We start from the raw sequence: 72,089 nt of genomic DNA on the forward strand, positions 1-72,089 counted from the left end.
GGCTCAAGGTCAGCCAAGCAGAGATGATGAAACCAAGGTCTACAGCAACAAGAAGAGAAGGGTTGTAGTAGTGGGGGACTCCTTGCTGTGTGGGATTGAAACCCAAGTACGTTGTGAAGACCCGTGGACTTGCCAGGTATGCTGTCTCCCAGGAGGACGGATTGGAGATGTGACTGAAGGGTTGCTTGCACTCATAAAGCCCACTGACAGGTATCCCTTTCTTCTCATCCATGTGGGAACAAATGATACCACCAAGTGGAGCTATGAAGAAATCACATCAGACTCTGCAGCTTTGGGAAGGAAACTCAAGAACTTTGAGGCCCAGATAGTTTTCTCATCCATCCTTCCATTAGTTAGCAAAGGGACAGAAAGGGAAAGAAAAATACTCTGGGTGAATGACTGGCTACGAAGATGGTGCTGATGAGAGAGATTTGGATTCTGGGACCACAGGCTATACTTCCTGGAAGATGGACTGTTGGCAAGGGATGGGTTGCACCTCACAAAAGCTGGGAAGAATGTGTTTGGCCACAGCATGAAGAACTTTATCAGAAGGACTTTAAACTGACTCCTACGGGGAAGGGAGACATAAAGTTGAGGGTAACAGTGGACGAAGGCTCATGCACTGCAACGGAGGGAACAGCTCTGATAGCGCCCAATAATAGTCTTCAGAAACATGTAGGAAGAAAGCCAGACCATGAAGCACATGGTCTTCGATGTCTATATACTAATGCCCAGAGTATGGGAAACAAACAGAATGAACTTGAACTCTTAATACTAGAGGGAAATTATGACTTGATAGGTATAAATGAGACTTGGTGGGATGACTCTCATGACTGGAATATAGCAATTGAAGGATATAACTTGTTCAAAAAGAACAGGAGGAACACAAAGGGAGGTTGGGTTGCAATATATGTTAAAAATACTTATCTCTGCACAGAAATACAGGAGGATGAGCTCGGTAGCCCCATTGAAAGCATCTGGGTTAAAATAAATGGAGCAAAGAATAAAAGGAACATGGTGGTCAGAGACTACTACCGGCCACCCAATCAAGGAGAAGATGAGGATGAAACTTTTGAAAATCAAATAGCCAATGTTTCAAGGAAGCATGATGTAGCAGTAATGGGGGACTTCAAGTTCCCTGATATTTGTTGGGAGACAAATTCTTCAAAACATGGCCCCTCCAGGAAATTCCTGACTTGTGTGGTGGATAACTTGCTAGGGATGGGGGAGAATTTCTCCCCGAAACTTCGGGAGGCGGAGTGCCAATGCATTCGGCCCCCCAAAATTGGTGGTGAAATTCTCCGCCCCCCCACCCCCCCCGGGATGGGACTTACCTTTCACGAATGTCCCTCCCGGCAGCGGGCCCCGGCGGCGGTTCGTTGGGTCTTCGTCAGGGGCGGGGGCGGCAGCCGGTCTTTCGACCAGCTGCCGCCGCCGCCATTACAAGGAAAGTAAAAAACAAAACAAAACCCCGTGATAGGCTACGTAACGATTTACGTAGCCTATCACGGCTAGATCTCCAAAGTCAGCCGTGATAGGCTACGTTAATCGTCATGTAGCCTATCACGGCTGACTTTGAAAAAAAAAAAGCGCGTACGCAAATGGCGGCCCCCATAGGGAGCCACCATTTGCGTTCCTTATTTGGTCCCTGTAGTCTACGTAAAGATTTACGTAGACTACGGCGAAAATAAGGGAATGCTATTTGCGTTGCCCTTATTTTCGCCGTAGTCTACGTAAATCTTTACATAGACTACAGGGACCAAATAAGGAATGCAAATGGCGGCTCCCTATAGGGGCCGCCATTTGCATACGTGCTTTTTTTTTTTCCCCAAAGTCACCCGTGATAGGCTACGTGACGATTTACGTAGCCTATCATGGCTGACTTCGGAAATCTAGCCATGATAGGCTACGTTAATCATTACGTAGCCTATCACGGGGGTGGTTTGTTTGTTTTTTTGCGGCCGGGTAGACAGGGCGCTTCTACCTGGCCTGAATTTCGCTGGCGAGGGATGGGGCGCCTCCCGCCCGGCCTGAATTTCGGCCGGGCAAGGTGGGGCACCTCCCCCCCCCACGCATGAACTTCGGGGGGAGAAGCGAAGCGCCTCCCCCCCACCGCGAAGCAAGCTTCGAGGACAGGTAAGGGACTTTTGTCCATCCCTAATAACTTCCTCCTTCAGAAAGTGGAGGAAGGAACTAGAGGATCGGCTATCCTTGACTTGATCCTAACCAACAGAGATGACTTAGTGGGTAAAGTAGCAGTTACAGGAGATCTGGGGGAAAGCGACCATGTTATACTTGAGTTCATGGTTCTAAAGGAAGCAAAAGTCGAATGTAGCCAAACCCATATCCTTGATTTTAGGAAAGCTGATTTTAATAAACTCAGAACAATGATCAGTAAGGTCCCATGGCAAGTGACTCTAATGAAAAAAGGAGTCCAAGATGGGTGGGAATTTTTAAAAAAGGAAATTCTCAAGGCACAATTACAAACAATTCCAACTAGAAAAAAAGGTGGAAGACAACAGAAGAAGCCAATGTGGCTTCACAAGCTTAGAGATGACATGAAAACAAAAAAGTACACATATAGGAAGTGGAAAGAAGGCCAAGCAACAAAGGAAGAGTACAGGCAGGTAGCACAGAATTGCAGGGATGGTGTCAGGAAGGCTACAGCTGAGAACGAGCTGAGGTTAGCGAGCGATGCTAAAAGCAATAAAAAAGCTTTCTTCAGCTACGTGCATAGTAAAAGACAGAGGAAAGAAATGGTGGTTCAGCTATTAAATAAGGATGGCAAAACGATAACAGAAGACAAAGAAAAGGCAGAAGTGCTCAATTCCTACTTTGGCTCAGTCTTCTCCCGAAAGAGGGTCTATGACCCCCCTGGCAAAGGCGAAGTACAGGCTGATGGAGCAGGATTGCAACTTGAGATCGATAGGCATATGGTCAAGGAACACCTAATTACTTTGAATGAGTTCAAATCTCCAGGGCCAGATGAACTGCACCCTAGAGTCATAAAGGAACTGGCAGAAGAACTCTCAGAACTGCTGTCTATTCTTTTTGAGAAATCATGGAGGACGGGTGAAGTGCCAGATGACTGGAGGAGGGCTAACATTGTCCCTATCTTCAAAAAGGGTAAAAAGGGAACCTGGGAACTACAGACCAGTCAGTCTGACATCAATCCCTGGGAAAATTCTGGAGCAGATGATAAAGCAATCCATCTGGAAGCACCTCAAAAACAATGCAGTGATTACTCGAAGCCAACATGGATTTGTCCAGAACAAATCCTGCCAGATGAACCTGATCTCATTTTTTGATCAAGTAACCTCCCTTGTGGACTGTGGGAATGCTGTGTGGACATAACTTACCTCGACTTCAGCAAAGCTTTTGACAAAGTGCCCCATGATATCTTGATGAGCAAACTAGCTGGGCTAGATGAAACAACCATCAGGTGGATCCACAGTTGGCTACAGAACCGGACTCAAAGATCGCTTATCAATGGGACCTTCTCAAACTGGGGAGAGGTAACGAGTGGGGTACCGCAGGGCTCAGTCCTGGGCCCATCGCTCTTCAACATTTTTATTAATGACTTGGAGGAGGAGGTGCAGGGAATGCTGATCAGATTTGCAGAAGACACAAAATTGGGTGGGATAGCATATATCTTGGAAGACAGAAACAAAATTCAAAGTGATCTTGATAGACTGGAGTGCTGCGTAGAAAACAACAGAATGAAATTTAATAGGGATAAATGCCTAGTTCTGCAGTTAGGAAAAAGAAACCAAATGCACAGTTACAAGATGGGGGATACATGGCTCAACAGCACTACAAGCGAGAAGGATCTTGGAATTCTTGTAGATCACAAGCAGAATATGAGCCAACAATGTGATGTGACTGCAAAAAAGGCAAACGCTATTTGGGCTGCATTAATTGAAGCATAGCTTCCAAATCCCAGGAGATACTAGTTCCCCTCTACTCAGCACTGGTTAGGCCTCATCTGGAGTACTGTGTCCAGTTCTGGGCACCGCACTTTAAGAAGGATGCAGACAAGCTGAAGAGGGTTCAGAGGAGGGCAACAAACATGATCAGGAGACGGGAAACAAAGCCCTACGAAGACAGACTGCAAGAACTGGGCATGTTTAGCCTTGAGAAGAGAAGACTGAGGGGAGATATGATAGCGCTCTTCAAGTACTTGAAAGCTTGTCACAGAGAGGAAGGCCAGGACCTCTTCTTGATCATCCCAGAATGCAGGACACGGAATAATAGGCTCAAGTTACAGGAAGCCAGATTCCAGCTGAACATCAGGAAAAACCTCCTGACTGTTAGAGCAATACAACAATGGAAACAATTAGCTAGGGAGGTGGTGGGCTCTCCCACACAGGAGGTATTCAAGATGAGGCCGGACAGCCACCTGTCAGGGATGCTCTGACTTGGATTCCTGTACTGAGCAGGGGGTTGGACTCGATGGCCTTGTAGACCCCTTCCAACCCTACTGTTCTATGATTCTATGATGTCATTTATTAAGGCTGTGCAGGGACCCCCCCATCTGAGGTGGGCCCAATTCGGCTTGGGCAGATTTGGGGGGGCCCCGACCCGACTTGGCCCTGAACCCAAAATGGGATTTGGATGGCAAACTCCACTTCAGGTCCCCCCACCGACACCCCTGCACAACCCCCCAGGTCCTTACCTGGGCCACCTCCTCTGCCATAGCCATTGCCTTCTCCGCCGCTACCGCCATATTCTCCTTGCCGCCACCACATTCTCCATTGTCGCCCATCGCCGTGTCGCCTTTGCCACCGCTGCTGCCTTCTCCATTGCCACTGCCAGCTCCTGAGGCCTGGATGCACAGTGACTCATCTTCTTGCAGGGAGTCGCCATTTTTAAACTGCCAGGAACTTGCCATTTTAAAAATGGCAACTCCCTGCAAGAAGAGTTGCTGTGCATCCAGGCCTCAGGAGGCAGCGGCGGCGGCAGAAGAGAAGGCGGCTCAGGTAAGGACCTGGAGGCAGCAAGGGTGCTGGGCTGGGGGAGGGCAAAGCTTCAAAGCACACCAAGTGCTTTGGAGACCCCCCCAACCCTCTCTGGGTCACTTCATGCCCCCTCCACTTCACCTCGGAAGGGGCACAAAGTGACCCGAAGCGGTCCACTTCGATTCAGGGTTCAGGCCTCAGGTTGAAGCGGTGCACAGCCCTATGATTTATTACACAAAAAGACAATCTCTAATCTTGTCATCCCATCCCATAATCCTGCTGAATCAGGACTCTTCCCCAGCTTCCTCCCAGTGGTCCCAACAGCCACTTGATTTGATAATTCACTAATATGTCTAGCCTGACCAGATGGGTTTATTTCAAAAGTGATAATTCTCTGATTCAAGGAAGAGAATTTTAAATATTGTCCATTACAAAACTAGAACTCCCATCTCTGTCCTATCTTTGGATAAACTGGAATGGCCTTTTTTCCCCTTTGGCTTTGGAAAGGATGGTGATGGGAGTGGCATTTCTAACTGCATTTTATCAGCTGTATGGCATGTTTGGAGCTCTTGTTCACACTGATGCCTTCATCTCTCCAATTATAATGCTGTATACAGCAGGGATAGTCCTTTTTTGCACCTGTGAGCACATCTGACATTTTTTAAAGGTGTCCCAGGCACACCACCACAAATTTAAGGATGGACGAAAGTCCCTTACCTGGTCCCGCAGCTGTGTTCGGTGGGGGGGGAGGCGCTCCGTTTCTCCCCCCAACATTCAGGCCGGGGGGGAGGCGCCCTGCCCCTCCTGGCCGAAATTCAGGCAGGGGGGGAGCGCCCCATCTCCCCGGCCATGAAATAAAAAAGTAATTAAAAAAAAAAACATGATAGGCTACGTAACGATTTACGTAGCCTATCACGGCTGGCTTTGAAAATCTAGCCGTGATAGGCTACGTAAATCGTTACGTAGCCTATCACTTTTTTTTTTTTAACTTTATGGGGAAATGGCGGCTGAAATGCCGCCGGGACCCGCCGCCGAGAGGGACATTCGAAGGAGATAAGTCCCATCCGTCGGGGGTGGGGGGTGTCGGAGAATTTCACCACCAATTTCGGGGGACCGAATGCATTGGCATTCGGCCTCCTGGAGATTCGTGGAGAAATTCTCCACCATCCCTACACAAATTGCCATGGGGGCCATGGCTGGTCACAAATGCTGAAAGTACTCCCTCTCTGGACTCTGACTTTTCTTTTCATCCCCCTGGGTTCTGACTTTTCCTCCCCCATTTCTGAATTATGACTTTTACCTTCTTCCCCCAATTCTGACTTTTCTTTTTGTCCTTCTGGGTTCTGATTTTTCTTCCCCCACCCCTGCATGCCTCCCCCACCTCCCCTACCCACTTTTCTTAATCTTCCTTGGCCCCCACGCACTTTCCCTACCATACCTTCTTGGGATTCCCACTCCCTCCCCCAGTTTCTCCTGCTTACCTGTATACTCCTCTCAGCTCACTGCGTTCACCTCAGCTGCCTGAGTCCACTAGCATGTCCTAATGTCATCCTTTCAGGTCAGCCATATCATTCAAAATACAAATGAATATGGATTAACATTTTGAGTAGCCTGCCAAATAAAATGCTAACAGCAGGGAGATGGGCTGGCAATTCTCAGCAAAAGCAAATAGGGGTGTTTTATTTGAGCTTTGCTTTACTTTCATGTGCTTTTTCAGAGCCTGAGAGGGGAGGATATCTGCAGTGCACATTTATGCACATTTTACCTGAGTCTGATATTGCTTTATACAGAAGCATTTTTTTTTCACATTTTAAGAAAGAACAACATCAGTGTTGCCTGCAGGTTCTTAGTTGATCAGCACAGAGGCTGCTTATGGGCTTGAATGGTATTGTTCACTCCATAGTGCTAGCCAGGGGCTAAGCAAAGAATGAGAAGTGCTGTCACACATTTGCAGAAGTGATGTTTCAGTAGAAGTAATAAAAAGAGCTGCTGTATAGAGCAGCTCTCTTAAAAGAATTAAGGGATGAGAGAAATCTCCCTGATAAATTTCCATCTCTGAAAAAAGACTGTTTGGCTTTCACTGAAATTCCTACAGATGTCTTTCCTGAGCAGATGAAACTCCAGTCTCACCTTGAATTTCACTCTAGGGTCCATTCCTTGTAGAGTTCCTCCTACATTTTAACTGATGGATGAAGACTATAATCTTATGCATACTTATGTGGGAGTAAGCCCCATTGAACACAATGGGGAATGACTTCTGGGTAAAGCTCCAAAGACTGAAATCCTATGCACACATACAGTCAGGGCCAGAAATATTGGAACAAGGATAACTGTTTTGGCAGCTGGCCTCTGTACAACCACATTGAAGTTGAAAGGAAACACACCCAGATGGGAGCAAAGTCAGGACTTTCAGCGGTAATGTAAGGGGTTTGACAAAAGTGGGGCACTAACCATTCAGGAAGGACAGCCAGTGGCATACACACGCCCCCATCATTGGTGGCTCGTAAGTAATGGAACGAACGGCTGACAAGCAGCTGCATGGCCAGGTGTGGCCTGTTTCCTGGGTGCCCCATGACCAATCAAGCAGACAAAAGGCCTGGAGGTGGTGAGTGTTACATTTGCATTTGGTAGCTGTTCACTGAAACTCCCAACTAGGGGTGGGCGAAAGTCACTTACCTGTCCTCGAAGGTTGTTCGCGGTGGGGGGGAGGTGCTTTGCTGCTCCCCCCGCGAAGTTCAGGCCGGGGGGGAGGCTTCCCGCCTCGCCCGGCTGAAATTCAGGCCGGGGAGGAAGCTTCCCGCCTCGCCCGGCCGCGAACTCCATTTTTTTTTTAAAAAAAAAACTCCCCCGTGATAGGCTACGTGACGATTAACGTAGCCTATCATGGCTAGATCTGCAAAGTCAGCCGTGATAGGCTACGTTAATCGTCACGTAGCCTATCACGGGTGACTTAAAAAAAAAAAGCGCGTACGCTAATGGCGGCCCCCATAGGGAGCCGCCATTCGCGTTCCTTATTTGGTCACTGTAGTCTACGTAAATGTTTACGTAGACTACGGCGACCAAATAAGGAACGTGAATGGCGGCTCCCTATGGGGGCCGCCATTATCCGTACGCGCTTTTTTTTTTTTTAAGTCACCCGTGATAGGCTACGTGACGATTGACGTAGCCTATCACGGCTGACTTTGCAAATCTAGCTGTGATAGGCTACGTTAATCGTCACGTAGCCTATCACGGGGGCGTTTTTTTTTTCTTTCATTGGAATGGCGGCGGCGGCAGCCGGTCGAAAGACTGGCTGCCACTCCCGCCCGCACGAACACCTGCCGAACCACCGGCTGGACCCGCCGCCGGGAGGGACATTCGGCAAAGGTAAGTCCCGTCCCGGGGTAGATGCGGGGGCAGGGGGGGTGCGGAGTATTTCTCCCCGAAACTTGTTCGGGGGGCCGAACACGTTGGCGCTCGGCCCCCCGAAGTTTCGGGGATAAATTCTCCGCCATCCCTACTCCCAACATGAGGTCCAAAGAGGTGTCCATGAGAGTGAAGGAGGCCATCCTTAGGCTAAGGAAACAAAATAAATCCATCAGAGAGATAGCAAAAACAGTGGGAGTGGCCAATACAACAGTTTGGAACATCCTGAAAAAGAAGGAATTAACTGGCAAGCTCAGCAACAGGAAAAGGCCTGGAAGACCACGGAAGACAACTAAAGTGGATGACCGCAGAATTCTGTTCGTGGTGAAGTGGAACCTTTTCACAACATCTAGCCAGGTCAAGAACGCTCTTGTGGAGGTAGGTATATCATTGTCAACATCTACAGTCAAGAGACAGCTCTATGAATGTAAATGCAGAGGCTTCACAACAAGGTGTAAACCACTGGTAATGCTCAAGAACCGAAAGGCCAGATTAGCCTTTGCCAGCAAACACCTAAGAAAGCCTGCCCAGTTCTGGAATAAAATTCTTTGGATTGATGAAACCAAGATCAACTTGTACCAGAATGATGGGAAGAGAAAAGTATGGTGAAGGAAAGGAACAGCTCATGATCCAAAGCATACCACATCATCTGTCAAACATGGTGGAGGCAGTGTTATGGCATGGGCATGTATGGCTGCCAATGGAACCGGGTCACTGGTGTTTCTTGATTACCTGACTGCTGATAAAAGCAGCAGGATGAATTCTGAAGTGTATAGGGCTATACTTTCTGCTCAGATTCGGCCGAATGCTGCCAAACTGATAGGATGCCGCTTCATATTGCAGATGGATAATGACCCAAAACATAAAGCAAAAGCTACCCAAGAGTTTCTCCAGGCAAAGAAGTGGGATGTTCTTCAATGGCCAAGTCAGTCACCTGATCTCCACCCAACAGAGCAAGCTTTTCACTTACTGAAGACAAGACTAAAGGCAGAAAGACCCACAAACAAACAGCAGCTGAAGGCAGCTGCAGAAGGCCTGGCAAAGCATCTCAAGGGAGGAAATGCAGCATTTGGTCATGTCCATGGGTTCCGGACTTCAGGCAGTCATTGACTGCAAAGGATTTTCATCCAGGTTTTAAAGGCGATCCTTAAATTTGAGATGATGTTGGTTTGTTCCATTACTTATGAGCCACCAACGATGGGGGTGTGTGTATGCCACTGGCTGTCCTTCCTGAATGGTCAGTGCCTCACTTTTGTCACACCCCTTGAATTACAGCTGCAAGTCCTGACTTCGCTCCCATCGGGGTATGTTTCCTTTCAACTTCAATGCGGTGGTGTGCAGAGGCCAACTGCCAAAACAGTTATCCTTGTTCCAATCTTTCTGGCCCTGACTGTACCTGGAAGTGAGCCCCATGGAACACCCTGTGGACTTACTTCTGAGTAAGAATGAATGAGATTACTCTCTAATATTCACATTGTGTACGTTTGGTACCTTTATCACAGGCATGCGAGTTAATTTACAAGAGTGAGCTGCACTTTGACTCTGGATGTGGGCACCTGCAAAAGAGTAACAAGGCCAACAGTGGCTGTGAGAAACTGTGGAAATGGGGTGCCTGTGTCATCAAGAATCAGCACAGAGCCCCTTATCAATCACATTCATGAGGAAGGAAAGGGAGCCTACATACTCATCCACCATGTGAAGACTGCAGCTGGCCTGTGATGTTTTCCTCATCTCCAAAGACGAAATTCCTTCCAAAGAGGCTACAGTGTATAACTGGCTTAGAACAGTCGAGTGATGTGTCAGAGTTCATTAGTCTGTACCAGAAAATAAATTTATTTATTACATTTATATCCCACCTTTTTTCCACCATGGAACTCAAGGTGGCTACGTGTGGCTCCCAGGTGGTCTCCCCTCCAAGCACTGGCCAGACCCAGAGCTTCAGCAAGGTGGCTGCCTCATGTGCCTTCAGACCATGCCCTGGGACCAGTAAAGGGAGAGTGAGGCAGAGTCCAATGCAGTTCCTGGAATGTTTTCCTTTCCAATAAAGATGCACAACCACATGTTTGGCCCTGTGTATGATTGCTGTTTGATATATATAACACAGCTCTGTTGTGATAGATATTTAGTTTTGACCATTGTGAGTGCAGGCTGGGGTGTGCTGGGAGCTATAGCACTTTTTTTTCTGTCTGAACATGCATAGGATTGCGCCCTTACACAGCCACAGGATGGTCCATGGACACTTCCTATTTTAGACTTTCTGTCACTCTCATGCCTGCTGGCTCAGAAGAATAGAAGGGGCGGGGGGGGGGAGAGAACTGATGATTTTCATTTGGCAATATTTCCATGCTGAAAAGAAAAAGAAATGGCAAACACAGGAAGCTCAGAATTGCAGTCCAAATGTGCACCTTTGCCAGAGGGAGCAACAAAAACAGCACACCATTGTATAAGGCGGTAATGAGGGTGGACGAACTATACGGCAAATAATAATTAACTCAGTTGAACAATTAGAAGAGGTAGATTGCAGAAAGCAGTAGAAGCTGGCTTGGAGAAGAATATAAACATGGATTCAATTTTCCCCATGACAAACAGAAGTCATAAGGTGTCAGGATCAATGTAAGGCTGCTGCAAAAGAAAGATCCCCTGTATAATCAGGAACTCTTTTTCTTGCCTTTGGATAAGTTCCTGCATAAACAGCACCAAGTCCACTTTATTAAGGAAATATAGTTTGTTGACATTCGCAACATACCAGGAAATCATGAGGGAGGGACTAAAGCAGCCTTCCCCAACCTAGTCCCCACCAACTCTCATAATTCCCCAGCCAGCATGAATTGTAGTCCCATACCTCTGGAGGGTACCAGGTTGAGAAAGGCTGGGTGGGTTAAAGCATAATAAATTGATGTAGCCCAGTAGGCTGAGTTTGATGGAGATCACAATGCATGTACAGTGAGAGACAGTAGACAAGTGAAAGAGGATATCCCAACTCTTCCCAGGCAGTGAAGGTGATAGACACAGAGAAGTAAGCTTTTCTGTGCACATCCCCTGCTGGATTAGAAGCCACATGCACAAAAAGTGGGCTAACATAGAATCCCAGCACTGGATTCCCTGCTGGTGGATGGGGTGGCCACTGGACAATGCAAAAAAAGGGGAAATGCATCACAACCACCCTGCCCAAAGAAAAGACCAAAGAAGATAGAGATTTCCATAAAATGTGCATGTGCTAATTAGATTCATCGTAAGAAATAGTTACTATAATTTAAATAGAATATAATCTAAATTATATTACAGTGAAATATAATTTAAATAGTATAGATTCATCTTTAGACATACTTACTATATTTAAATAGAAACACAGTGCATCTCCCTATAATGGGGAGGACTGTGACCAGCTCAGTCTGCTGTCAAGATGCTACGTCTTCATGGGCAGCTTCAAGGCCCCTGCTGCTCTCTCTTCTTAGGGTTCTTTATCTATAAACTGGTAGGGATGGCGGAGAATTTCTCCCCGAAACTTCGGGGGGCCGAGCGCCAATGTGTTCGGCCCCCCGAACAAGTTTCGGGGAGAAATCCTCCGCCCCCCCCCCCGCACCCCCCCCCGGGATGGGACTTACCTTCGCCGAATGTCCCTCCCGGCGGCGGGTCCGGCCGGCGGTTCGGCGGGTGTTCGTGTGGGGCGGGAGCGGCAGCCGGACTTTTGACCGGCTGCCGCCGCTGCCATTCCAATAAAAGAAAAAAAAAACGCCCCCGTGATAGGCTACGTGATGATTAAAGTAGCCTATCACGGCTAGATTTGCAAAGTCAGCCGTGATAGGCTACATAAATCGTCACGTAGCCTATCACGGGTGACTTAAAAAAAAAAAAAGCGCTAATGGATAATGGCGGCCCCCATAGGGAGCCGCCATTCCCGTTCCTTATTTGGTCGCTGTAGTCTACGTAAAGATTTACGTAGACTACAGCGACCAAGGAATGCGAATGGCGGCTCCCTATGGGGGCCACCATTAGCGTACGCGCTTTTTTTTTTTAAAGTCACCTGTGATAGGATATGTGACGATTAACGTAGCCTATCACAGCTGACTTTGCAGATCTAGCCATGATAGGCTACATTAATCGTCACGTAGCCTATCACGGGGGCGTGTTTTGTTTTGTTTTTAACTTTCGAGTTCGCGGCCGGGCGAGGCGGGAAGCCTCCTCCCCGTCCTGAATTTCGGCCGGGCGAGGCGGGAAGCCTCTCCCCCAGCCTGAATTTCGGCCGGGCGAGGCAGGAAGCCTCCCCCCCTGGCCTGAACTTCGTGGGGGGAGCAGCGAAGTGCCTCCCCCCCACCGCGAACAAGCTTCGACGAAAGGTAAGTGACTTTTGTCCACCCCTATAAACTGGACTTGGAGTGGACAGCCCTTCAAACACAGGACTGTCCCCTAACCGCCCTTCAAATTAGGGATGTCAGAGAATTTCGCCACGAATCTCGGGGAGGCCGAATGCCAGCACATTCAGCCCCCCGAAATTATTGGCAGAACGGTCTTCCCCCCCCCCCAGGATGGGACTTACCTTCGGCGAATCTTCCTGGCGGTGGCGGCTCCGGCAGCGGTTCGGTGGCGGTTCGGCGGCGGCTGCGGCGGCCGGTCTTCTGACCGGCTGCCGCCACCACCATTTCCAGTAAAAAAAAAAAACATGATAGGCTACGTAAAGATTTACGTAGCCTATCATGGCTAGATTTTTAAAAAACACCGTGATAGGCTACGTAAATGTTTACGTAGCCTATCACGGCTGATTTAAAAGGAAAAAAAACCCCGTGCGTACGCAAATGGTGGTACTCATGGGCGCCGCCATTTGCATTCCTTATTTTGGCACGTCTTAGTCTACGTAAACATTTACGTAGACTAAGACGGCGAAAATAAGGGGAACACAAATAGCGTAGCGTCTACGCTATTTGCGTTCCCCTTATTTTCGCCGTAGTCTACATAAATGTTTATGTAGACTAGACGTGCCAAAATAAGGAACGCAAATGGGCGCCGCCATTTGCGTACGTGCGTTTTTTTTTTTAAAACTCAGCCGTGATAGACTACGTAAACATTTACATAGCCTATCACGGCTGACTGCAGGGACGCAAACGTCGGCATCTATGGCTGCCGCCATTTGCAGACCTGGCTGGCCAGCATTCATGGCGGGAGGGACGGGGCGCCTCCCCCCCAGCCAGAATTTCAGGGGGGAGGGATGGGACGCCTCCCCACCGGCCAGAATTTCGGGGGGAGGGACGGAGCACCTCCCACCCCACGAATCAAATTTTGTAAAAGGTAAGTGACTTTCGTACATCCCTAAGAGCACTGCACAAGCACCCCACTGTTCAAGAGAAACTAACTTCAAAAAAGGTAGACCTATGATTTAGAGATTCAGTTTCTTCCACTGACCTGAAGATACATTTGGAGAGTTGACAAGAAAAGAATCCAAGTGTTAAATTGATAGGTTGAAACATCTGATCACACAAAACAACATGATTGAACATAGTTGTGCACTGCCACAGGGAAGATGGCACACAACCAAATTGCACAGCAGTTGGTGTAACCTACAAAATAATTACTTTAAAAGCTCCCACCCCCAATACAGCTGACAGCTTCCCCATGGTCACCTTGCTGGGTTTTGTTTTGTGGTGGGGGTTTTTTTTAAGTGGTATCCCTGCAGGAAGCTGTTTGCGAACTTATGTTGTGTCTGATATTTTGAATGTGTGTGAAGCATAAATAATATGATCTCTTTATGTGTAAGAAAGAGTCTGAGAAACCTCAGCATGAGTCAGGTTTCTTCAGAACCAGAAGGCAGGTCCGAAGCAAAACACAACACTTTGATAACAATGGCTACTTCAGCGGGAGACATGAAACATTCTTCCGATAACAGAGCCAACCAACTGAACTTAATAAAAGAAAAGGTAGGACACTCTGCTTCAAGTGACACAACAACAGTTATTCCCTGTAGTGATCAAAGGCGTACATGTGGAATAGTACTCTAGCTGTTGATGGAGTGATTGTATCATTACCGCCCTCCTTTCTTTTCTTAAAAAAAATTACCATTGTTTCTTTAAAAATCTGATCTGTTTGTGTCCTTTATATTTAGCAGTTCCAGCTGCTGGTGGGTCTGACTTGAATGAGAGGGAACAGCTTCCACCATCCAAAATATACTTCATTTTCCTACAGGTTGTCCCTCTGGGTTATTCGCAACAGTTTCTCAGTGGGGCTCTTTCTTGTAAAGTGGTATGTAACATGTTCTGGTGCTGCCAGTGCCATTTTCCCCATCCCTTGAATGAAGTGTTATTTACTGGAGACTATGGAAATTGTTCCTAAAATGCATTGTGGGAGACCACCCTATAAATATGTGTCATAGGACAGGAGACCAATCTATTGAAAATGTCATAATTAGCTATGTTGGGAAAGTGATGTTTCTACTCTTATCTTATTAGATTTGTTTTTCAGCTTTGCTGGTTGGCAATGTCCAAAACTGGAGATGGAGGTATGCTCATGGCTTGTCTGGAAGATCTCCCCTTGCCAAATTTCTCTGCATTTAGCATGGAGGGTAGGTAGGCAAAAACTCTTCTGAAGATGGAGAGAGACAGAGCAAACATCTAGGTGAGGAAGGTTTCTTCCTATGGATTTCCATTTGGCAGCAGTATGAAGATGGGGACTTCTCTGTGGTGTTACCCACACTGCAGAAAAAAACCTAGGGATGTACAAAAGCCACTTACCTTTTCGACGGGGTGATTTGCGGTGGGGGAAGGCGCTCTGCACCTCCCCACGAAATCCTAAACTGGCCAGCTCCGCTCTGCGGAGATTCCGCAGAGCCGCCGGCCGGGGCCACCTGCACCAGGACATCCGGCCGCTGGGCAGCCTGCAGGGAAAAAAAACACAGCGTACGCAAATGGCGGCGGCTACGGCGGCTGCCATTTGCGTTTCCTTTTTTCCGCTGTTTTAGTCTACGTAAATATTTACGTAAGCTATTACGGCGAAAAAAAGGGGAACGCAAATAGCGTAGTGGGCGCCATTTATGTTCCTTCCCCCCCCCGCCGTTTTAGCCTATGTAAATATTTACGTAAGCTATTACGGCAGGGGAAAAAAGGAATGCAAATAGTGCCCACTAGACTATTTGTGTTCCCTTTTTTTTCGCCGTAATAGCTTACGTAAATATTTACAATATTTTGTATTTATGTACAAAAGGCGTCCCTGCGTTAGCCGTGATAGGCTATGTAAGTATTTACGTAGCCTATCACGACTATGATGAAGTGAATGGCAGCCACAGGGCGGCCGCCATTCGCAAGTCAGCGCGGATGGCAGCAGGTAAGTGCTCCATTTCACGCGCCTTTCGTGGGTTGGGGGTGCGGGGGCTTCGTTCCACCACGGATTTTGGGGGGCCGAATGCACTGGCATTCGGCCTCACCGAGATCCATGGCGGAATTCTCTGACATCCCAAAGAAAGCCCCAGTGTGTTGTACATCAGGCCCCAATACTGGCACATTTTAGGCATTTATTGAAAACGTATCTTTTTACTTTGGCTTTCCCCCAGCCACAAGCTGTTTTGAAATTGTACTATCATGTTTTATTGGATTGTTTTATTGGATTGTTTTATCAAGTTGCAGCACAGCAGCACAAAACGGCTGGTTTTTAAAAAAATCAGGCCCTTTCTATTGACCAGGTGACCTGTGTGCCTTGCTCAGTTTGCAGTTAAGGAGCTGTTGGTGGGCAACTTCAAGGCCCAGCCAACTCTTCCTTCTGATAGTTCTTTATCTTTATCCTGGACTTGGACTGGCCAGCCCTCAAAGAGAGGGCACCTTCAACGTAGTGGACAGTCTTCTGACAGCCCTTCAGATAGAGGACTGTCCTCTCTAGAAGAGGACACACAGCCACCTAAGGCTCTGGCAGGCTTCGCCACATGAGCAGGGGGTGATTTCTGCCATCCCGAAAACCCACACCACCTGGGGTCACCTCCTCAGTGGTATGTAAAATTGTTCCTATTTCAACAGTGTCAATAACCAGACCTAGTTCCCCATCTTTATCTTTGCGGATCTTCTGCTTCGATTGGCATGTTTTTTTCTTGGCTGACACTGGCCATTCTTCAGGATTGCTTTCATTTGTGGCTTTTCATTCTGCTCTTTTCTAAGCACAGAACAAAAGTTGAAAAAATGTTTTCTTTTAATATAGAAAGCTGCCCATTTTTCTTCTCCACAAGCACAATCCACTAGGAAACACAGAGTAAGACTCATTTGAAATCATATAATGTCTAGTATTCACATAACCATCACCTTCTTTATATCTCATCCATCAATACTATTGGTGATGATAGGGCTGAATAAAATCTTCCAGTTTCTTTTTATCCCAAAGCTACCTTGCAGAATCATTTATCTTGAGACCTTTTCATTGGAGATAATTCTTTATTGTATCTATTCACTTCATTTTTTATTTTATTTTTTGGTTCCCTGTGCTTTACGTTCAGTTGTGAAGCAATATGTAAAAAATACTTCCAGAATCCATTTAGGATTAAGGCATGTATCTTAACCACAGTAGCGTAAAAAATAAATAAATCCTTTGACAAAGACAATTTCTTTCAGGATTATGTTTATAATCTTGGATAGGACACAAGTCATCCCAAATTCATACCATTTCATCAAGCAAGATGTTATGTACAATTATAATTCTTAAAATTCAATCCTAAACAGATTAGTTGGATCCAGATTTACTCATGCTTAGAAATGACCCATTGAAATCAATGGGACAAATGTCTTAAGTCCATTGATATCAACAAGGCCTTCTCCAAGTATGATTAAATCTGGGCCCAACCCATTTACTCTGAAGCCAGTCCTATTGAGTTCAGTGGGACATACCCCTAGGTAAGTGGTTATAGGATTGCATCCTTAGTTATTAAGATACCTCATCAGAGATGTAAATGATTTTAAGACTGAAAGCCAAATTGTGCTACTTAGCACATGGGATTGGAGAGACAGCAATTAAAATGTAGAGGGCCTCGAGTCAGGTTAAAAACACGTTCTTCAGTTCCAGAATTAATGGCACTTAGGTGAAATGTGAGTAGTTTGTTCCCTTGATTTTAATGGAGTTCAATTTCTTAAATATTACTAATGCTGTAGTTGTATACATAGAGTTGAATCCACAGATATGCCTTCAGCAAGAGAAAGGGGCCTTCCATGAGAGGAAGGATTCTGCTTGCGGAAGGTCCCTCTGCCTGATTTTTGGGGATTGCCCCTTTCCCTCATACCACAGCTCATCCCATTTAGCAGGGTCTCCTGACTCTGTGTAGCATTTTCAGGGGGCTAGAGGGGATGCCATGCGGAGGAGGAGGAAGGGAAGTTCACTTCCACCAGCGCAGTTGATCCCAGCATAAATCTGAATCCAATCCCATATTTATTTGGAAGCAAATTCCATTAAAAAATATGGGCCTTACTTCTCTTCTGAATAAACATAGCTGGATTGAACTACATGGCTTCAATCCCAAGCACATTTATTTGAAATCCATTCCCATTGATCTCAATGGGCCCAACTTTTAAGGCAACGTGTGTATGATTGGGCTGCATCTTTCCCTGGGATGAGGCAGAACTCTTTTAATGAGAAACTTTAAAAAGAGAATCCTAATCCCTTTATTGTCTTTGAAACACATTGATCATTGGGAGCGGGGGCAGATAGGTTGATTTCATTAATAGGTCAGCAGCATCAGGCAAAAATAATATCATAGCTAGGGGTGAACGAAAGTCACTTACCTTTTCTCGCAGCTTTTTCGCGGTGGGGGGGAGCGCTTCGCTGCTCCCCCCGCGAAGTTCAGGCCGGGGGGGAGGCTTCCCGCCTCGCCCGGCCGAAATTCAGGCCGGGGGGGGGAGGCTTCCCACCTTGCCCGGCCGAAATTCAGGCCGGGGAGGAGGCTTCCCGCCTCGCCCGGCCGCGAACACGAAAGTAAAAAAAAAAAAAAAAAAAAGGTCCCCTGATAGGCTACGTGACGATTCACGTAGCCTATCACGGCTAGATCTGGAAAGTCAGCCGTGATAGGCTACGTGAATCGTCACGTAGCCTATCACGGGTGACTTAAAAAAAAAAAAAGCGCGTACGCGAATGGCGGCCCCCATAGGGAGCCGCCATTCGCGTTCCTTATTTAGTTGCTGTAGTCTACGTCAATGTTTACGTAGACTACGGCGAAAATAAGGGCAACGCAAATAGCGTTGCCCTTATTTTCGCCGTAGTCTATGTAAACATTGACGTAGACTACAGCGACCAAATAAGGAACGCGAATGGCGGCTCCCTATGGGGGCTGCCATTATCCGTACACACTTTTTTTTTTTTTTTTTAAGTCACCCGTGATAGGCTACGTGACGATTCACGTAGCCTATCACGGCTGACTTTGCAAATCTTGCCGTGATAGGCTACGTGAATCGTCACGTAGCCTATCAGGGGACGTGTTTTTTTTTTTCTTTCATTGCAATGGCGGGGGCGGCAGCCGGTCGAAAGACGGACGAACACCGGACGAACCGCCAGCCGGACCCGCCGCCGGGAGGGACATTCAGGGAAGGTAAGTCCCATCCTGGGGGGGGGGGCGGGGGGCGGGGGGGTGGAGGATTTCTCCCCGAAACTTGTTCGGGGGGCCGAACACGTTGGCGCTCGGCCCCCCGAAGTTTCGGGGAGAAATTCTCCGCCATCCCTAATCATAGCCAAATTCCTGCTAGATCAACATTTGCATTTTCCACACTAAATGAATTCAGTAGCGCACAAAACAAACACAAGCCCCAGAGCCTGGTTGAAGCCATTGTGCTTGATTGCCCAAATAGCAAGAAACTCAGATCAGGCTTAGAACAAAAAGGTGTACATTACATTTATTCGCATTTAAGGCACTAGGAGACAGATGAATCTTTGGAGCATTGTGAGCCTAAAATGGAGAAGGGGATGGGAGAAAGGGCACTGGAGGCAAGAACAAGCAAAAGACTAAAGCCAGTTTGCAGAATAAGAAGTTCATTTAAACACAGTCATTTGAAAACAAGCACAACAGGGGACAATCTATATTATCTTTTATTTGCTGAATCTTTTTGTTTTGCTTTGTTTTTACTACTGCCAATTCCACCCCTGCCGTTCAGATCTGGCAGCTAAATTTCCCCTGCTTTCCAGCAGCTTTTACAAAACAGCAACATGATTCCCCCCCCCAAAAAAAAAACAACCCAAAGGGGGAAGAACCCAAACCAGCAAAAGAACAAACTAAGGTACCAGGTACTCATTTTTCCAGCATTAGACTCATTCCATCCCAGTTCTGCATTGGGGGAGGAAGGTTTTGCACATAAATTTGTACATATTTTTATTCGCAGTTTTCAAAATGTGTGCATTTTTGTAGGCATTTTTGTATGCATTCATCCAATGACTAAAGCATGTTTGTGCACATTTTTTTTAACATGTACACATTTTTCATGAACATTTTTCAAAAGAGTGCATTTTTATGTATTTGTTTGTTTCTTTGTTTTGCAAAACACACAAACTCGGAAATGTACAGCTATCTGATTGAGAAATGCATTCAGCGTCATGGGGTGCAATTGGGTAATATCATTATCACATTAAAATGAGAACCAAACAAAATTTTCACCCAACTTACTTTGGATTTGTGAGTACAGAATGAAAATTGGGGCGGGGGAGGGCTTCACAGAAGAGGTGGGCTTTGAGGAAAGATTTGAAGGAAGAGAGGTGGCACCACATAGGTTTTCTGGGAGAATGTTCCACACATAAGAAATGGCAAAAGAAGATGGGCACAGTTGTTTTTAGAAAGCAGGAGACCTCCTGGTGGCTGAGGGTTGATTCACATTTTAGAGGGAGAAGAATGGAGGTCTCAGAAAGCAATATATTGGGATTCGAAGGCAGATCTATGGCACAGGATGGTAGAGAGCTTCAAAGTGACCAGGAGTGTGTCCTAGATGCAGAAGGGTAGGAGTTATATACTTCTTAGTAGCTCTAAGTATGTCTCAGCAACAGTGAACATTAGTCATATCATTCCAATGCTACACAAAAGGTGATGTTTCTTGATATGTGTAGCTCTCGGGTGGCTAACTTCTGTAAGAGGAAAACAGATTTACCTATTATCTATATGGAGCTATCATTCTTACCTACCCGCCACCCACCCCCACTCCAAGTATTACCTATCAAACTTTGTACTGAAAATTGCACACACACGGTGAATAAAAATATATATCCTGGCTATATTCCATTGTCATGTATTTGCTGACAGGCTTTATTTTTCAAATAAAAATAAATGTCTCCTAGTGCTTTCCCCTCCCCTCTTCAGAAATATTGCCTTTTTTATTGTTTTAACACAGTTCTGACACCCTGTACAAACTACCAGAGAATCTTTCCTTCATATCCATGCATAGTTTTGTATCTAGAGTCCAGACAAAAGGTGGAATATAAGAGTTACAAATAAATAATAAATAAGCCTAAGCATCTCCATGTTCCAGCACTGGGAATCCTGCACAGAGTCAGATAATAGGTGCCCCGGCAGTGTTAGGGTCTTACTCTCTTACTCTCCATTAAAGAAGTCAGGACCAAACTAGACATGACAATAAATATATGGCTCACACTGACACTGCCATATTTAGTTCCTCCTCCATAATGTTTAGTTCAGGGTTGTGAAGGTTTGAGGCCTACAGAGGCAAAGGGAAAAATGGTCAAGCTTAGAGGCCTGGAGTTTTCTGTTGGGAGGGGGTAACCCTGAGAGAGTAGTTTCATTTCTCCAGTTAAGTTTCTGTTTCAATTCTCCTGTAAGTTTCATTTCTTCAAGTTTGAAGCAGTACTTTCAGTTTTGAGAGAGGAGGGAATATAAAGACAGGGGGAGAGCCAGTAAGAGTCAGAGAAAGACCAGGCTGCAGCTGGAGTGAGATAGCCAGAGCCTGAAGTGTGAGCAGAGTCTCAAGTGTGAGCAGGAAGAAGCAGCCTAGAAAAGTCTAAGGACAGCTTGGGTAAAGGAACGTGCATTTTGCAAACTGTGTTTTCTTTTAATGCCTTTTGTATCACTAAGCTCTATTGTGTAACTACTTTTGGTGGTAATTTGTTTGCTTTAAAATGACTAGTAAACTGTTGTGGTTAAACCCTGTGTCTAGAGTGTCAGTCACCCCATGTCTACAGCCCAAACCCCACATTACTGGGAACAGGAAGTTTAAAAGAAGGAAGGTGGGATTCTAAAGGAGGCAAGATATCCTTAAGGAATTGCTCAAGGGGTCCAGGCCATAAGGGAACCTTGACAAGGGAGAGGCAACCTTTTCAGGTCTGCAGGGATATTTTCTTGTCCCTGTAGAGTCTTACTTTTCTGCTCCCCAACTCTGAATTCTCACTTTTCTGCCTCCCTTCTTTGTATTCTCATTTTTCTGTCCCCTTCCTCTGTATTCTCACTTCCTCCTTCCTCCTCTGTCTTCTCTCTTCTTTCTGTCTCACACACCCACATGCACTTTCTTCTCTCTCTCTCTCTCTCTCTCACACACACACATACACACACCTGCACCTTCCTGAGCCCTTGCTTGGGATTTCATCCCTTCTGCTACTGCCACAGCACCAAAGCCCCAGAGAGGAAGCAGAAATGCAGTAGATTAGGAAACTTCTCCCAACCTGCTGACTTCCTGCTTCCTTCTTAGGGTTTTGGCAGTGCTGAGGTAAGGTGGGCAAGGGGGGTGGATCTGGGCAAGAGCTGTGGAAGGTGTTTGGGGTGGGGTGGGGTGGTGAGGTAGATTTGTGTGGAGGAGTGCAAGGGGGTGTGGGAGAGGGAGCCAATGCACCCATGAGTGCTGAGGTAAAGGGGACCTCTGGTACCTTATTTTGTGACATCCCAACACTCTGTATTTCCCCACTCTGCTCCAATCAGCAGAGAATGATGTGGACGATGGGCCAGAAAAAGTGGTTTTTACCTATAAAGCTGGTTGCTTAGTTTCAACTTATAGTTTGGTTTTTACCCCCCAAAGCCTTAAACAATCTTGGTATGTTTCTTAAGAACCTCCTTCTGTCATATAAACCTGCCCATCAGCAAGTTCTAACTGAATGATTATAATGGCTTAGACAACTTAACTATTAGATATCCCACTCTCAGAAGTGGGAGAGATGGCTACTGAGAATAAGCCAGATAAGACTTTTCTAAGGCCATTCCATGTTGTAGAGCTTCATCCATACATATATCGGCTTAGGTCCATTTTTGTTACTATTCAGGCACCAGGAGAAGCCTGACCTATTTCTCCACACTTTTGGTAGTTAGTAATGTTGTTTGTTTTAATAGCTTTTACTGCTGTTCTTACTGTGGTTTAATTAGTTTTACATGTGATTCTTTGATTCCTTGTGAGTAATTAATATAGATTCTCTTAGCTGCAGTTTCACTTGATTGATTGATTATTTTATTATGGCTTTTTTGTGGATATGAAAAAAAAAATCCCTGCAGTGGTTCTTCTGCAAGCAGGAAGTACACAGCAGTAGTTCTGCAAGCATGGCCATCTCGGGAGCCATGTTTGGCAGAAAAGCAGTGTGTGCATGTGTGTGTGCGCGTGTGCACATGAGCACATCAAAAGCTGTTGTGACGTCATGTCTACAAGATGTTATAGAGCCGGGGTGGACATACCTCAGGCTTCTGTGATCTACTTTGTTCTTTACTGGTATCCTGAATTCCACCAGGTGCAAAAGACACAGCCGTATAGTAAAACAATTCTGACCTAAGGAATTTGTTTTGAGCATCCAAATTGAACTGAGGTCATAGTCGTTCCACATTTTGTTGTGGAGTTATTTTGTTGTTGCCATTGTTAAACATTTGGGAGTATGAATTCCTTACCGATCTACTTCAAATCACCCAGAGGTACTACCAGTAGATCATGATCTCCCCTTTGCCTGCTCCTTTTAGCTACTGGGAAGGAAGTTATGTGATTCCCTTCAATAGCAGCTGCGTACGTATCATCACATCTTGCTTGGCATTCATATATTGACAATAACATTGAAAAGATTGAGAAGCATACTTACAGAAGGCACAACACAAGTAGGGAATCCGGCGGCTGTGTCTTTACAGAAGTGCTGCACAAATCAAAAGTATTAAATAATTTAAAAAATACTTTTGATATGCCTGTGGTTCAGGTCAGGTGTAGCAGAAGACCATTTAAGGAGGCAGAACTTACTACGATTATAACAACAACAGTTGTGAAACCTGGACAAACAGATTAGGGATGTGTGAACCCACCCCCATCTGGGTTCTCCATGTGCCCTTCCAGCCCCTGCCCTTGTTCGCCAGTCCCCAGATGGCACTCAAGCCCCTCCTGGCTTGTTGAGCAGCCTGCACTCACCCTGGTGGCCTCATTGAGCTCTGTGGTTGCCATTTTTTGAATAATAAAACGGTGATGGCACAATGCGCATATTTGCGTATGCATGAAAATGCGCATTTTTGCGAACATGCATATTTGTGTATGCAGAAAATGTGCATTTTTGCAAAATGTACATTTTCATGCATACACAAATATGTTCATTATTTGCACATTATTTTTTTTAAAAAATGGCAACCGCAGAGCTTGATGAGGCCACCAGGGTGAGTGTGGGCCCTCGCTGAGCATGGGCAGGGGGCGAGTGGGGGCAGGGGTTAGGTGAGCAAGGCCCAGGGATGTGGGCAGGGGGGTTTCCACCAGAGTCCCAGACAGAATCGGGTGCCTGCACCATCCCTACCTCAGATAGACTAACCAGCCACTCAGGCTTTTACGGCAGCCTAAGCCTTTTGACAATAAAGAAACAAAGCAAAAAAAACTAAAAAAGAGAGAAAAAGTTGTCTTTAAACAACTAAAACCATACACCAGATTTGTAAATAGCCACTTGCCTTGTTACCTGTATGACAAGTAAGAGTCAGGCTACTTTCTGATCCAAAGAACCCCCAAGGTCATTCACATGAATGCGGTGAATTGGTCAATGCCATTATAACCATGTGATTAAAACCTACGTATTTCCTCCTTCTTTTTAGAAAAGGCTCTTTCAATGCTTTCAAACAGCTCTCTCACTCATCATTTTTCCAAGTCAAACTCTTCTCCATCCTACCCTACACACTCTTCTTCAGAACAGTCCCATCTCATTTTTTACTGGCCCCAGCCACTCCACACATACACACACAAGCACTCCCCCACATATTAATGCCACTGTCATGTTTGCAGCAACCTTTCTTTAGCACATATTAAATACGTAATCTCTGAACCGCTCAAATATGTTTGTAGGCCTATATTATACCTCTTTGCAATACTATATCATACAATATAGAAACACACACACATATGCTCACACAGTGCCAGCTCCAGGTTGTTACAGGCCCTTGGGACGACACCCTCAATTGTCCCCATCCCTCAGCAAATCTACGTTCTCATCAACATTGTCATCAGTTGCTATTTTTCATCTTTCTCATCATGACTATCGCTTGCTTGACAGGCAGAGAGCCAGCGCGCAAGTAGGCAGTGACATCTACTGCCCTTCCTTCTCACCACCACCGTTGTCTGGGCCAGAGTGAGAGGCAGGGGAACACACATGTTCCAAAGGTGAAGAGGAGGAGCAAGTCCAGCGGGCTCTTTTTAGTGGGCTCCTGCTTATGTGTGGGCCCTTGACAGGTGCCCAACCATGCCTACCTGTGATGTCAGCCTTGCATGCACATACACACACACTTTAAACCCAAACAGAAACTGAAGTAGAAGATTGTACATTTCCAAGTTTGTAGTGCAATATGAATAACAACAACAACAACAAAATCCTTCCTAAAACTGCATACATTTGAACAATGAGTATAAAAAATGTATACTTTTGAAAAATGCTCAGAAGCATGCTTTCATCAATGGGAGAAAAAAGTGTACCTTTCAAAAATGAGCACAAATGTGCTCACGGACATTTGTGCAAAAAGGAAAAAAAAACAGAGCTCACAATCTGATACAGATGCAGGTCAGAACAAACTTCAAGGTGGAATTCAGAGAACTTCGACAAGCTTGAGTTTGCTGATTTGCACATCCCTAGCTACAAATGACTGCACCTTTTCATGCTAGTAAAAATCTAACTAAAACTTGTAACTAGAAATGAACTTTAGATCTCTGACATACAGAATAGTAGGGCTGTGCATGGACCCCCCGATCCAACTCAGAGACCACTTTGGGCCTTCTGAGGTGCGCCCAATTTGGCTCAGGCTGATTTGGGGCCCTATGGCTTGCTTGGGCCTACGAAGCTGAAGAGGAATTTGAACATCCAAATCCTGCTTCATTTCCCCCAACACGCTGCCCAGCCCCAGCTTCTTACCTGGGCCTTTGTTCCATGGGGGAGGCGCCACCCCCAGGGCAGCCACCGCCAGGGGAGCCAGTGCCAAATCTGCCAGGGGACCTGGCGCCAGTGCCATGGGAGCCTACACTGCTCGTGCCACCAGGGGAGCCATTGTCACTGCCAGCTCCTAGGCCCTCTGGATGCACGCTGGCAGCTGACTTGTTGTTCTGGAGGGGGGAGCCATTTTTAAAATGCCCCTCCCTCCAGGACAACAAGCCGGCTGCCGGCACACATCCAGAAGACCCAGGTAAGGCACTGGGGGCTAGGTGGAGGCAGTGGCAGTGGCTTCTGGATAACTCCAAAGTAGGGATGTACAAAACTCACTTACCTGTTCGTGGATGTGATTCGCGGTGGGAGGGAGGCGCTCCGTCCCTCCCCCCGGAATCCTCGACGGGGGGGAGGCGATCCAGTCCTCACCCCCCAGAATCTTGCCCAGCCGGCTCCGCTCCGCTCTGGCTCTGCTCCACGCCAGCCAGCCAGGGCCGTCTGCAGCTGGATTTCCGGCCGCGGATGGGCTGGTGCGGATGCAAATGGATGCATTTGCGTCCAGCCAGGCTGCTGTGATAGGCTATGTAAGAATTTACGTAGCCTATCACGGCTAACCTCCCCCCAAAAAAAACCCCAGCGTACGCAAATGGCAGCTACGGTGGCCACCATTTGCGTTCCTTATTTTTCGCCGTTCTAGTCTACATAAATATTTACATAGGCTATTACGGTGAAAAAAAGGGGAACGCAAATAGTGTAGTGGGCGCTATTTGTGTTCCTTTTTCTTTTTCTCCCTGGAATCCATGGCGGAATTCTCTGCCATCCCTACTCCAAAGTGCACTGAAGCACTTTGTAGCAACCCACTTCATTTCAGGCCGCTCCAGGCCCCCTCTTCTTCACCTCGGAGGTGGCCTGAAGCAGCCCGATTCAACTTGGAGCACTTCAGGCCGAATGATACACAGCTCTACACAATAGATTATATCTAATTAACGTTTCTTATTTTTTCTAAGTTTTAAAATAGATTTCAGTTAATATGCAAACAAGCATCACAAACAGAGCAATCCTACATGTGTCTACTCAAAAGTAAGTCCCACTGAGTTCAATGGGACTTATTCCCAGGAAACCAGGTATAAGATTACAACCTAAAGCAATGTTTTAAGGATTTAAAACATCCCAACAAAATGTTAGATTCTCATTATGGAAATGAGCAGGAGGTAATCTTATGTTATTTTTACTGTAAATTTTCTGAATGGCATTCTAGGGGAAATTCAAATTGGCAACCATAGATTGATTAGTCAGTTCACTGCCATGTAAAGAGGGAAAGATGAAGGCAATGATAATAGGCATCTATTGAACTATTCCACATTTTCTTGTGTTGCAAATTTCTTAAGCAAATCAGCATATTTTTGTGGTTCAGTGGCAGCTATATATACCAGATAACTAAGCTTGGATCAGTGCATTTATTTTGTAAGTCCAATTAGTTGCACAGTCACAAAGCTGGGGGTGGAAGGGGGACCTTGACAATAAAATTCTAAGGCTCTAGCCCATTATATTAAAAGTGACTATAAAGTGAAATCCTATACACCCTTACTGGCAGATAGTGTGGAAGTAAGTCCCACTTGGTAGACATCTATAGGATTATGAGTATCGTGCAGTAATATTTAGGCATTAGTGCAAACAAAAGCAGTTTTGGCAAATATTATCTGATTTTTGAAGCCTCTCCTTCTACAATCTAGCTTTCTATAAGTTATCCATAAAATGTTGGTTGGAATAATACAATATTACTTTTCTCAGCTTACTTGAAAAAGTAAGTAACCATCCCTTGGACATTCCTACCTACTCCCTTCCTTGAGTTCTCATCCTGGGGCTCTGAGGGCTAGGGTTTCCTGAACTCAAACTAAGGCCCTGCATTCTGGCGATCCATTCTCAGGGTCTCAGGGAATTGAATTGATATTTTGGGACTATCACTTATGTTCAAAGTACAACCCTTTGAAGTTTGGGTCTAGGGGCACTCAGAGGAGGAGCTTTAAAGATGACCTAAGTGTCCAAGGAGGTACATACTGGAAGAGCTGTTCTATTAGATACTCTGGTCCCAAGTTTTTTAGGGCTTTAATTAAAGGTCAACAGCAAAACTTTGAATTTGGTTTGGAAACAGACTGGAGTCTGGAACGAGTGCAACTGATGAAGCACTGGTATCACACCATCATATTGGCCAGTCCCACTTAGTAACCTAGCTGCTTTGTTTTGAACTAACTGAAGTTTCTGAACCATCTTCAAAGATAGCCCCATGTACAATGCTTTGCAGTAATCCAACTGGGAGGTTACCAGAGCATGGATAACTGTCACCAGGCTATATCTGTCTGGACAGGGTCACAGGTTGTCAGGGTTGCCTCTGAGCATATAGAGTGTCAGAGTAGCTCAGATTCTGAGGAAGAGCTGCAACATATGGGGGAGGAACTTTCTCAAGCTTCAGAGGCACAGCTGCATGGAAAGCCCCCCCCCCTTCACACATCCCTGGGAGTGAAAGCGAACAGGGGGAGGTGAGGGAAGAACAACCTGAACTCTTTGACACAAGGCGCAGATGCAGGCACAAGCGGGAAATCACATGGGCTGAACTTTGGCGCTTTGCCCGATTGGCTTGGTGTCTACAGCTGCGCTAGAGGTGTCACGGGACAGGGGGAGATCTTCCCCTCCACCCCTTAAGTTAAGAGAGCTTGCCGCCTTTTTCCCAAACAGAGATCAACTTTCATAGTTTCCCTTTGAACTCCCTGAAGGCTGCTTCTTTTGTAGTCTGTGAGTCTCAAGCAATTTGCATTTGTATGCCTCATTAGGGTAAATGGAATTAAAGCCTTGGAAATGCAGCCTCTTGTCTGAGTGTTGATTTGGCTATTGGAGTTCTCAGCCGGGCAAAAAGGGAATCCTGACACAGCTAGTTTATCATCCTAAGCAGATAAAAGGTGCTCCTGGCCACCAAGGCCAACTGAGCCTCAAGTGACAATGATGGACCCAGACGCACCCCCCAAACTGTGTGTCTGATCTTTCCAGGGGAGTGTAGCTCCTTCCAGGGCAGGTTGAACACCACTCAAGCCTCACCCAGGTTTGATGACGAGGAGAGATAGAGGTGGGGGTCCTTGGTCCAAGAGAACCATTGAGTGGTCCAAGAGAACTAAGAGGTTTGTACTTCCCCTGTCCCTTTCTCAGCAAAGGTTGACCCAAAACTCAGCCTAAAGCCAGATTGAAAATGGATCTAGAAAATCAATTTCATCCAAGAATGCCTGGAGTGGATCAGCCACCATGCACTTGAGAATCTTGCCCAAGAAGGGGATGTTAGCAACCAGCCTATACTTGTTCTCCACTTCTGGTTCCAGGTTAGGTTTCTTCAGGAGCACCCTGATCACTGCCTCTTTTAAGATGGCTGGTACCACCCCCTCTATCAAGGAGGAAATTAGAACCTCCCGGACCCAACTGGCCATCTCCTCCTTATTAGATGTAACAACAAGTGAAGATGGATAAGCTTGTCCAGGTCTGTATCCTCATGCCTCAACAACAACTGAAACTCATCCAATACAGCTGGACCAGGCAGTGTTCTGGATACCTTTGTTAATGGAACTACACTACTAGGGAAGTCCCTAGTAGTGTGGTTCCACTGATAAAGCATAATACTGCCACTGTGCCATGATAAAGCATAGTGCTGCACTAATGCTCAATATAGTACATCCAATCATAGATCAGTTTTACCTGGGCCAACCCCTGTCATATTTTGTTGATCTGAATTCACAAACAGGCTTATGACAGAGTTTCTTTCTCTGCATCCACAGATAAAGAACCTTGCTGAGTTTCTCAGAAAGATTTGTTACCTTGCATTTGAAGACCACATCAATTATTTGACAGCAACAACATCTTTCCCATCCCCAGTCCAGTCCAGTCCATCTTTAGCAGCCTTATGGAACTGAAGTAATGGGCTGTTATTGTAAGGGGGGGGCAGTAAAGGAAAAACCCAGCAACAACAAACAAATTGAAAGACAGCTTGGAGAACATTTCATGAAGTATTTACATATTTTTGGTTTTTCTGAGGCTAACAGCTCGGCAGAAAAAGAAAGGCTTTCCCCATAGAAATTAAATTAAAAAGCTTGGAATGTTGGAAATTGTCAAGAGGCTTTTTAAAATGATGTCTTTATTCACTGAATTGTGAGACCATCTGTTGCTTTAATTTGTCTCCTTAGTAATTCCCCAAAGCTTCATTTGGTTCTAGTATTCAAATGAAAAGAAAAGAAACCACACGTTTTACAAAATATATTAAATCCTAAGAAGAGTTTTGCATATTAGCTCTCATCATTGCCATCTCCATTTCAAGGATTCCCTGATTTCATTAACTTTCATTCCACTGCCAGTTAAACTAATTGGGATGGATTCAGAGATAGATGAGTAGAAATCCACTCAAACAATGTGGCTTTCCTGGCTTCTCCCACAGTTAGAATCCCCTGTACCTACAAAAGCTGCTCCTGATGGTTGAAGGACCCTCTGGAATGGTGTGTGTTGGGGCATGGGGTGGTGGTGGCTGTAGCAGAACGAAGAAATGGGGAGAATTCAGTGGGGTGCCCTGTGCAAGCTGACATACCCTTCTGCTTGCACAAGATCTCTGAATCTATACCTCTTTCTTTAGATTCTCAGTTGTTCTCTAGTTACTTTAAACTTCTCTAGTTCACTCCAACCGTTTCCAAGACTTCTACCTTCACAGAAGTTCACAGATGTACTTCTTAGTTTTGTATTACCTTCATCCCCACTCCCAGACCATAGCCAGCTCCCCATCAATACTCTTAATAAACACAGATACGCAAGGATGTATACAGAGGGTGACTAAAATTGCATGGGAAAAATATCTGTAAAAGAGGAAAAAAACACACACATGCAATGCAAGCAAATGCAAGTATTGAAAGGAATGTGAAGCTTGTGAATGACAAACTGGGGAAGGATTCTTGCACACTCCTAAATTTAGGTGGGACCACTTTTCTTATTATGGTACCTGTCTCTTTTCAGTAAATGCCCATCAGAGATGCTTATATCTTTGGGTCTTGTGAATGATTCAACCAACCATCCCATTATAGGAAAATCCATGTAAAGTGTTCAAGAGTGCAGTCCTACAGGACTGATGCTCACAGGATGGAGGGTTCTGATCTTGGAGCCCTCCATCCATCCTAAGCCCTACAGGAGGAACAATAGACGCTTTTATGCCTCCCATTCCTGCCAAACAGCATTTCATGTACTTCTGGAATGCTTTGTCTATAATGATCTTAGCGCCAACTATATTCATCCATTGTTAAAATAATTGAAGGGAAGGTCACCTTTTGTAAAGGTTTGCTTTCTATTGTCTAATGCTGACAAATATGTATCCTTCAGAACATCTAAATCTCTTGTCAGTGTTTTACAAATGCGTGTTACAAAGCTTAAGGCTGTAAGGAAAATTATTCAATTTTTGAGGGTCTATGAGTTTTAAATTGTAGAATGATCTCCCCCCCCCCCGTACCTCTGTATAATGGCAAATTGCTAAGATACAATAAACTCTTTTGGCTGGATGTCATTAGACAGGCCTTGCTCTGGGCTGGGACAGAGGCTGAGAGGCCTGTGAATGTGATGGATGCGTGGCCTCTCCTCTCCCCATTCTGCCCATTGGAACACACCCTTTCCTCCCTCACTGGCCTCTTCTGAGGTTGTGACTCTGAATTCAGGAGAGGGGCCACCACAGAGCTTTCCGCAGTGGCTGGGAAGGGCAGGGATGCAGAGATATCCCCACTTCAAACCCTCCTCCCAAAGTCATAGTTCTGTCTACAATCTCAGGTGGGGTGGGTGGAGGTGAACCCCAGCATTTTATGGCCCCTCAGATGCTGCCTTGGGACCACAGGACTGCTCTCCAAGAGATTAGAGAGGAGCAGTTTACTCACATTTACTTACTAGCGCAGTGGCTCATAGAATCCAGTCACCAAGCTGGTACCATCAAAAAGTCAACATCTATTTTCTACATAATGATTGTATTCCTGAGAAGTTATCTGCTCCAAATCTGGGCATTTATTGTGAAGAGGCATTTGCATTTTAATGATGACAAATATACAATTCAAGCTATATTGCATTATGTTAAAAAAAAAAAAAAACTTTACTGTCTTCAGGGGTTGACAAGTATGTTTCCCTGCTTTCTACACTGTTTACTCAAGAATCATGGCTTCTGTTATTTTCAAGGTGGTTAAAAACAGAATTTGACTTTTACCAAATGTCAAGCTACCGCAAAATCCTATTAAAATGCCATCTTTTCTCGCACAGGCTGGCATCCTGGCAGTAAGAAAAGTCTTTTAATTGTTAGTTATGTCATTATTAACCATGGAAATGCCCTGTAAATAAACAGCAGTAGCAGCTAATGATGACAGAAGAGAGCTAAGCCGACAAGTGGTAGAATCATGTCAAGATACTAAAATGCACTTGATTCATCATCTTAAATGCTCACTGGGATACTGAAGTCTCTCAGATGTTGAAGTGCAATGTGTTTGAGGTGTTTGCTGCAATGTTAGTTTGCTCTGGGCTTAAATGCGCAGCCGTTGTACATCTTCCTTACGCCTCTATGCATGCAGAAAAAACACATGGCTCAGTCCTCCTGGAGCTGCACCACTTCAGAACACAGGTCCGGGACTGCAAAACTGAATCAGGGAAATGGTTAGTCTAGAACATTTCTTTATTTACATCACGTGTGGGCAACCTACCTACAGCTCACAGAGGCCTTCCATGTGCCTGCCACAGGTGCCCAAGGCCCTGCTCTTGATCTCCCCTCCTCCCCATGGGGTTCATGCTTCCCCAAGCTACTTCGCAGGCTTGCAGGAGTTCAATTTAAATGGGGAGGTCGGTGTCTGGGGTGTCAGTGTTGGTGTCAACCACACATGCCATCTTCTTCAGCACAATCATGCACCTCCCTCTCCACCCAGCTGATTGGCTTTTTCATGTGGATAGCATCTTAATGTTTCAATAGCAGCAAACTGAACCAAGCAGACTATATTGGATTTGGTTTTGGAAGAATGGTGAGGAGTCAGGTGTGAGCTTACACAGCATCCTATATGTTCTTTGTAGTGTACAGAGACCTGTATAGCCCTGTATACTGGGTGGTTTACTAATTTCTTCTTTGAATGCAGCTATAGTGAAGATCAGTGTTTTTTGCTACTAATACCAAAGTTAGATAATGCACGGTAGCTTTCCCATACATTTTGTGCTTGGACAGCTGATAAGAATGTTCCTTTCTCTGCTGTGAGAAACTTTCTTCCCTACCAAGAGAGAAAGGCCCCCCTTTCTCCTCCTTGGTGAAGCGAGGGAGGTGTGTGTGTTGTGACAGTCTTTAACTCAGTAAGACATGCCCTACAACATCCTGGGCAGATTGACCTGTTACCTGTTCCCATCTCAGGGTAGGAGGAAGATGTACCACCTGCTCAGAGAGACAGCCCCTGGGATGACGCCTGTTGCTTCAAGGGAACCGGAGCAACTACAGCATTCAGCTGAGGGGCATATATAAGCTTTTCTTTGCTTTTATTATCTGCATCCATTTTCCCTCAATAAACTATCCTTCTTTCACACAAGTGGACATGAAGCATATTGGTACCTTTAAATCTGCTTAGTGTGGTTCCTGGCCCCATGTTGAAGACACAGACGCTGCCTTTGGGGGTCACAGCCAATGAAGGCACAGGAGTGGTGAAGGGGCAGTTTGCAATGTCACTCCTGTGGTATGTTTAAAAAAAATGCTGTGGTAAGCAGGTGATGAACACCAGGCTGAATAGAATTGGTTGGGAAAGGAGCTGGCCTGGCCTAAAACCAACTGGCATCAGTGTGGCACCACCTGGTCAGGAACTCCCAGTGCTTGAACTGAGAGCATGTTACAGTCCTTCATTGGCTGGCATCCTCAGGCCCTGGACTGAGCTCACCCATCCAATCTGGCTGATCCTCCTGAACAGAGAGGACTGAAAGAGGGCTCCCTGATCCATGTAAGCCTTGCGTGAGCAACAGGATCTTTCTGAACTTCCAGCTTCCTGTGTCCTTTGTTGCCCTTCTCTCCTGACATCTTGCTTGCTGCTCGAGCCTGCCTCCTGGTGTGTCCCTTGGTTCCGACTTACTCTTCCATCCCAACTACTGGCTTCACTTCATGACTCCTTGCTCCCAACACACAGTGCACCTCATCCTGACACCCATGAACTTGTCCTAGCATGCCCCTAGCTGTTGGCTCATGAAAATCTGCTCTCTCCTTGACACAGAAGTTATCTCTCTTCCATTCCTCTTTTTTCAAACAGAACGTTAAAACCCATCCAAAGATTATGGTGCTCTGAAAACTCCTGCAACCCCACCTGTCAAAAACATTTTTTTCAATTAATCTTTTATTGTGAATTTTTACAAACCAAACCAAACTGAAAACATTTTCCTAAAAGAAAAGGAATGAAATAAAAATAAACATACAACATATTCAAAATCCTCAGTTTCTAACATTACAATATTTGAGAGGGGAAAGGGGGTGGGGGAGGTAAGGTTACACATAAAGTTCAGTGAAAGCAGACCAAATATCCACATATAAGTCCATTTGCAAGTTACGCCTATATACCACTCTTTCACATGTTGCTAGTGTTGTTAAGTCTTTAGTCCATTGCATTATAGGCGGTGAGCTATTATCCTTGCAATATCGTAGAATCAGTTTTTTAGAAACCAAAAGGGCATGAAAAATCCATTTATGTTATGTTCCAAGAAGTAGGTAAGTAATTTAAAAGAACATTTACATCAGTAAATATTAAAGGGCTTTCCAATACAAAATTTATCTGTACAATAACTTTCTCCCAAAAGGAGGTGGCCATTGGGCATTTCCAAAACATGAATAAAAGAAGCATTGACTGCATTATACCTCCAACAATTAGCCTTTACTAAAAAGATGTTGTGGCATCCAATAGACCTGAAACAAGAGCTTTTACTGAATAAGGCATAACCGAAGATCCATTGAAATATCTGATACAGATGCCAAAACGGAAGTCCACTGATTAAGCAAAATAGGACATTCCAATTCCCTGTTCCAATTCCCTGTTCCCTGTAAACCACTTGTGTCATATTTATTCATTGATAATAAATGTTTATAAACATGAATCGTAGGTCAATATATCTGATCAGCTTCAATAAGTATTTCCAATAGCGAAGGAGACTCCAAGGCAGTAAAAGCGGCAGGACCGAATCTAGATACCAAATGTTTCAATTGCAAATACTGCCATTCCGCTGAAGCCGGCAGATCAAATTGATCTCGCAAAATTGAAAATACCAAAAACTCATCATTAATCCCCACTAATTGATCTAAAGTACAGATCATCTTATCTGTCCAGGTCTGCCATAAAAACATTTTCTTGCCAGTTCTTAAATCTGGATTTCCCCATAAAGTCAATTTAGCATGGAAAAATGGATCAAACTGTAATTGATGTGACATGATATGCCAGACTTCGCTAACTGCCAAAATTGTGGGAGGATCTCTCTCTACCTTAATATGCTGAGAACCTAATGCCATCCATTTAAAGAGAGGCTCCAGACAAGAAGATTTCAATACTGACCATGGAGGAAAATCTAATTTGAGTGGAAAAGACCAAAATTTAGTAGAGGTCAGCAAATAGGCCCGATGGTACATACCTAGATCCGGAAAACCAAACCTGCCTTCATTAATTGGAAGTTGCATCCTCTTTAAAGATAAGGAACCCCAAAAGAATTTACGAAACAAAGCATTGAGTTTTTGGAAATATTTGCCAGGTATAAGTATAGGGATCCCTCGTATAACATAAATAATTTGGGGTATGGTATTCATCTCAAGTGTATTCACCTTACCCCATAAACTCAACTTTAAAGATGCCCATCTGCCTATATTTCATGAAATATCATTAATCAACTTGTTTAAATTTAAACTAATCTTTTGAGATAAATCTCTAGGAATAATTATTCCCAAATAAGTAATACACTCTGGGCACCGTCGAAATTGCCAATTGGCTAATACACTAGATTATATCCCATGTCCAAGTGGCATTAATTCTGACTTTGACCAATTAATTAAATAGCTGGACAATTCATCAAAGGTAATAATCAATTTCATCAAAGCTGGAACTGATGACTGGAGTCTTGAGATAAACAACAAAAGATAATCAGCATAAAGACTAATTTTAAATTCTAATCCAAAATGGACAAATTCATGAATACTATTATTTTGTCTAATAGCACATGCCAGCAGTTCCAAACATAAATTGAATATCAATGGGGAAAGTGGGCAACCTTGTCTGGTGCCCCGCCCTAGTAAAAAAAAAAAAAAAGGCTGAGAATAAACCGTCAGTCATTACTCTCACTCTAGGAGCTGAGTATAAAATTTTAACTCATTTCAGAAATTCTGTAGGAAAACCAAAATTAGTCAATGTAGTAAAAACAAATTTCCAATGAATTTTGTCTAAGGCCTTTTCTGCATCCAAGGAAATGATGGCCTCCTGATCAGTTCTTTCAGAGTTTAAAGCAACCAGATCAACAACTAATCTAAGATTATCAGCCCCCTGTCTATTTTTAATAAATCCCACCTGGTCTGGTCTAACCAATATAGCCATGACCTGTTGTAATCTATCAGCCAAGATTTCTGTTAATATTAGGGATGATGGAGAATTCTGCCACGGATTTCAGTGAGGCCAAATGCACTGGCATTCGCCCCCCCCAAAATCTGTGGCGGAATGGCCTGCCACCCCCCCGTCCCCCCGCAGATTCCCCCTGGGATGAAGCTTACCTGGGGCCGATGTTCTGGACAGCGGCGGCACCAGCGGTGGCTTCGGCGGCAGCGGCGGCTGGTCTTTCAACTGGCTGCCGCGGCCGCCATTTCCATTTTGGTCTTTGCCATGATAGGCTACGTAAGTATTTACGTAGCCTATCACGGCAAGCCAAGGGGGGGGGACGGCATATGCAAATGGCACCAGCTACGTTGGCCACCATTTGCGTTCCCTATTTTTTGCCATTTTATCCTACATAAATATTTACGTAGGCAATTAACGGCGAAAAAAAAGGGAACCACAAATAGTGTAGCGGGCGCTATTTCTGGGTTTTTTTGCCATTTTATCCTACGTAAATATTTACGTAGGCTTTTACAGTGAAAAAAGAAAAGAAACGCAAATAGTGCCCACTACGCTATTTGCGGTTCCCTTTTTTTTCGCTGTAATTGCCTATGTAAATATTTATGTAGGATAAAATGGCGAAAAATAGGGAACGAAAAAGGTGGCCGCCATAGCCGCTGCCATTTGTGTACGCCTTTTTTGGGGGGGCATGCCGTGATAGGCTATGTAAATACTTACGTAGCCTATCACGGCAGCCTGGAAGGACGCAAATAGCGGCTGCTACAGCGGCCAACATTTGCATCCACAGCAGCCCGTCCGCGGCTGGATGTCCGGCTGCGGATGCCGTAGTCTACGTAAATCTTTACGTAGACTACCGGGACCAAATAAGGAACGCAAATGGTGGCACCCATAGGCCGCCGCCATTTGCGTACGCGCTTTTTTTTTTCAAAGTCACCCGTGATAGGCTACGTAACGATTAATGTAGCCTATCACGGCTGACTTTGGAAATCTAGCCGTCATAGGCTACGTTAATCGTTATGTAGCCTATCACGGGGTTGTTGTTTTTTTTACACTTTGTTTCGCGGCCGGGGAGACGGGGTGCTTCTCCCCGGCCTGAATTTCGGCCGGGCGAGGAGGGAAGCCTCTCCCCCCCGGCCTGAATTTCGGCTGGGCGAGGCGGGACGGCTCCCCCCCCTCGCCTGAACTTCGGGGGGAGAAGCGAAGCGCCTCCCCCCCACAGCGAAGCACCCCTGCGAAAAGGTAAGTGACTTTCGTACATCCCTACTTAGGAATCATAGTAATGTGTAAACATCATTTAATAATGAAGAAAGGGAGCCCACTTCAAAAATATGGTTATAGAGGTGATACAGCTTTGGGGCTAAAAAGCTAGAAAATGTTTTATACCATTCAATTGGGAATCCATCTGGTCCAGGTGATTTCCCAGTATTCATTTTCATTATTGCATTCATGATTTCCTCTAAATGCAGAGGAGCTAAAAAGAGCTGTTGTTGTGAAGAATCTAAACGTGGAAGATGAATCTGAGAAAAAAGCGTCCATATCCTGGGCTATGCCATTTGCATGGCTGCTTTAACCGTGATAGGCTACGTAAATACTTACATAGCCTATCACGGCAAAGAGCAGGGGCGCAAATGGCGTAGCGGCTGCCATTTGCATCCCTTCTCTATGCCGTGATAGGCTACATAAATACATATGTAGCCTATCACAGCTGCAAGAATGCAAATGGCGGCCGCAGTAGCCCGGCCACGGCCGGCCAGGAGACCAGCCGGAGCCGCTGCTGCCGTTGCCAGAGCTGCTGCCAGAGCCGCTGCCAGAGCCGCTGCCGCATCCACCCCAGATAAGTTCCGTCCTGGGGGGATTCCGCGGGGGGGCGGGAGGCTGTTCCGCCATGGATTCCAGGGGGCCGTATTCTAAAGAATCCGTGGCGGAATTCTCTGACATCCCTAGGGGGAAGTGGCAAACTAAGTTATGAGAGAGTTCAGCTTCTTATTTAAGTGTGTCTGTTGAGGTTTTTAAAGCTTTTTTTATAGGAAGCATAATAGATAATTCTGCTCCTTATACTGTAAAAGCTTTACTAGCCTTCCATTCAATGGTGCATGAACCTGCTGTACCCTCATTAGTACTGAAATATGCTATTAGTTCAGCTAACATATGGGTTTTAAACTTCTCTTCATTAAGAAGTGAAACACTGAAATACAAAAGACTGGGGCCCCTCAGAATATCAGAAAATTGCAGTTCCAAACATACTGGGGTATGATCTGACACTACCAATGTATCAATCTTGCAATCTTTGATGTGACATACTAAAGCTGTAGAAATAATAAAAAAATGTCTAATCTAAAGCAATTATGGTGAATTGGTGAAATACAAGTTTACTCTATCAGCAGGATGAAAAATTCTCCAAGCATCAGTTAAACCATATTCCATCATACAAGCCTGAAGTGCTAGTCTCACCACAGATCAAGTCTTGGAAGAAGGTGTACTCCTATCTAACAAAGGAACTAAGACCTCGTTAAAGTCCCCACTCACAATTAAATAATCATATGTAATATCAACTAATTTAGCAAAACAATCATGATACATAGCTGGAGAATCAATATCTGGCCATATACATTGATCATAACAATTAATTTGCCCATATACCTTCCTACCAAGATCAAAAAATGCCCCTCAGTATCAAAAATCACCTGTTGAACTGAACAGAGAGTTGCTTATGGATCAAAATCGCAAGCCCTCTACACTGTGTTGAAGTGTTTGTGACATAGGCCTCCCCAACCCAATCCTTCTGCAACATCTGCTGATCTGCAGCCATTAAATGAGTTTCTTGTAACTGTAAGAAGGCCATGTCAACATTATGCTCTTTTGGTAAGAACTCTTTTTCTGTTTGTTTACATTTTGCTGCCCCTAACATTCCATGAAGTCACGTTAAACATTGAAAAATCAAAAGCAAATTGTTTGCCCCTCCATCCAAACACATCTTTCTAGATTTACAAACAATGACTAAATTTATATACCATAATTGGTGTAACAAATACACTGTTGATTTACATTTAGGACTAACCATTTCAAACTTCATCAAAATAATTTTTGTTATGTAGAAACTGAGAAATTTTGAAAAAATTATTCCAAAATATGAACAAAACTTGAAAATAAAAAACCAAAATAAAACTCAAATAATCCAATATGTTTCCACCTACCACAAAAAGTGCCAAAAAACCACCCACAGCAAACCAAAACAAAAAACCTTAACAAAAACAAAAACACCTGTCAAAAACATGCCTATTATTATTATTATTATGACTGCATTCTTGTGACTGCATATTGTGACTGCATTCTTTCATTGGAACACACAGAGACATAAACCTTGCCATTATTATTTTTTAAGGTTGAATGTGCATTTTGTTTTTGTTTTGTTTTGTTTTTTGAATCTATTTTTATTTTATTTTTTATAAATGAAGCACTACCAACAATATAACCAAAATGTGCATTTTGTAGTGCTGAGGATAAACCAGGGGGAGTACAAATTCTCTACAAACTGCTATAAAACTACATGAAGTCCTCTGTTCTCACTCAGTGAAAAGCAAGCAGAGTAGAATAAAGCAATGAGCAGAGTGGTAGAATGAAGATGGAGGAAAATTAGGGGAATTTGCTCATCCCTAATTATAAAAGGGGCTGAACATATATGGGCAGCTTTTACTGCACTGATCTATTATGAGATACTTATTGCGGGTTGGGGGGGATAACAGTAAAGATTACAATTTGATAACAGACAATAGGATTCTGTACATTTTTTATCCATTCAATTCATTGTCATGGTCTTATAATTTATTTTAGGGGTGCAGTTGCCAAAATGATTCACAATCACACCTTGGTGATTTGTCAGCCAAATGAGACAATACCTTCTTTCAAAATTCTCCTGTTTGTTTATTATTTCTACATCTGGACCATTCCTTCTCCTCCTCCCCCTATTTGTTCCGCCTCTCCATTGATGTTGTTAATATTCAACTACAGCAATAACAAATAAAGACATCATATAAATTCAGTGGAATCGTTTTTTGGAATTCGAGAGTAATATTTATTTTAATTGTTGATCCCACATTATTGACTAATTGTATCCATATTAACGCATACTAATGAGCTCACTAACAACAGTGCTGTAGCAGTATTTATCCATCCTCACAATAACTAAAGCTCCTTTTTTATTAGCAATAAACTAGTTTTATTATCACTGCTTGTGCAGCATGATTGCAAAGGGCTTATCATTCATTTCATAACCATTAGAAATGAAATTTTACTTCATTGTGCTAGAATTGCTAGACTACCTGTCAGGCTGGCAACATGCCTCAATTAGCATTGATGAATCAAGGACATTTGCAGATTCCTTCACACACTGGCTGTCTTTGGCAAGGAGCACACAGACTATTCATAATGACTAGTGACATGTAGGGGTGTACGAAACCCACTTACCAGTCCACTGAAGGGGCCCGCGGGGGGGAGGCGATCCATCCCTCCCCCCGGAATCCTCCCTGGTCAGCTCTACTCCCCAGCGAGTCCGTGGAGCCACCAGCCGGGCCCATCCACAGCTGGACTTCTGTCCACTGCCATTTACGTCCCTGCCCTTGGCCTTGATTGGCTACGTAAATATTTATGGCCAAGGGCAGGGATGCAAATAATGCCCACTACGCCAGACGCCATTTGTTTTTAGTTTTTGTTTTTGTGAACCGCCCAGAGAGCTTCGGCTATTGGGCGGTATAGAAATGAAATAAATAAAAATAAAAATTTGTGTCCGCAGCCCGGCAGCAGATGGCTGCGGACCAAAGGTGACGGACCCGGACTGGCCGGCGCCAGGTAGGGTCCGTCCTGACCGGACTTCATGGGGTGGCGAGGGGGAGCAGTCCGTTCCTCCATGGACTGGGGGGGGGAGGATTCTAAAGAATCTGGCCTTACTGGAGTCCTTGGCGGATTTCTCCACCATCCCTAGTGACATGCCCACCAAATTGTTGGAATATTTGTAAACTAAAGCATGGCCAAGTTCGCCGTTGTGAGCTTAAAAAGTTCAGATATGCAAATGGAGAGTGGAGAGGCATGTCGTGTAATCTCTCTTTAATAACATACCTTGTGAGTGAGACACATGTATTACCAGCTGAAGAAAGGAGTCCCATACATGTAACATCTTGTGGCAGACCTCCTGTCTTTTTACCTGAAAGATATGTCCCTTGAGGAAGGATGGTGGTACAGACCATCCTCAATGGTAGGCCAAGTACTGGCGACCTATGGTCCCACTGAGTAACTGATTATAACGTCTTACTTTATAGTTTGTGATATATTAGTTTTTATATGTATGTATGTTTTATTTTTATCTATATTTCTTGTTTTAATATGAAAGGGAGATGTGGTGTAATCTCTCTTTAAGATTAACTGTTTCCCAGCACAGCTGTAGAGTATTTAACTAACAAAGTGTTTTCAGTTAACCGGTTCCTAGCATAGAGGTTATTCTCATGCTTGGTTCGTATTTGGATTGAAAAATAAACCTTTTCTCTGCTATGTGGGAGCCTTCCTTTATACTTAGGGATGGTGCGGGTGCCTGATTCTGTCCGGGAATCCGGCAAAACTGCCTCTGCCCACACCCCCGAGCCCCACTTGTTGAGCCCCTGGTCTCCCCTTGCCCGCGCTCAGCAAATGCCCTGCATTCACCCAGGGGGCTTAATTGAGCCCCACGCGCAGTCACCATTTTTTGAGAAATAAAATGGTGATTGCAAAAATTCACATATTTGTGTATTTTCATGCATACGCAAATATGTGCATTTTTACGATCGCCATTTTATTTCTCAAAAATGGCAACCATGGAGCTTGATGAGGTGGGTGCAGGCTGCTCTCCGAGCATAGGGGAGGCTCAAGTGTAGTCTGAGGACTGGCGAGTGGGGACAGGGGCTGGGTGGGTGCCTGGAGAACCCAGACTGGGGTGGGTTCACACATTCCTATTTATATGTGAGCTTATTCCATTGAACCCTCGTAGGGCAAGACATTACAAGGCAGAGGGAGAGTATTGCTCTTCTGCAGAGGTGGCACCTCAACAATAATGTCGCTCACATTCGCTCTGAACTTGGCACTCATTCATACAGCTCCAGTCTGGCCATCTAGTCTGGTTGGATGGGATCAATTTCAATGTAAAAACATGGACAAAGTGCTTCGAGGTGTGCACTAGATCACCTGTATTCTTGATCCTTGTAAATCTTAGCTACTGACCATTAGCTGAGAGCGGGGAGGGGGACTGACAATTAGCTAAGAGTGGGGGGACTGACACTTTAGGAGAGGGGATAGAGCCAGGTGCCATGAAAGAGGTGGTTGCATGACCACTCCTTAAGAAAGCCTCTTTGGGCTGAGGTGATAACTATTGCCCAAGTCATTAATATATCCCTTTTGGCCTATGGTCTCAGTTAGGGTGGTAATGGCTCTCAATCTCAGATGCTTTTGGATGAAACAGATTATCTGGCCCCATTTCAGTCTGGCTTTAGGCCTGTGTGTGTCCCTGAAACAGTCTTGGTCACCCTGATGGATGATCTCTATCAGGAGAGAGACCAGGGGGATGTGATCCTATTGATTCTTCTTGACCTCTCAGTGGCTTTTGGTCCTGTCAACCATGGTATCTTGCTGGACTGGCTCTGTGAGTTGAGTGCAGCAGACATAATAATCCTGTGTTCCACCCCTACCTGTAGGCCCAGTTTCAGAAAGTGGATTGGGGGATTTCTGCTTGACCTCATGCCAGTTGTGCTGCAGGGTCCCACAAGGGCCTAACTTATCACCCATGCTTTTTAACATCTGTATGAAGCCACTGAGTGAGGTCATCAGAGGATTTGCAGTGAGGTGTCAGCAGATAGTCAGTTCTGTTTCTCAGTTTCATCTGAGTCAGGCGGTGCAGGTGCTGAACCCATAACTGGATTTGGTAATGGGCTGGGTGAGAGCCAATAAACTGAGGTTGAATCTGAGCAAGACATAGGTCGTGTGGATAAGTGGTTCTAATTTTTTTAGCTCCTTTATAGAAGGAAAGACATGCTCCCCAAATTATAAAGAAAAAATATTTCCTGGCTTTAGCAGACCAATAATGAAACACTAAATTCAATATCTATATGCAATAAATTCCTTATTGTATCCAGTTTTGTTTTAAATGGAATGGGGTTCTTTTCTTCATGCAATTGTTCTAAGGAGAACAGTCCAGAATATTCCACCTCTAATGGTTGGAATTAGAAATAACAAAGAGCCTTCCTACCAGATATCTTGATTTCGTAAATACATCCTTTAATCATAGAATAGAATAGCAGTGTTGGAAGGGGCCTATAACACCGTCGAGTCCAGCCCCAATCTTTCTATTCAGCAAAACAATATGCACGCATGTTATCTACCTGTTGAAGGTTTACACTGTGTGTCTAAGAGTTCTGCTCATATGGATGGACAAGTACATTTTATGGCCTCTGTCAGTTCAAGTGACAGAGTTCAATTTCATAATGACTGAGGTTGAACTGCCAATCGCTGATGCATGAGTTGCCTTCAGATCTTACTGTCACTCACTGCAACATGTAGAAAGGTAGTTACACAAATGCTCACCAGCCTTGCTGCTCAGTTGTACCAACCAGTCCATGTTTATTGTACAATGCAAAGTCTGAGGGACGAAGCAGACTTCCTAGTAAATCTATGTCCAGCAGCTACATCTTAAAAAAAAAAAAAATTACGCTAGAGTAGGTGCAGAGCCTCTGATCCAGATCTTAAAAGCCCCCATACAAGTGTCCTGATCTGGATTGCCCCCCCCATGCCTCCTCTAAAGTTCAAAAGAGGGGGGCACCCTTTGCAGTGCTGGCCGTTGCACCTCTGGAATCAGCTCCATTCATCAAGTGTTCCTTTTTTATAGGTATTCAAGAAAGTTCTGAAGACTCACCTCTTTTCATTGGCCTTCCCATCTTGGTCTTGGGCTGCTTTTTTTATCAGTAATATCTCTATTTATTTATTTATTTATTTATAGGGTTTTTTTTGATGATCACTGTTTTTATAGAACTTTTATTCAATACATATTTATTGAATTTTAATGTATCTGTTCTGTATGGTTTTTATCTTGTACACTGTCTTGAGAGGGTTCCACCCTTAAAGACAGCCTAGAAATAATTTTAAATTAAAAAATAAAAGCTGCTAGGCCTGGATTTAAAACAATGTCTGTTTTGGCCCTGAATTTCAACCTGTACATTGAGTAAAGTACAGACATGAGGCTAGACTCAGGATGCAATCCTATGCATGTTTAGACTGAAAAAAGTACTACAGTTCCCAGCATGCCCAGGCAGCTGGGGCATGCTGGGAGTTGTAGGACATTTTTCTGTCTAAACATGCATAGGATTGCATCCTAAGCCCTTTGGAGTTTTAAAAAAAACCCAAGATCATGCTGATCATGGCTATAGGACTACTATTATGCAGGTTTAGCCCTGAGAAGTTAATTATTTTGACAATGGGGAGAGCAATGGGGAGATAGTTCAGATGCCTGGATCTGAGGTAGGGGCCAGCACTCTGACCTCAGACCCAGGAGTCTGAGCTCCCCACCCCCTCACAGCCTGTGCAGAGAGAACCGTGCTGGCTGCCTCTCTCTGAGGTCGCAAAAGCAACCTCTGAGGGAAGGTAAAGAGGGCATTCCTGTGGGCAGGGAGGAGAGGGGACTGGGGAGGCCATCTTACAAGGAATCCTCCAGCCTCCCCAACCTCCTTCCCTCCACCTCCCCAGTGCCTCAGCTAGATGGCTGAAAAAGCCCGTCTAGCCGAAATGCAGAGTGGGGGGAGCTCAGGGGCAAAGATCGCCTCTGCCGCTCCTCCTGCTCTGCATTGGATGACTAAAGCCTCTGAGTTCAGATACTTATGGCCATCCCCATAGGATTATGCCCTGAATTGTTCTAAGGACCAGTAAAATACTATTATTTATTATTAACATTTATATACTGCCTTATCTGTTAAGAAAAAATATCCATGTGGTGCACAACAGTTCAAAAGAATACAACCTTGCAACAATAAAAACAACAACATTAAAAATAGTAATATTTGCCTTAGAAGGAAGTCTCCGATCTCGGGGGCTTCCGTGTATCCAGTGCCCTGCCAGGCTACTGATGGTAGGGCAGGAGGAGCAATGGAGGCAGTTTTCACCTCTCTGTCCTCCTTTTAAATGTTCTTCCTCTAGACAGGCTTTTGAGCCATCTAGAGAGAGCATGCTGCTGGGCGCTGGGCTGGAGAGGCCATAGGATTTTTTTAATCCTGGCCTCTCCTCCCTCCTCCCCACCCACCGGAACACTCCCTTTTTCTTTAAAAAAGCTCAGTTAAAATAGATGTAATTTATTTTAAATACACATTCCCCTCCAGATTAAATGTTCCTATTTAAAACACACACACACACATTTGCAGACTGGACCTGGGATCGTATGGCTACAAATTCTGTTTTCCAGATGCCATACTGGTTTTGGTCTGACCATTTCATAGGTAGGCACAGAATTTTAGTAGAATATGACAACCTCCTCCACTTCACCCCCAACACCAGCATACTCCATCTAGTCTCCCTTTTGTTAAAGAACCTTTGGAACCAAAGTAATTACTTCTAGGTGAAAAGAAAACAAAGCGAAGACTCCCAAAGATGGCTGCATGACAAAGACAATAAATTATTTTTCTGACAGGAATTCATTTTGTCCAGAACCCAGCGGAGCTGCTATTCTGTTTGCACATGCATTGTTGTTAGCTAAAGGCTGAGATCATTTGACCTTTTATATTTTAGTTTGAAGGAAAACAACAGCTACAGCCTACACATTTGATATACAGTAATATTTGGGATTAATTTTACACATAATTTACCTCATAAGGACCAGGCATTTGTTTGAAAATGGCCTCTTTTGTCATTGTGCCAGTGTGGTGTAGTGGCTAGCGTGTTGGACTGGGACTTGGGAGATCCAGGCTCTAGTCCCCACCTGGCCATGGAAGCTCACTGGGCAACTTTGGGCCAGTCACAGACTCCCAGCCCAGCCCACCTCACAGGGTTGTTGTTGTGAGGATAAAATGGAGAGGAGGAGGATTATGTATGCCAACTTGGGTTCCTTACAGAGGGGAAAAGGCGGGATATAAATGTAATAAATAAATAAATCTTAGAGTTAGGCCCATTGAAATGCATTAATCATGACTAACATTAATCCCATTTGTTTCAATGGGTCTACTCTAAGTAGGACTTTAGTTGGATTCTACCCCCTTAAGGCAGGGGTGGGCAACTTGTGGCCCTCCAAATGTTTTGCCTTACAACTCCCATCATCCCTCCAATTGCCTTTGCTGGCTGTGGATGATGAGATATGTAGGCCAAAACATCTAGAAGAAACCCTCACTGGCAGCGTTCAAATTAGGGACGAGTGAACTCACTGGATCCTGCCTAGCCTGTTACTTGCTGGACCCCTCTTGGCTGCTCAATCAATCTGGTACACCGCATGAGCTGCTGGATGGTCCGTGGATGCATGGCAAGCAGTGCCCCGCATCTTGCAAGCTGCCATTTTGCGTAACTTGAATAACCTCCAAGTTAGATTACTGTAATGCGCTCTACGTGGGGCTGCCTTTGAAGATGGTTTGGAAGCTGCAGCTTGTGCAAAATGCAGCAGCCAGACTGATAACAAGGACTAGAAGGTCTGAACATATAAGACCAATTCTGGCCTGCTTGTACTGGCTGCCTATATGCTTCTGAGCCCAATTCAAAGTGCTGGTTTTGGCCTATGTCTCGGGACCACAGTACCTGACAGAACACCTCTCCCAGCATGAACCTAGCCATACTCTATGCTTTGCATCTAAGACAGAGGGAGGCTTGGAGGGCAGCAACAAGGGAGAGGACCTTCTCAGTGGTGGCTCCCCATTTATGGAATAATCTCCCCGACAAGGCTTGCCTGGCGCCAACATTGCCATCTTTTCGGTGCCAGGTTAAAACTGCCCTCTTCTCTCAGGCATTTGGCAGCGTATGAGTCTCTTGATTGTCTCTGGCTGATTGTTTTTGTTTTAGATATATGTTGTCATTGTGTGTGTTATTTGTTCTGTGTCATTACATGAAGGGTTTTATATTTTATATCATGTATTTTAATGGTTTATCATTTTTGTGAACCACCCAGAGAGCATCGGCTATGGGGTGGTATAGAAGTATAATGAATGACATGAAAATGGTGGCTCAGCAATTTATGGAAATTGCCATTTGCCTAAAATGTGGCTGTGAATTGCTGAGCTGCCATTTTTACACAAAATGGGGATCCCTGCACTAGCCAAACCTGGTACGCCCTGAGTCGGGCAAGCACGGGAATCCACGGACCAGTGAGAAATCGCCAAGCTCGCACCCCAACCAGACTCCTGCAGCGTCCTTAGTTAAGATGTTAGCTAAATCAAATGAAATGCTTATGGTAGGTCACTGCGAGTTATAATAAAGTTGTGGCCAATTCTTAAATCCATATACTGTCTCATGTCTTCATTCTCATGTCTTCATTACTTCACCCTTCCTTCCATGATTTGTGAAATGATGTCTAATCGAGATCTGTTCGGCATTTAAATACACTGTGATGTTTCTGTAGTGCCTACAGAATAAAACTTCAATAAAACATCGCTTGCTTGTTTTTGCTGTCACATTCAGATGAAATTCAGATTGTACCATAAAGGTAAAATACAGTGTTCCAAACACAGATATAATCTGTTCTGAATAAAAACTTCATATAGTTTCAGGCATACAGAATTCATGGCAGCTGTTGCCATATTTTGTCTTCTTCTGAAACTGCTATTCAGCTCAGTGAAATGTTATTGTGCAATATTACTCCCATTAAGTTTTTTGCTGGACCATAATAAATTCTTACTACTACTACTACCATTAAGTTGTTCTATCTTTTTGACTGAACTATGTCACACATGCCTCGACCATGGTTTGAAACCCTCCTTATATATCGCAGGCGATGCTTCCTCATCACTGTTCCTCTAAACCAAAACAAAATCTTCTCTCTTTGTATTAGCGTTCGTAGTCCATATCATAAACTAGCCATTTGGGTTAGTATTTATGTTATCAGAAACTGTAGAAATGGGATTGTGGGTAAAACAGAATAGTGTAATTTGTGTTACTGCAAACTTGTTACAACTCTGTAATTGGACTGAGTGTTTCATGTGCCAGTAGTTAATGCTAGAATCAAAGCAATACTGCGATTAATAAATTGTTATGTAATTGAATGCTTGCATTGCCATTTTAAATAGGAATCAGGGGGAAAATACAAGGGGAAATGAACCAAAATCTGTTAGCTGTGGACGACAGTGGAGTCAAGTGCCAAATGTCAGTGATCTGAGAGCTGCCTTCTGGTTTTACATTCATTGGTACAAATAAAGAATAAATCCAGATATAGTAGAACAACCATTGAGTAAAACTGTAATTCATCATTCACACATACTCGTAGCTGTAAAAAACTTCCCATCAAGTAAGAAATACTGATGGAATTAAAGTAGTTCCTTGTTCCATCCCATTTGCAACTTAACACTCGCACTTCTCCTTGCAAGGACATACAAGAAAAATGAGGCAAGTCGCAGAAGGATGGTATGGAACTAGGTATGGAATTTACTTAACTTTTGGAGCCATTCATGACTCAGTTTGCTCACATGCAAAGGGCAAGGTGAACCTGGCTCCTGGCATGGAGGTGGTCTGAGCCTCTACCCAATACCAGCAACTACAACCTTTCAAGTGCTGAGGGAAGCCTTCCTGACTCTCTCTCCGCCAGGCTCCAGAGCTCCAGGCAGGGGAGCATGTTGGCTTAAAGGAAATTCCATACCACATTCCCAGAGTGCCACTGCCCTGAGTGACAGACCTTGGGTCAGGAATCCTGAGTCACATTAAAGTTGCCTCCAGATTTGCTACTTATTCAGCTCTTTTCTGCTTTCATTGAGGGTTTGTGTGTGTGTGTGTGTGTGTGGTAATTTCTGTTTTTATGGATTTTTAGTGATCATAGAATAGTAGGGCTGGAAGGGGCCTACAAGGCCATCGAGTCCAACCCCCTGCTCAGTGCAGGAATCCAAGTCAGAGCATCCCTGACAGATGCCTGTCCAGCCTCGTCTTGAATGCCTCCAGCATGGGAGAGCCCACTACCTCCCTAGGTAATTGGTTCCATTGTCGTATTGCTCTAACAGTCAGGAAGTTTTTCCTGATGTTCAACCAGAATCTGGCTTCCTGTAGCTTGAGCCCATTATTCCGTGTCCTGCACTCTGGGATGATCGAGAAGAGATCCCGGCCTTCCTCTCTATGACAACCTTTCAAGTGCTTGAAGAGCACTATCGTATCTCCCCTCAGTCTTCTCTTCTCAAGGCTAAACATGACCAGTTCTTTCAGTCTCGCCTTATAGGGCTTTGTTTCCAGTCCCCTGATCATCTTTGTTGCCCTCCTCTGAACCCTCTCCAGCTTATCTGCATCCTTCTTAAAGTGCAGCGCACAGAACTGGACACAGTACGCCAGATGAGGCCTAACCAGTGCTGAGTAGAGGGGAACTAGTACCTCACGTAATTTGGAAGCTATACTTGTATTAATGCAGCCCCATTTGCTTTTTTTGAAGCCACATCACATATTCTGCTCATATTCCGCTTGTGACTAGGGGTGGACGAAAGTCACTTACCTTTCGTCGAAGGTTGTTCGCGGTGGGGGGGAGGTGCTTCGCTGCTGCCCCCGCAAAGTTCAGGCCGGGGAGGAGGCTTCCCGCCTCGCCCGGCCGCGAACTCCAGGTTTTTTTTTTAAAAAAAAACGCCCCCGTGATAGGCTACGTGACGATTAACGTAGCCTATCACGGCTAGATCTGCAAAGTCAGCCGTGATAGGCTATGTTAATCATCACGTAGCCTATCACGGGTGACTTAAAAAAAAAAAAAAAAGTGCGTACGCTAATGGCGGCCCTCATAGGGAGCCGCCATTCGCATTCCTTATTTGGTCGCTGTAGTCTACGTAAATGTTTACGTAGACTACGGCGAAAATAAGGGCAACGCAAATAGCGCAAAGACCGGCTGCCGCTCCCACCCCGCATGAACATCCGCCGAACCGCCGGCCGGACCCGCCGCCGGGAGGGACATTCGGCGAAGGTAAGTCCCATCCGGGGGGGGGGCGGGGGGCGGGGGGGGCGGAGGATTTCTCCCCGAAACTTGTTCCGGGGGCCGAACACGTTGGCACTCAGCCCCCCGAAGTTTCGGGGAGAAATTCTCCGCCATCCCTACTTGTGACCTACAACAATTCCAAGATCCTTCTCCTTGTAGTATTGTTGAGTTAAGTATCACCCATCTTGTAACTGTGCATTTGGTTTCTTTTTCCCAGGTGCAGAACTTGGCATTTATCCCTATTAAATTTCATTCTGTTGTTTTCTGGCCAGTGCTCCAGCCTATCAAGATCACTTTGAATTCTGTTTCTGTCTTCCAGGGTATTAGCTATCCCGCCCAATTTTGTCTCATCAGCAAATTTGATCAGCATTCCCTGCACCTCCTCTTCCAAGTCATTAATACAAATATTGAAGAGCACTGGGCCCAGGACTGAGCCCTGCAGCACCCTGCTCGTTACCTCTCCCCAGTTTGAGAAGATCCCATTGATAAGCACTCTTTGAGTCCGGTTCTGTAGCCAGCTGTGGATCCACCTGATAGTTGTTTCATTGTATCTACTTTGTATAGTTTTTATCTTTTACGCCACCTGAGAGGGTTCCACCCTTAAAGGCAGCTATTTTTTTTTTTAAATAGATGAATTAATTAGCCCACATTTCCTTCCTAAATTGTGACCAGCCTGAACTTCCTAATAACAGGGCCTCCAGTATGAACTACCTTTTATACAGACCCTGACCCCGCCCTGCCCCAGATTACACTTTAGCTGTGAAGGTTTGAGGACTACAGAGGAAAAGAAAAAGGTCAGGCCTCGAGGCCTGGAGAGTTTTTTTGTTGGGAGGGGGGTATCATGGACATGAGTATTTTCATTTCCCCTGTTAAGTTTCATTTCTTCAGGTTTGAAAGAGTACTTTCGGTTTTGAGGGAGGAGGGTATATCAAGAGAGCAAGTAAGAGCAGAGTAGGGGAGACCAGAGCATGAAGAGGGAGCAGGAAGAAGCAGCCTGGAGAATTCTAAGTACAGCTACAGTAAAGGAGCTTGCATTTTGAAACTTTTATTTTCTCTTAATGCCTTTTGTATCACTCAGTTCTACTGTCTAAATACTTTCAGCTGTAATTTGCTTGCTTTAATTTACCAGTAAACTGTTGTGATTAACACCCAAGTGCCTAGAGTGTTAATCACCCCATGTCTACAGCCTAAACCCTTCATTACTGGGAAGGGGAAGTTTAAAAGAAAGAAGTTGGGACTCTTAAGGAGGCAAGAAACCCTTAAGGAGTTGCTCAGGGGGCCCAGGCCATAAGGGGAATCCTGACAGTTGCATAGGTGAAAAAACAAAACAAGTCTGGCCCAATCTACTTGGTGATTAAAAAAATAATCCTGCTCAGCTCTTACATGACCAGCTACCTTTACACCATGAAGGGAAGGTGAAAAAAAAGAGGACTGGACAGGAGTGTGGCAGGCTTTTCAAGCATCTCCTCCATGCCAGAGTTGGCATGGCACATGTTTGCAAACAACTTCCAAGACCCTAGCAAAGTATTGCAAACTGTGAGGCCTGTCTGGTATTTTGCTGTGTAAACAGGATCGGGAACCAAGGGCTCAATCCATTTGGCCTCATATTACATCTTGCTTTTAATGGAGGGATGTTTGGGCAGAAAGTTGTGTGTACCTCTGCCTTTCCCATTTTCATGAGGTATTTCTTCTTGAATTTTCCTGCTGGCCATGACTAACAAAAAAAGCCGTAAATAATCCTTGCAACTCTAATGGGAAAACAACATGAAACCTGGTCTACCTCCAACGGTCGCTGGGGAACAACAGCTGGAGTGAGCTATTGCTTTCACGTTGTGCACCTTTAAAGTGACTTGGGATTCCTGACCCAAGGCCTGTCACTCAGGGCAGTGGGACTCTGGGAATGTCGTACAGCTTTTCTTTAAGCCAACCTGCTCCCCTACCTGGAGCTCTGGGGCCTGGGGTCTCCCCACAAACATTTTGCTGGCCACAATAGGAAACATGGTGGTGGACTCAATAGGCCTTTGGTCTGATGCAGCAGGGCTCTTCCTATGTTCTTAACATGCCTCTAATCATGTATGTGTGAAAGATCACAATGTTCCCAAATCAATGACCTCAGAAGCCCTATTAAAAAAAGGGGTGAAAATCAACACAGGAGGGAAGGAACTTTACAGCCCGTCCCCTCTCCCTTGCTGCATCCATCATTCTTTACTTGTGGAGAGTGACTGTCTGAAAAGGAGAGCCACCTGTATCTGTGGGGGCTCTCCATGTGGTTGAGAAGCCTAATACTTATGACCTGTTTGAAAACCACATCAAAGGGAGGAGGACCTTGGTGTGGTTGTTGTGTTTTTGTCAGGGTAAATCTGAAATTGCATTTTCTCAGCTATGGCAAGGCATTACTGGGCAGACGCCACTGGGAGTGCAGAAAGAGTCATCCAAAGGTGGGAATTCCAGAATCAGTCAAGTTGTAATTATCCTAGAAAGATCTCTTCAGGAACTGCCTTAAGTCCAGGGGTTCAGAGGTGTAAAGCTTGGCGTTCCAAAGGCCAGTCAGGTAATGTCTGTCAGCTGGGCTATTCTTGAAATCACACACTGAATGTATAATATTATAGAGTCTTCCTAGAATCCCACTGAGCCTCAGGCTCTAAGACCAGTTTTAGCCTTAGAAAACAAACAATATGAAAGAGTGGGGTGGTCCTGGGATGGCAATTTCCAGGTGAACCAAGGAGAGATGATTTACCATCCAGGTTAACAAAAGGAGGGGTCTGGACTCTAGGTGGGTGTGTTGTACATATGACTTGAGAAGGCTCTTGAGAGCATGGGCCCGTTGGCAGTGATGCAGTGTTGCCTTGAGTTAATTAAGGAGCAAAGGAGATTAAGTACTAGCAATTTCAAGGCCAGTGTCAAGAAAGTGAGACGCTCCTTTGACCATTTTAACAGAGCGTGTCAGCAGCAACTGCAAATGTATTTTCCCAGCTAGTTAAACCTTACCAGATAACTTTTGCAGGCGGAATGGAGACTTTTGAGCCAAGAGGATCACGGGGAGACCTAAAATGGAGGTGACTAGTGCGCTCTGGCAACAATGCCATGAAGAAAATGTATTAAATACATGTTTCAGTGACAGTGCCTACATGATGGAATGCCCTTCACCAATTGCCTTTCCTTACCTTAGCTTGATTTTGTCAGCAGGTGACAAGAATACTTTATTCAAAATTTGTATCTGTACAACAAATGGCATATGCCCTTTGACAAATCAATCACAAAATATAATAAGCAATTTTAACACACACACGCACGCACACGCACGCACGCACACACAGAGAGAGAGAGAGAGAGAGATCCACTTTGCCTCAAGAAATTAATAAAGGATGCCAATGCTTAGCAAATTGTTCTGTGTTTAGTCTACTTTCTCCTAACAGTTTCAGTTTATTTGGATAGTTGTGCTGTTTGACATACTTTAATAATTTGTTCTTTAGTTGTAGACATTTTGGGGTTTCTCCAACTTCTGTGTATAATATTTCTTTGCAGCAATCAATAGAGCAGTTATTATGGACTAGTGCCCTGTTAGGATCTATTCATTTAAAAGTCCAAACATACAATTTTAGCCTTAGAGTATATCATAATTTCTCATCCTATTTTTGTCACAATTTTTGACCAAAGAACAGGGCATGTTCACCACATTCGGGGAGGGTGAGGGAGTCAGCAGAAGAAAAAGACATTGCCAACAATTATCATTATTACTTTTCTAGATCTTACTTAACCTGTCTGGAATCAGATAACAACCGTTCCTTTAAGGTGGTAATCTTACACACACTTACCTGGGAGTAAGCCCCATTGAACTCAACAGAGCTTACATCTGAGTAGACATGCATAGGATTACATTTATACAGATAGACATTGCTCAAGAACTTTGGGGCCCAGATAGTTTTCTCATCCATCCTTCCAGTAGTTAGAAGAGGGATAGAAAGGGAACAAAAAAATACTCGGGGTGAATGACTGGCTACGAAGGTGGTGCCGACGGGAGAGATTTGGATTCTGGGACCACGGGCTATACTTCCTGGAAGATGGGCTGTTGGCTAGGGATGGGTTGTACCTCACAAAGGATGGGAAGAATGTGTTTGGCCACAGCATGAAGAACTTCATCAGGAGGGCTTTAAACTGAATCCTACGGGGAAGGGAGATGTAATGTTGGGGGTAACAATGGATGTAGGCGCATGCACTGCAACGGAGAGAACAGCTCTGATAGCGCCCAATAATAGTCTTCAGACACATGTAGGAAGAAAGCCAGACTATGAAGCACATGGTCTTCAATGTCTATATACTAATGCCGAGAGTATGGGAAACAAACAGAATGAACTTGAACTCTCAATTAGGCATGGGGGAGAATTTCTCCCCGAAACTTCGGGGAGCCGAGTGCCAACGTATTTGGCCCCCCGAAGTAGTTTCGGGGAGAAATTCTCTGCCCCCCCCGGATGGGACTTAACTTTCCTGAATGTCCCTCCTGGTGGCGGGTCCCGGCGGCGGTTCGGCAGGTCTTCAACAGGGGCAGAGGCAGCAGTCGCCATTCCAAGAAAAGTAAAAAAAAACAAAAAACACCCCCGTGATAGGCTACGTGACGATTAACGTAGCCTATCACGGCTAGATTTGCAAAGTCAGCCGTGATAGGCTACGTAAATCATCACGTAGCCTATCACGGGTGACTAAAAAAAAAAAAAGCGCGTATGGCTAATGGCAACCCCCATAGGGAGCCGCCATTCGCATTCCTTATTTGGTCGCTGTAGTCTACGTAAATCTTTACGTAGACTACAGCGACCAAATAAGGAACGTGAATGGCGGCTCCCTATGGGGGCCGCCATTTGCGTACGTGCTTTTTTTTTTCTTTTTAAAGTCCCCCGTGATAGGCTACATGACGATTAACGTAGCCTATCATGGCTGACTTTGCAGATCTAGCTGTGATAGGCTACGTTAATCGTCACGTAGCCTATCACGGGGGCGTGTTGTTGTTGTTTTACTTTTTATTTCACGGCCGGGCGAGGCGAGGCGCCTCCTCCCTGGCCTGAATTTCGGCCGGGCGAGGCAGGAAGCCTCCCCCCCGGCCTGAATTTCGGCTGGGCGAGGAGGGAAGCCTCCCCCACGGCCTGAACTTCGGGGGGAGCAGTGAAGCGCCTCCCCCCCACCGCGAAGCAAGCTGCGAGACCAGGTAAGTGGCTTTCGTGCACCCCTACTCTTAATACAGGAGGGAAATTATGACTTGATAGGTATAACTAAGACTTGGTGGGATGACTCTCATGACTGGAATACAGCAATTGAAGGATATAACTTCTTCAAAAAGAACAGGAGGTACAGAAAGAGAGGTGGGGTTGCACTGTATGTGAAAAATACATCTCGCTGCACAGAAATACAGGAGGATGAGCTTGGTAGCCCCATCGAGAGCATCTGGATCAAAATAAATGGAGCAAAGAATAAAAGGAACCTGGTGGTTGGAGTCTACTACCGGCCACCCAATCAAGGAGAAGACGAGGATGAAACTTTTGAAAAACAAATAGCCAATGTTTTAAGAAGCATGATGTAGTAGTAATGGGGGACTTCAAGTTCCCCGATATTTGTTGGGAGACGAATTCTGCAAAACATGGCCCCTCAAGGAAATTCCTGACTTGTGTGGCAGATAACTTCCTCCTACAGAAAGTAGAGGAAGGAACTAGAGGATTGGCTATCCTTGACTTGATCCTAACCAACAGAGATGACTTAGTGGATAAAGTAGCAGTCACAGGAACTCTGGGGGAAAGCGACCATGTTGTACTTGAGTTCTTCGTTATAAGGGAAGCAAAAGCCGAGTGTAGTCAAACGCGTACCCTGGATTTTAGGAAAGCTGATTTTAATAAACTCAGAACAATGATCAGTAAGGTCCCATGGCAAGCGATGCTAACAAGAAAAGGAGTCCAAGATGGGTGGGAGCTTTTAACAAAGGAAATTCTCAAGGCACAATTACAAACAATTCCAACAAGAAGAAAAGGTAGAAGACAACAGAAGACGCCAATGTGGCTTCACAAAAAAGCTTAGGGATGACCTGAAAACAAAAAAGGACACATATAGGAAGTGGAAAGAAGGCCAAGTCACAAAGGAAGAGTACAGGCAGGTAGCACAGAATTGCAGAGATAGTGTCAGGAAGGCTAAGGCTGAGTACGAGCTGAGGTTAGTGAGGGATGCTAAAAACAACAAAAAGCCTTTCTTCAGATACGTGCATAGTAAAAGGCAGAGGAAAGAAATGGTTGTTCTGCTATTAAATAAGGATGGCAAAATAATAACAGATAAAGGCAGAGGTGCTCAATTCCTACTTTGGCTCAGTCTTCTCCCAAAAGAGGGTCTAGAAAGCCCCTGGCAAAGGTGAAGTACAGGCTGAAGGGGCAGGATTGCAGCTTGAGATCGATAGGCATATGGTCAAGGAACACCTAATTACTTTGAATGAATTCAGATCTCCAGGGCCAGTGAACTGCATCCTAGAATAATAAAGGAACTGGCAGAAGAACTCTCAGAACTGCTGTCTATTCTCTTTGAGAAATCATGGAGGACGGGGGAAGTGCCAGATGACTGGAGAAGGGCTAATGTTGTCCCTATCCTCAAAAAGGATAAAAAGGAGGAACCTGGGAACTACAGACCAGTCAGTCTGACATCAATCCTAGGGGTGCACGAAAGTCACTTACCTGGTCTCGCAGCTTTTCGCGGTGGGGGGGAGGCACTTCGCTGCTCCCCCCGCGAAGTTCAGGCCGGGGGGGAGGCTTCCCGCCTCAACCGGCCGAAATTCAGGCCGGGGCGGAGGCTTCCCGCCTCGCCCGGCTGAAATTCAGGCCGGGGAGGAGGCGCCTCACTTCGCCTGGCTGCGAAATTAAAAGTTAAAAAAAAAACGTAAATCATCACGTAGCCTATCACGGCTGACTTTGCAAATCTAGCCGTGATAGGCTACGTTAATCGTCAAGTAGCCTATCACAGGGGTGTTTTTTTTTTTCTTTTATTGGAATGGCGGCGGCGGCAGCCAGTCGAAAGACCAGCTGCCGCTCCCACCCCGGACGAAGACCCGACGAACCGCTGGCCGACCTGCCGCCGGGAGGGACATTCGCCAAAGGTAAGTCCCGTCCCGGGGGGGTGCGGGGGGTGGGGGGGTGCGGAGAATTTCTCCCCGAAACTTGTTCGGGGGGCCGAACACGTTGGCGCTCGGCCCCCTGAAGTTTCGGGGAGAAATTCTCCGCCAACCATAATCAATCCCTGGGAAAATTCTGGAGCAGATGATAAAGCAATCCATCTGGAAGCACCTTGAAAACAATGCAGTGATTACTCAAAGCCAACATGGATTTGTCAAAAACAAGTCCTGCCAGGTGAATCTGATCTCATTTTTTGATCAAGTCACCTCCCTGGTGGACCGTGGGAATGCTGTAGACATCATATACCTCAACTTCAGCAAAGCTTTCGACAAAGTGCCCCATGATATCCTGATGAGCAAACTAGCTCAAAGTGGGCTAGATGAAACAATGATCCGGTGGATCCACACTTGGCTACAGAATCGGACTCAAAGAGTGCGTATCAATGGGACCTTCTCAAACTGGGGAGAGGTAACAAGTGGGGTACCGCAGGGCTCAGTCCTGGGCCCAGTACTCTTCAACATTTTTATTAATGACTTGGAGGAGGAGGTGCAGGGAATGCTGATGAAATCTGCAGATGACACAAAATTGGATGGGATAGCTAATACTTTGGAAGACAGAAACAGAATTCAAAGTGATCTGGTTAGACTGGAGCATTGGGCAGAAAACAACAGAATGACATTTAACAGGGATATATGCCAAGTTGTGCACCTAGGAAAAAGAAACCAAATGCACTGTTACAAGATGGGGGATGCGTGGCTCAACAACACTACAAGCGAGAAGGATCTTGGAATTGTTGTCGATCACAAGCTGAATATGAGCCAACAATGTGATGTGACTGCAAAAAAGGCAAATGCTATTTGGGGCTGCATTAATAGAAGCATAGCTTCCAAATCCTGGGAAGTACTAGTTCCCCTCTACTCAGCACTGGTTAGGCCTCATCTGGAGTACTGTGTCCAGTTCTGGGCACCACACTTTAAGAAGGATGCAGACAAACTGGAGAGGGTCCAGAGGAGGGCAACAAAGATGATCAGAGGACTGGAAACAAAGCCCTATGAAGAGAGACGGAAAGAACTGGTCATGTTTAGCCTTGAGAAGAGAAGACTGAGGGGAGATATGATAGTGCTCTTCAAGTACTTGAAAGGTTGTCACAGAGAGGAAGGCCAGGATTTCTTCTCAATCATCCTAGGGATGTCAGAGAAATTCTCTCAAAAGTGAAATGGGCTCGAAAACAGTCACTTTCGGTTCGCCGAACCCTTTCCCGAGACGAGGCGCCCAGGTCTACCCGAACGTGAGCTCACGCGACCTTTTTTTTTTTAATCTGCCGAAAGTTTTACGAAGGTATTTACGAAGGCAACTTCGCAAATTAGGACGAAAGATGGCGAAAGGGATTTCACGAAACTATTTAATAAACATGCAGTTTCCTTTCCTGCTACGACGCGGCTTTCTTTTGCTGGGAGGGACGGGGTCACGAAGTGCACGTAGCTGCCTGCCCTGAGGCTGAGCTGCATAGCCTCATCTTTTGTTTTATACTTTTATTGTATGTGTGAGGTTAGGTTCAGGTCAGGTGAGGTCACCTGACCGAGATCCCTCCAGGCCACCCACCCCACCCCACCAGGAAGATAATTGAGGGGAGGGAACTCATCGACCATTTATCCCCTGGATTCCTGCCTTTAGTTCACATAGATAGGACGGAGGTTGTGCAGCAGCCTCACTTGCTCCAAGCTAGGCTCCAGGGTCCAGAGACAGACTAGAACAGGCGCCGCTGCTGCTCCGTCCCAGATGCTGCAACTTTCTTTCTCTGCATCCCTGCGTTCTACGGCACTGCAGTTCAACCTTTTTTCTTTTTTCTTTATTACGGTGAAGGTATGTTTACTTTACCTGAATGTGCCCTTATGCTTAGTGATTTTGGGGTGAGATGGAGGAGCAGGGGGAACTGGGGGGGAAGGCATCCTGCAAGGACTCCATCCCCTATCCTCCTGGGCTTCCCAGGATTCACCCATGTGCCTGCCTGCCTATGTATTTCTTTCTGGGGAGGGGGGAGCTGGAAGGCCTCCATCCATCCCCCATCCTCCTGGGCATGGATGGGCCACATCCTCCATCCTGGGCTTTTCAGCCTAGTCTGCTGTACAATATGCCCCTGTTTAGTTAGCACTGAATGGCTGGATTGGAGGGTAACTACTTCTACACTGTGCTATATCTGCAATTAGGCTGTTCACATGATTTCAGCTTTGCCACATGCATTTATGTCTCCTTCTGCCCAGAGACATGAACATGGAGAAAAGAGGAACCCGTGGTCAATCCGGCACTCAAAAGAGGCATGGACGCCCAGCAAGAACATACACCGCTGAGGTCGCATTTCAGTGGTATTTTAATAATGAGATGGAAGTGGAGGAAGCCCAAGGTGTGACCAGCAGCAACAGCGGCCCCAGCCACAGCCCACCCCGCACCCATAAGCAGCGCACACCACCAATTTCCGCTACAGAAAGTGACACAGGCACAACCGGCCACAACTCCAGAGGAAGAGGAAGAAAGTTCTTGGATGGTGAGCGGAAGGGCAGTGTCTCCAAACCCAAAGCAGATGAAAATGTCTCCAAGGAGACTCTGCAGCGGCGGGATGAAAGTCAAGATATCTACCTCATTCCAAAGGATGAATCTGGTAAGACTCTGTCACCACAGGTGCTTGTGAATATCTGGATACAAACAAATGTCTTTGAATATTTGAATAGTCCCTACATTAGCCTTCTGCAACCTGCAGCCTTCCAAATGTTTTGGGCTACAACTCCAAGCATTATTGACCATTGGTCATGCTGGCTTGGCCTGATGGGATTTGAAGTCCAAAACCTTTGGAGGGGAGCATTTGGGGAAGGGATCTTCTTCTTCAACACAACAAAGCATACACGACTGTTTTACATTCATCCATATTCATTGCTGTGAACATATTTCATATTATTTAAACGTTACATGGTGCTCCAGTACGAAAGAAAACCCCAAGTCTTTAAAAGAACTGCAATACTTTCTCCAACGATACACCTTTTCGGTGGGAAAACACTTCAGTGTTTTGTGCTCGCTTGTTTCCAAAGCCATTCATCACAGTTTGCTGTCTTGTTTGGGCTTGATCTCTTTTAACTAGAGCTGCGATGTGAATTGATTAAGCAATTACATTTCTGAGGATGGTTTTTAAAATGTTTCAGAAATCTGAGTCAGAGACTTATTTAGTCCCTTTAGTCTGACCCCCGATATGGCTACTACAAAAAGAGGGCCTGACTAATCAGGCACTGCTCCTGAGGGACCACAAATGCACCCTTGAAAAAGGCAGTGGGATTTGCCAAGTATGTGTTCAGGTCAGGACCAGCCCTATCGTTAGGGAGCCTTGCAGCTCCTCAGCCAGCTTGTTGTCCTCTGGTGTGGTGGAAGAAGCTCTCCCATTGTCACTGTTCAAGTAAGATTCAGCTATCGCCCTATGTAGGATGGAGGGGTGCCATTTTACCCTTTGCCTCAGGAAGCAAAACGCGTTGGGCCAGCCCTGTGGGGGATGAGTCCCACACAATGGTATAATAGAGCTGATGAAAGGAGTGGACTTTGCAAGGGAGCCAGATATCTCCTCCCCCATGCTTTTCATGTTTTCACCAGTGAGGACACGTTTAGATAACTCTCGTTGAGTTTCCCAGTCTGTACAGTACCTTTTTTTTGCACCTAATGTATTTTCTCAGTGCTCGGTAGTGCAGGAGTAGCTTACAACTGCACCTTGTGTCATGTGGATTGATTGCGAGTCCTCCAAGCTATGTTTCATAGATTGCTACAACAACACAGTTTTATTTGCTTGGCTATTACTCATGTGTAAAAGTCGCATTTCTCATGAAGCTCTGCTTCTATGTATTTTGAATCTTTACAGAGACGCCCACAACCATCCTCCCTGCATCCGACAGCGGAAGTGGGACAGGTGAACCAGGTCCACAGCTGCCTGCTGATGATCACCTCGTGGGCGGCGGCTCAGGTGATTTTGAAAAAAATGCTGGAGGACTTAGCGTCATCAGTGATCCGGACAGCGAAGATGATGAGGAGCTCTTCTATATCAATGACGTCCCTGCTGAGACTGGGTCTGACTCTGTTCTCCACTTCCAGCCTTCTGCGTTCTGCAGGACCAATCCCAAACCTCAGGAACAAACGTCCCCTGCCAAGCACTGGTCAGCACCATCAACAACACCATCAACAACACCATCCACAGATGAGTGGGAACATGCAGCTCCAGCTGCCACCTCATCTGGAACCGAAGGCCCCATTCCCCAAAGAAGAAATGGTGGTGGCAGGGTGAGCTCCTATGTGTGGCGCTTCTTCAAATATGCAGAGAACGACCGCTATGTCGTGATGTGCGATATTTGTAGAAGCCGTGTGCGGCTAGGAAAAGAAGGGCGCTGTCCACGAGTGGGCACGTCTGCCATGAGGCGACACATGGAGGTGCATCATCCGCTTCTTGTGCCCAAAGATAGCGACGGGAAGCCACAACCATCTTAAAAGAACAGTACCGCCTTTGCCTCATCTTCCAAAGACCTCACACAAAGTGGTCTGGGTGGGAAGGGCACAGAAGGCAGCTTTGTTAAGAGGCAGGTCTCACTGGAGAAATGCCTTGCGCTGACACAGAAATTACCCTCTGACAGCGCTCAGGCATGACAGTGGAATCACCTCCTGACAGTGGCCATTGCAGCACGTATGCTTCCCTTCTCCCTGGTGGAAGATGAAGACTTTTTGACCGTACTTAAGAGCATCTGCCCTCGGTGGGATGTCCCCTCTCGTCACTACATTAGTGGCGTAGCCATTCCAGCCCTGGCTTCTGCAATCAGATGGGTGATCCAACAGGATTTGAAATGTGCAGTTGGAGGAAGTGTACATTTAACGAGTGACACATGGACAAGTAACCAAAGTCTTATCTGTGTGTCACTGCGCACTGGGTATCCATCAGTGCGAGCAGCCGACTGAGTCGTAGAACAGCAACATTGTCCCTCACAATGCTCTCTGGGACACACACAGCGGAAAACGTCAGCAGCAGCATCAGTGGTGTTGTTCAGTCCTGGTTGGCCCCCTTAAATCTTACAGTGGGCTGTGTAGCAACAGACAATGCCTCAAACTACCTAAAAGCAGCCCGCATTGCACGGCTAAACCACGTTCCATGCGTTGCGCACTGCTTGAACCTTGTGGTGCATTCTGGATTGAGCAACGCCTCCCCAAAACTTGGCAAGCTACTTAAGGTGGCCCGATCCATTTGCACCCACTTCCGGCAGTCCTGCTCAGCAATGGAGGCAATCGGCACCATCCAACGTAGCCGTGGCCTTCCAGAACACAAATTCATTTTGGATGTGTCCACACGCTGGAACAGCACATTGCATATGCTTCAGAGACTCTGTGAGCAGAGACCAGCTATAAATGACTACATCACTGAGAAGCAACACCACTCCAAATTTTTTGTAGGGGTGAACGAAAGTCACTTACCTTTTCTCGCAGCTTTGTCGCGGTGGGGGGGAGCGCTTCGCTGCTCCCCCCGCGAAGTTCAGGCCGGGGGGGGAGGCTTCCCGCCTCGCCCGGCCGAAATTCAGGCCGGGGGGGGAGGCTTCCCGCCTCGCCCGGCCGAAATTCAGGCCGGGGAGGAGGCTTCCCGCCTCGCCCGGCCGCGAACACGAAAGTAAAAAAAAAAAGTCCCCTGATAGGCTACGTGACGATTCACGTAGCCTATCACGGCTGACTTTGCAAATCTTGCCATGATAGGCTACGTGAATCGTCACGTAGCCTATCAGGGGACTTTTTTTTTTTTCTTTCATTGCAATGGCAGGGGTGGCAGCCGGTCGAAAGACCGGCTGCCGCTCCCGCCCCGCTCGAACACCGGACGAACCGCCAGCCGGACCCGCTGCCGGGAGGGACATTCAGGGAAGGTAAGTCCCGTCCTGGGGGGGGGCGGGGGGCGGGGGGGCGGAGGATTTCTCCCCGAAACTTGTTCGGGGGGCCGAACACGTTGGCGCTCGGCCCCCCGAAGTTTCGGGGAGAAATTCTCCGCCATCCCTAATTTTTTGTCACTCCACATCAGTGGCTCTGGATGCAAGACCTGGTGGACATTTTAAAAATTTTCGATGAATGCATAGCGGTACTGAGTGCAGACTATGCCACACTGGGCCAAGTGCTACCTGTGCTAAGGATCATAGAGGGGGTGCTGAGAAAACACCATTCTGAGATTTGCGAGCGCACCAGTGCTGGAGGCAGGGAATTATTCCCCAATCCTGCAGTTAGGCTTGCAGAATTCCTTCTGCAGGAGCTGGGCACCAACAAACACATAACTTCAATCAGGGGGGACATGAAATACGTTGCTGCTGCATTTCTTGAACCACGGTTCAGGGATAGCTCAACAAGTGCGGAGCCTCCAAACAACAACCCTGACTTCCAAAGTTTAAAAAAATATTTGACTGAGAAAGTCATGGAGTGCTTCCAGAGAGATGGGCTGGATGAGAAGGAGCTGGGTGAGGCTAGTAGGACCACTACCTCCCCTGAAGACAATATCTGCAGCAGTAGCACCATCACCAGCAGGAGGGGCAATGATGACGCCACAGCAGCTGCACCACCAACAGAGTCAGACACAGGGGCATCTTGTCTCAAGTTCAGCTTTTACTCCTCAATGGCAGTGGAGCTTGGTGTAAGTGGGCGCAGGCGGGGGGAATGTGCCAAAGCAGCCAGGAAAGCATCAGCCTATGATGTGCTTGTCCGGGAACTTGAAGGTTATTCAAGAGAGAGTTTCTCGGGAACACAGATCAGCCCAGAGAGTGATCCTCTCCTATACTGGGATACAAAACGTGGCATTTGGCCACATCTGACCAAAGTCGCCATTTGGCATCTATCTTGCCCTCCCTCGAGTGTGGCCTCTGAAAGGCTTTTCTCCACCACAGGCAACATTGTCACCGCCCACCGAAGCAGACTCACGCCACAACATGTCTCCACCCCCGCCTTCATATGCTCCAACAGGGGATGGATTCCCAAGGAGCACCTCCCCCCAGCTGTCAGCAGCAGAGTAGAGCAGTCATCAAGTGACGAGGAGGAACCCTGGGATGATGACACTGCTGCTAGTGTGAGCCAGAGTTCTGAGGGACAATGAGGCAGAATGATACAACTTGTGAGTGGTCACACTGAGGTGTCCCTCAGAACTTTGTCCAAACCTGCAGTCCCTGTCTGGCCTGGGCAGAGCCCAAAGCACTGGTGATATGTGGCGGAGCTTAATAATACCTCACATGCAGAATCCAGTTGCGCTACCCGACTGTGTGTGGCGGACTATGCAACAGCGTACATCCCTACTACACACACACACACACACACACACAGAGTTCTCTATGCGGATGTACTCCGCTATCGACTGTATATGTGTATCTTTACCCCTCTGAATGTTAGTATGATTCTGATTCCCCAAATGTATGTATAGTTCTATTTCTCTTGATGTTGATGTATGCTTTTAATTCATTTAAAATTCTTTCATAAATCACGGAATTGCTTTCAAAGACCTTGTTGTGGTCTCTCCCTGGACTCCCTCAGCTTTTGGGTTTTCCTAAGGACCGAGAGCTCTATGTGAAAAGATCCCTCTGGTATGCGTCCAGTTTACATGTATGTGATATGCACCTACACGTAAAACAAAGCATACTTCATAGAATCGTAGAGCCACAGAATCATGGGGTTGGAAGGGGCCTACAAAGCCATCGAGTCCAACCCCCTGCTCAAATTAAGGTGTCCAAGTCAGAGCATCCCTGGCAGATGGCTGTCCAGCCTTGTCTTGAATGCACTCATTCATAACATCAGGGATGTGGACTGTCCATCTCCCTATGAGGGAAGCTGTTCTTGTTTGGCTGGGATTCTGGGGAGGCATTCTTGTTGCGGTTAACAGTAAGCAAACACAGAGATCATTGTGTACAATGATCTAGATTTAAGAAATTATATCTGTGGACTTGAACCAAGGAATTGTAACCTATTTTTTAGAAAGAACTTTATATACAAACAGAACACATCAAGACAAAACACAGAAACAATTCAACAATTCAAAAACAATGTTGGGCTGGCTGGCTGTGGCTGCAGGCCTCAGCTCGTAGGAGGAGGATGGCTTTCCCGCTCCAGGGCCTCCACCCTCCTTCGAAGGTCATCACCTGTGTGTAGAAAGAAAGAGAAGAATAAAGCACAATGGTAATATGCATCTTGCAGGCAGAGTTGTTAGCTCAGGTCAGGTGCCATTCTGTAGTACTACTTACAGGTCCTCCTGAGCATCCGGACGTCTCTTATTAGACGCGTCAGGATCACAAGAGGAGGGGCTTCATCTGTGGAAGAAGGGTGGCCTTCCTCCACAGATGCTGCTCCTCTTGCTGCTGGCTCTTCCTCTTCCTCCTCCTCCTCCTCTTCCTCCTCCTCCTCCTCCTCTGTCCCTCTCTGCGGCCCTCAGTGCCTCCTCCACCAGCAAGGCACGATGCGCAGCTGTGGGATGTCACAGTAACAGAATGAATGCCTTTATATATGTGGTGAGTGAACAAAACCACAGTCACTGATCTGTCTATCACCATCCCCACTACCATAAGGACCACTGATTCTGTCCTCCCACCACAAGGTCTAATGATGAGGGGATAATTAGGGAGGCAGATTATACAGTACTGACAGTTTTGGTGTGATGGGGACTGTTGGACTTCTGTAAACATGCACAGGATTGCACTTCTAGTCACCCCACTTCTACATTTGCAATGCCATGGTATCTGTTCATTCTAGTGATGCATTGCATAAATGCCACCTTTTTTCCTAGCGCAAGGAACCCAAGGCAGCTCACATTAGCCTCTTCCTCTCCATTTAATGCTCACAACAACAACACTGAGGTAGGCTGGGGCTTTCTGACTGGGCCAAAGTCACCCAGCGAGCTTCCATGGCTGAGTGGACTATACCCAGATCTCCAAGGTCTCAGATGAACACTTGCTCATGAGTTGACTGGAATGCCAATGTCTTGGTAGAAAGTGGGGTGGGTGGGGTGCAAAAATTCAGCAATCACTAGGGATGGCAGAGAATTTCTCCCCGAAACTTCGGGGGGCCGAGCTCCAACGTGTTCGGCCCCCCGAACAAGTTTTGGGGAGAAATCCTCCGAACCCCCCCGCCCCCACACACACCCCCGGGACGGGACTTACCTTCGCCGAATGTCCCTCCCGGCGGCGGGTCCGGCTGGCGGTTCGGCAGCTGTTCGTGCGGGGCGGGAGCGGCAGCCGGTCTTTCGACCGGCTGCCGCCGCCGCCATTCCAATAAAAGAAAAAAACAAACAAACGCCCCCCTGATAGGCTACGTGACGATTAACGTAGCCTATCACGGCTAGATTTGCAAAGTCAGCCGTGATAGGCTACGTCAATCGTCACGTAACCTATCACGGGTGACTTAAAAAAAAAAAAAACGCGTACGGGTAATGGCGGCCCCCATAGGGAGCCGCCATTCCCGTTCCTTATTTGGTCGCTGTAGTCTACGTAAAGATTTACGTAGACTACAGCGACCAAATAAGGAACGCGAATGGCGGCTCCCTATGGGGGCCGCCATTAGCGTACGCGCTTTTTTTTTTTTTTAAAGTCACCCGTGATAGGCTACGTGACGATTAACGTAGCCTATCATGGCTGACTTTGCAGATCTAGCCGTGATAGGCTACGTTAATCGTCACGTAGCCTATCATGGGGGCGTTTTTTTGTTTTTTTTTAACTTTCGAGTTTGCTGCCGGGCGAGGCGGGAAGCCTCCCCCCCCCGGCCTGAACTTCGCGGGGGGAGCAGGGAAGCGCCTCCCCCCCACCGCAAACAAGCTTCGGCGAAAGGTAAGGGACTTTCGTCCACCCCTAGCAATCACTACATGAAGAAGGAAGATGACACCGAGAGGCTGGCCCTGTTGCTGCTGGGCTGGTGCCAGTCCCCCTGTGTGCACTGCAGAGACCGGCAGCAGCAGCATTTCCCTGGAAATGGACAGTGTGTCAGTGTGTAATATGAGTTGTAGTAGCCAGGCCTGCATAATCCTATGCATGTGGTTGTACAGGGAAAAACAACGCAGTTCCCAGCATCCCTTCTTCAACCAGCCAAAGTGGCTGGAAGAAGATGGGACCTTTTTCTGTCCAAGTTCAGCAAGCATAGGATTGCAGGCTAAAAATGTCAGGATTTGTTTGTTTCTCCATGAGAGAGACCACAAAGAGATAGCTTCATTTTCGGTACACATCCTTGTCTTCATATTTAGTTGAGCTTGATGATGGGATAACTATAACTTACCAGGCATATACCTCTGCAAAAATGGGGGCCAGCCTGCTTGGACCCACACTCTGTGGATGCGCCAGTAGTAGGCGGGGGGGTTGGACAGCGGTGCCCTCCGCTCGGCAGCAGCAATCCCCTCTCTGACGAAGGCCTGCTTGAGCGCCTTCCATTTGGACCTCAATTGTCCAACTGTGCGATAGTGGCCCGCTCACTCCATCCTCCTCTTTATCTGGGCCCAATAAAGTTCATTGCGGCAGGAGGAGCTGCCAAACAGCACTGCCACCGCCTCGCTGCGCTTAATGTTGCTGAGGAGGGCCTTGGTCTCCTCATGGTCCCACCTACTGCCACGCACTGGTGCAGACATTTCACAATTTGCACACACAAACAAACACACACCAAGACAGCCACGTGCACAACCACCACTTAACTACACACACACCAAACTGTACAAAAACACCACAATGCACAACTACACACACACAGACCAGACAAAACCACAACAATGAACAAACAACAGGAAATCCAATAATAAGCAAGCACCACCACTAACACACCACCACCACCACGACAGAACTCCACCCACAAATCCCCACGCGGACGCAAGCGCAAATGCAGATGACATTCAGGAAGTTAGCAGGAAGTTGATGACAGATTTTGCGGAAGCGGAGCTGCAGCCCCGTTTTTTTTTTATTGTGACTGTGTGAGGCGGTTAGGTTAACAACAAGACCAGTAAACGCGAGGATCATTAAGCACAAATACACAGAAATTAATAAAATCCCTGTCCCTGTCCGAGAAAAGAAGACAGCGGGGGAGCGCACAGAAGGCGGGAAAGTGGGAAACATATTTCAGGCAGCAACGAAAAATACGTAAATAATTACAAGAATAGTGGAAAAGTTCTGGCCAAGGCAATCCACCTTCCGAGAGTACAGCGGAAGCAATGGGGGGATTCCCCCCTACGGAGGAAATCACAACGTAATATTTACAATTACAATATTTTACAATAACGTTGTCCTTATTTTCGCCGTGGTCTCCGTAAAGATTTACGGAGACTACAGGGGTCAAATAAGGGCAACGCAAATAAAGTTGTCCTTATTTTCGCCGTGGTCTACATAAAAATTTACGGAGACTACGGGGGTCAAATAAGGAACGCAAATGGCGGCGCCCCATGGGCGCCGCCATTTGCGTACACGCTTTTTTTTTTTCCCAAAGTCACCCGTGATAGGCTACGTAACATAATTTACATAGCCTATCACGGCCACGTGGTCTTTTTTCCCCCCTCTTTCGTAGTTCGCGGCCCAGCGAGGGGGGAAGCTTCCCCCCCGGCCTGAATTTCGGCCGGGCGAGGCGGGAAGCCTCCCCCCCCTTCACCTGAACTTCGGGGGGAGAAACGAAGCGCCTCCCCCCACCGCGAAAAAAGCTGCCAGACCGGGTAAGTGACTTTCGTACATCCCTAGATCATCCCAGAGTACAGGACACGGAATAATGGGCTCAAGTGACAGGAAGCCAGATTCCGGCTGAACATCAGGAAAAACTTCCTGACTGTTAGAGCAATACGACAATGGAACCAATTACCTAGGGAGGTGGTGGACTCTCCCACACTGGAGTCATTCAAGACGAGGCTGGACAGCAATCTGTCAGGGATGCTCTGACTTGGATTGCTGCATTGATCAGGGGGTTGGACTCGATGGCCTTGTAGGCCCTTTCCAACCCTACCATTCTATGATTCTATGATTCTATGCTGTTCCCTTTAGGAATTCCACAGATTCTGGGATTGGTGTAATTGTTGTGCCTATCATTTTTTTCGAATGGGGTTTAAAACTATTTTCTCTGCCTGTGTCTTTCATGATGATGAGATGATATTAGAAAGTAAATTTTTGTTCTCTTCATGGTAAAAACCAATTCTTCAAATTCAGAAAGAGTTGTTCTTGAAGTCCTATTTCTATCTCCAATATTTACATAAATCTTTAACTGAAGGTATTAAATTCCTCAAGGGCCTCAGAAGTCATCTTCCAATACATCAATAAACCTTTCCATGTGGATGTTTTATTTACTATCATTTGTCTCCCTAAATGATATACATCATCTAAGACACAGGTGGACTGGAAAGTCTTCTAACTGTATCCCATACCTGTACAGATGATGGAATCAAAGGATTTGTATCTCATTATTTCTTTGTTATAACTTCCCATATAGGATAAGTGGTTATGGAACCTTCCAGCTGTCTTAATCTAAAATGGTCAATGGGGCATTATCCAAATGAACCATTTGATATCAACTTCAGGCTCATGGCATGATAGCATTTGACTATGTTAGGGTGCTCCTTGCTTTTTTAATGTAAAATTGACATGGATAATCTAGGTTTTTAACCATTGAAAATAAAAATTGCTAAAATGTGTGCCGCCTTAATGAAGTCTGTTCTCGAATTAATATTAGGACCTTTCAGAACAGCTCCCTGTTATAAACATATGGGACACAATTCAGCTAAACCTGAAATACTCCCATTGATTTCAGTGGTAGTTAAGTAAATATTTAAAACATTGTCCTTCACTGAGTCAATGGGATGTAGAAGTGCTCTGCTTTGGCTGGTTTGTAATTATCCATGCTGTTTAATTATGTTTATGAGGTTATAACATAATATGCTAAAATCGTACAATTTTTAAAGCTTCTGTGGGATTTGCTGAATTGAGGGGGAAAATGCTCCTCTTAATCCAATTAATCTTGATAATTTGGGTTAGCGTTTTTGTGCACATTCTGAATGCCACCTGAAGGTGATAATTCTAGCACATAATAAATTTCCTTCAAGCTGTTTTTCAGCCCCATTTTCTCTATAGGCCATTAGTAATATGGAAATTGCAGAAGAGACAGGGGGAAAAACCCTGTTTTCTAAAGTGATCACATATTGCCTTTGTAAAAAACAAGAGGGGAAAAAGCACTGGTGTCTCGAATTCACACTTAGGGATGTCAGAGAATTCCGCCATGGATCTTGGTGAGGCCAAATGCCAGTGCATTTGGCCCCCCGAACTCCGTGGCGGAACGGCCTGCCACCCCCCGCCCCCCTGCGGATCCCCCCTTGGATGAGACTTACCTGGGGCAGATCTTCCGGGCGGCGGTGGCTCCAGCGGCGGCTCTGGTGGCGGCGGCGGCAGCGGCTGGTCTTCTGACCAGCTGCCACCTCCACCATTTGCAGTCTTGTAAAAAAAAAAAAAAATGACGTGATAGGCTACGTAAAGATTTACGTAGCCTATCATGGCTGGGTTTTTTTTTAAAAAAAAACCGCGTACGCAAATGGCGGCGGCTACGGCCACCGCCATTTGCATTCCTTATTTTTGGCCATCTTAATCTATGTAAATATTTACGTAAACTATGATGGCGAAAATAAAGGGGAACGCAAATAGCGTAGCGGGCGCTATTTGCGTCCCTTTTTGATTCACCGTTTTAGCCTATGTAAATTTGCGTACGCGGGTTCCCCCCCACCAGAGCCCTCCGCGGCTGGAAATCCAGCTGCGGACGGCTCTGGCTTGGCTGGGCCTGGACGGCTGCTCCGCGGAGCTGCCGCAGAGCACAGCCAGCCATGGAGGATTCTGGGGGGGAGGAACGGATCGCCTCCCCCCCATCGAGGATCCCGGGGGGAGGGACAAAATGCCTCCCCCCCCACCATCAACATAATCCGTGGAAAGGTAAGTGACTTTCGTACATCCCTATCACACTACAGTGGTATTTATTTATTTATTTATTTATTTATTTTATTATATTTATTTATATCCTGCCTTTTTCCCAATACTGGGACTCAAGGCAGCCTTACAACGTTATAACTGCTACAATTAAAACCTAGAAATAGAAATACAACTGTACAAAAGTTAAAAATATAATTAAATCATCAATATTAAAATTGTAAAGTTATTAAAACATTAAACGACAACCAGAACAACAAAAATGGTATCCATACGTCGCATTTTCCCAGATCCAGACTAGTTATCCCCAAAGGCCTGCTGGAATAAAAAAGTTTTTGCATGCCTGCGAAAACATATCAAGGAGGGTGCCACTCTCGCCTCCCTGGGAAGGGAGTTCCAGAGCCTTGGGGCAGCCACCGAGAAGGCCCTCTCCCATGTTCCCACCAGGCATGCCTGTGATGATGGCGGGATGGCGAGAAGGGCTTCCCCTGAAGATCTCAAGGCACAAGTAGGCTCATAAGGGAGAATACGGTCTTTCAGATAACCTGGACCTGAGCCGTATAGGGCTTTATAGGACATAATCAGCACTTTGAATTGTGCCTGGAAACAGACTGGGA

The 72,089-nt window shown here is 45.8% G+C and overlaps 2 long non-coding RNA genes across 2 annotated transcripts; one reads left to right on the forward strand and one right to left on the reverse strand.

Annotated features, from left to right (window-relative positions):
* Nucleotides 1-19,323: 19,323 nt before the first annotated feature.
* On the reverse strand, nucleotides 19,324-25,856 carry LOC146347364 (uncharacterized). The gene is made up of 3 exons (XR_014789865.1): nucleotides 25,632-25,856; nucleotides 23,349-23,399; nucleotides 19,324-20,417 (listed from the first exon to the last, which is right to left on the reverse strand). It is a non-coding gene; the product is annotated as an uncharacterized LOC146347364 (long non-coding RNA).
* Nucleotides 21,206-29,956, forward strand: LOC146347365 (uncharacterized). Its single transcript, XR_014789864.1, has 3 exons — nucleotides 21,206-21,319; nucleotides 29,006-29,160; nucleotides 29,456-29,956. It is a non-coding gene; the product is annotated as an uncharacterized LOC146347365 (long non-coding RNA).
* The last annotated feature ends 42,133 nt before the right edge of the window (nucleotides 29,957-72,089 follow it).

This window comes from Heloderma suspectum, chromosome 4, assembly GCF_057233095.1.
Source record: "Heloderma suspectum isolate Gila_16-S chromosome 4, 16-S_ref, whole genome shotgun sequence".
Classification (NCBI taxonomy): Eukaryota; Metazoa; Chordata; class Lepidosauria; order Squamata; family Helodermatidae; genus Heloderma; species Heloderma suspectum.